Genomic DNA, 72089 nt, shown 5'->3' on the forward strand with positions numbered 1-72089 from the left:
CTGCTGCTTCTTCTATTCTCTTCCTTCCCTCCTTCCTCCTTAATTTCTCAAATATTAATCATTTGTAGTTCAGGACTTTTTGACCATTCAGATGGGCATTGCTCTATTCTTGTATTATTCAAGTTTTTTTTTTTTTTGGTCCTCACATTCATATTTATCTTCTTCAGGGCATTCCAGAAAGGCATACTATACTTTGCACAACTCTAAAATTATCTGAAAAATACTATTTTTTCAGACTCTTCTGATGCCTAGGACTTCACGTCCTCTCTGTCCTCTAGAGACTTCAAATTAAGACTGATTATGAAGATTGACTTTTATTTATTCAGGACATGAATAATCATTTTTCTGGTAATTTATGTATTTTATTTTTTTGATTACTAAGAATTATATATTTGCCTAGCTTATTAGTGAATCCAATAAAAAGGCCTAAAATAATTTAGTTGACCTGATAAAATGATGGCTTCCTTTCCTTTCCTTCTCCTTTCCTCCCGTATATTGAGTATAATGTTTCATTGAAAAGAACAACTTGATACATTGTTCCAGCTATGTCTTACTATCTAGCAAGACACATCCACATTTAGAGCTTAAAAGACAAATTACTTTTGTATCTCATATTTTTCTGGGTTGACATAGCTGTGTAGCATGCTGTTGAAGTCAGGCTTTTCCTGGAGCTACAGTCATCTTAGGGGGCTCCTGCGGTGGAGGTCAAGATGACTCACTCATATGGCTGGCAGTTCAAGGTAGCTATTATCTAGTAGCTCAACTTGGGCTTAGACTAGAGTGCCTGTATGTTACCTCTTCACTTATCCTGAGTTTCTCAAAGTATGCAAGTTTGATTCTAAGTGTTAGCATCAAGAGACTCAAGCAGAAGTGTAAGACCTCAATGTGGAAATCCCACCAAATAACTTTTGCTGCATTCCACTGGTAAAGCAAGTCATTAAGCTCAGACTAAATTTAAGGGGAAGGGATTTAAACTTCCCCTTTTAATGGGGGAGTGAGAAGGCCACGTTGCTGAGGGGCATGTAAGATAGAACATATTGTTGCAGTCATATCTGGAAAATAAAATCTCTCATGCCTACTATTTTTAAAAATGAAGACCTAGCGAGTTACTTTATGATGATTAAACAGGGCTATTACTTTTCCTAGTAATTACCAGTGATAGTGAGTTGAATAGGTGTGAAACCACACAGCCTAGGACAGGGCCTGGCATATGGTAGGTGCTTAAATAAATACATGCTTGATAAAGGAAACATATAGTCTTAGTTGTTTTAAATGCATTGATGTAAGGTTTATGCATATCATAACCTTAGAGTGGGTAAAGAATTTATTTATTTACCAGACACTTAAACATATGTCAGGCACTTGTGAAGAGTTACCCTGTGCACTGAGTACCAGCTTGTCAGTCTGGTGAGATAGAACACTCAATGTACTATACATTCCATGCTGCTAATTTATTACTTGCAGATAGTTATTAAGGAGCCACAGAAGGGGCGACTGGCTCAGATTCATGATGAGCCAGTCTCCCAAGGCTAAGGAAAACTTCCCAGGCTGGGTGGAGTATTGGCTGTGCATGCCCTACTTGCGCCACAGCTGAGAGACCCCAGAAAGTAGCCTGCCCTGGTTTTATATCCTGGGAGATTATATGAATTGCTGGGACAAAGCCTTGAAGGGTGTCCTGTTTCTAGGAGGGACTGGAACAGAACCCAGCAGGTTCCTCCTTATTTAAGATGAGGCATCCCAGTACTTCTTCAGTTGTTTGTGAGACCTACAGCAAGGAAAGGGAGAGAACTAGGTTGCTTCAAAGCCATCTGGAGAACTATCTGGCAATATTTGTATTATGTTAAAATATTATCTCACTTAATCTAACATAATCCAGGTGGAGTGGGTACTAATCTTTTTTTGAATTATTCTTTCTTCTTAGTAAGAAAGGCTCACTCATATTTAAATATTACTTCAAGGTTTTTAAATGGTGTTCATCTGAATGATTTTATCCTTTCAACAGCTTTGGGAAGATGGAAGGGAGGCAATGTTACTTTCCTTTACAAGGGAGGCAGCCTAGAGAAGTAGAAAAACACAAGATTTCAAATCCAAAGACTTGTTTTTCGTAAGTCTCAACTTAAGCTAAAAGAGACCACAATAGACTCCAGTAAAACGCTAGTGCTAAAAGACAAAAAAAAAGTGTGTTTGATTCTAATTAACTGGGGACTGCTTTAATTTCTTCTGTGCAAAATGGGGATAATAATATGCATTCATCTGCATGTTGAGCTAATCAAGTGATTCAATATATGTGAAAGTATTAATTCATTACAGAATGTACTTGAATGTACTTTCAAATCACTGTATAAATATAAATTTTTATGTTTATGAGCAAGTTAAGATCTGAGTTTCCCAAAGTTACATAACCAACAAATGTTCAAGCCGATGGGAGAATCACTGTCATAAACTGCATTGTCACATTTAGCCAATGTGACCACTTTAGAATTACTTTCATTATATTAAGGTAATGTGAGATATGTCGGGAGCTCCAATACTATTAAGAAACTATTAAGACATTTTACATGCATAAATGTTGTTGAAAATTAAATGTAAAAATGCAATAAATTATAATCGTTTTTAATAAAGAAATATATATATATTTTAAAAATAGCCTCAGGAGATGTAGAAAACATTTATCTATAAAATTCTTCTATAGGAGAAAGGCTTCAAAAAGTAGCATTGCCTAAAATCAATGTTTTTATGGTAAGGAATAATTTGACCATTAAGGATAAAAAAGTAAATTTCTTACAAAGTGTGAGAAACAGGAATCATAAATCAGATAGAATTGGAAGCAATTTGCAACTGAATTGCTTCATCTCCTTCAAAGAGGGCTCCAGACCACAGTCTACTATATAAGACACATGTAGAAATATTCGTTGGCTGAAGGACTAAGCCAAATAATCTTTCCTTAATACCATGTTAACAATTTGACTACACATAAGAAGGAAGTTGAGCTTTGGGGGACTTGGAGAAGCAGCTGTGAACTTATAGCAAGGTCAAGGAAGTCTAAACAATATTTAGATATTTACTTTAAATTTCTATTTCTTCTTTTTATGATCAATTTTAAAACATTTTGCCATATTTTTTCTCTTTTTGTTGTTGTGTTAAGGCATGCCAGCTAGAAAATGTAAAACACATTATAGAATTTTAAAGTTACAATTGAAAATCTGCAATGCCGACCGGGCATGGTGGCTCACGCCTGTAATCCCAGCACTTTGGGAGGCTGAGGCGGGCGGATCATGAGGTCAGGAGATCGAGACCATCCTGGCTAACACAGTGAAACCTTGTCTCTACTAAAAAACAAAACAAAACAAAACAAAAAATTAGCCAGGTGTGGTGGTGGTAGTCGCCTGTAGTCCCAGCTACTCGGGAGGCTGAGGCAGGAGAATGGCGTGAACCCGGGAGGCAGAGCTTGCAGTGAGCCGAGATCGCGCCACTGCACTCCAGCCTGGGTGACAGAGCAAGACTCCGTCTCAAAAAAAAAAAAAAAAAGAAAAGAAAAGAAAAAAATCTGCAATGCCATAATTGATTCTGGCAAGGATCATCAAATGATGCTAAAAATCTTAGCTAAAAAATCGATGGGTCAAATGGTATTTCTGGTTCTAGATCCTTGAGGAATCGCCACACTGTCTTCCACAATGGTTGAACTAGTTTACACCCCTACGTATACCTATATAATAAACCTGCGCGTTCTGCACATGTATCCCAGAACTTAGAGTAAAATAAAAATTAAAAAAAGAGAAGGTTCTTGAGCTTTGCATTAAAGATGTCTAGTTGAACACATATTTTGTCTGTTCTCTCAAGATAACAACAGAAAAGTGTAAACCTACAACGACAAAGAGACTAGGAGGAGAGAGGAGTGTGAGATGGAGGAAAGAGAAAGAGAAAAAAATGATGAGGACCCGGATATTCTCAAAGTGCCAGAGTATAATGTAATTAACTAATTGCTATATGTAAGGGACAAACCATAATGTTACAGTAGGAAGATCTGGCTGTTACCGCACTAACCCAGGGATGGGGTTGAGCCTCACTGCTAGTGAGACAGACAGACATTTTGTGCTTCCTGATGCAATGCACTGTGAAGGAATGCCATCTTGTATGTAGTATATTGTTTTTTTTTTTTTTTTTTTTTTTTTTGAGACGGAGTCTGGCTCTGTCGCCCAGGCTGGAGTGCTGTGGCCGGATCTCAGCTCACTGCAAGCTCCACCTCCCGGGTTTACGCCATTCTCCTGCCTCAGCCTCCGGAGTAGCTGGGACTACAGGAGCCCGCCACCTCGCCTGGCTAGTTTTTTGTATTTTTTAGTAGAGACGGGGTTTCACCGTGTTAGCCAGGATGGTCTCGATCTCCCGACCTCGTGATCCGCCCGTCTCGGCCTCCCAAAGTGCTGGGATTACAAGCTTGAGCCACCGCGCCCGGCCGTATGTAGTATATTGTTAAAAAAATGTTTAATCAAGTATCTGGATATAATTTTCACTAGGAAAGGAAAAATACAGGGATTAGGAAAACAAGTTAAAGAATACATATTAATCCAGAATGGGAAACATTTCACCAGACAACTTTACAATTTGCCCAGTCTCTCCAAAATGTCATTTTCATTAAAAATAGAAAAAGGAAAGGAAGAGAAAAGAAATGAGACTGTTCTGGGTCAAAAGAGTCTTGATAGAGACAACAAATGCAATGTGATTCTGTAAAAGATAAGAAACAAATGGAGAAATTTGAATACATACTAGTTATAAGCTAGTGTTGAGAGAATACTGTTAATGTTGTCAGATGTCAATATGGTACTGTGGTTAGGAAGGAAAATGTCATTTTTGAAAAGATGCAGCCTGGAGTGTTTAGTTATGAAATGTCATGAGGTCTGTTATTTTTATTAAAATGTTAAATGTTTCTATTTAAAACAATTTAAAACATGCTATACCTATAGTTTTGGGCCTTCTAGAAGATGTGCCCATTTGCTTAACCTAAATCACTATTTTCTTGTCTCCATGACAACTCGCAGATGGCTTGAGTTGGTTGTAAAAGTTATTTTGTGTACAGAGTTAAATTATGATTGTCAAGAATTTGGCAAATAAACAGCACATATCTCAATTTTCTCACTCAGAATACAATTGTCTTACAAAAGAGCGCTGCTGCTTTCCTTGTGAATAATTAAAATAAATAACAGAAATAACTGGCTGGGCACAGTGGCTCATGCCTCTAGTCCCAGCACTTTGGGAGGCTGAGACGGGCGGATCAGCAGAGGTCAGGAGTTCAAGACCAGCCTGGCCAACATGATGAAATGCTGTCTCTGCTAAAAGTACAAAAATTAGCCTTGCATGGTGGCTAACTGTGTTCCTAGCTACTCAGGAGGCTGAGGCAGGGGAATCACTTGAACTGGAGTGGGTCAAGGTTGCAGTGAGCTGAGATTGCGCCACTGCACTCCAGCCGGGGAGACAGAGCGAGACTCCAAGAAATAAAGTTGCCACCATTTAATGATTCCTTACTATCTATCAAGTATAGGGGTGAGGGCTTGACATTCATCCTCTCATCTGATTCTTGCAACAACTTTGTAAGTGCACATTATTGACTTTATTTCACAAGTGAGGAAACCAAGATTTAGACATTTTAAGTTATTTGACTAAAATCTCAGAAGCAAAGCCTCCAAACCTACCTTTTCCAAAGTCTGTGCTCTTAATCAGCTTTGCTATTTCTTCCTTCCCCATGTGTATAAACATACACTCCAATTTCAGTGAATATACCCACAGTGAACCTTGATGATGTTAAACATGGTTTCAATTGTTAAAGTAACTGTCTGATAAATTGCAATATCTGGCATGGAACATGAACCTCCTTTATTTTTTAAAAAATATTATGTTGGCTTTTTTTTTTTTTACGCTTTTGCTTTTCCAGATAAATTAGAATTTTCTAGACAAATTACCTCCCTATGATTTTGTATAAAATTATATCAAATTTATGTTTATTTGTGAAAGTTAAGTTTTAATAGATTGAACTTTCCTATTCAGTCAAAATTATGGAATTTTATACATGATGCCACTTACATGTGGGAAAATGCTCAACATCAGTAATTATTAGGGAAATGTAAATCAAAACTACAATGTGATACCACCTCACTCCTGCAAGAATGGTCAAAATTAAAAAAAAAAAAGAATGTTGGCATGGAGGTAGTGAAAAAAGAACACTTTTACACTGTGGATGGGAATGCAAACTAGTACAACCACTATGGAAAACAGCATGGAGTTCTTCAAAAATGGAAAGTAGATCTACCTTTTGATCCAGCAATCCCACTACTAGGTATCTACCCAGAGGTAAAGAAACTATTATATGAAAAAGATACTTGCACACACATGTTTATAGTAGTACAATTTGCAGTTGCAAAAATGTTGAACCAGCCCAAATGCCCATCAATCAACAAGTGGATAAAGAAAATGTGAGATAGATAGATAGATAGATAGATAGATAGATAGATAGATAGATGGATGGATGGATGGATGGATAGATAGATAGATAGATAGATAGATAGATAGATAGATAGATAAATAGATAGATAGATAGATAGATAGATAGATAGATAGATAGATAGATAGATAGATGGATAGATAGATAGATAGATAGATAGAGAGATAGATAGAGAGATAGATATAATGAAATACTACTCAGCCATCGAAAAAGAATGAAAGAAGGGCATTTGCAGCAACCTGGATGGACTTGCAGACTATTATTCTAGGTGAAGTAACTCAGGAATGGAAAACTAAACATTGTATGTTCTCACTCATATGAGGTGGCTAAGCCATAAGGACACAAAGGCATAAGAACAATACATTGGACTTTGGAGACTCGGGAGAAAGGGTTGGTGGTGGCAAGGGATAGAAGACTACACATTGGGTACAGGTTACACTGCTTGTGTGATGAGTGAACCAAAATCTCAGAAATCACCACTAAAGAACTTACTCATGTAACCAAACACCAACTGTTGCCCAAAACCAATGGAAATAAAAAAATTTAAAAATTAAAAATCCTAATCGTTCTATGTATTTTTACTGTTGTCAGAACTGTGTTTTTCACCAACCCTGACACTTTTCCTTATATTTTCCATTATTGTGCTTTAATTTTGAGTTAACAAATCAGAAGCCTTGAGAAAACGAGTTTCAAGCCAGCACAGACTTGGGAAGTCAAAACTTTAGCTCCACTTTTACAGAATTGGTAACTAGTTAACAGAAATAAAAATATGTCCAGTTGTAACAACTACTGGCTGTCTTTGTCATTAAACCTTAAGAGTTGTAAATCTAATACTTGTAAATATTCCCCTGAATGGTTGTATACTTAGGCCTACTGTTTTATAAGTAGGTAGTTCTTGCTTTAGATCAACAAGGCAGGGATTTGAATATGTAAAACATATTTTATGTTGGGAATTACGCAAAGTTTGTCATTAAAGATATGCATTGATGATGCAGACATATTTTTTCACCCTGTGTTTCCACAGGACCTCATTTAGTTTCCTTTTCATTTACTTTCCAGGCTTATAAAACTCATGGATACACTTTTAGCTTGAAGCTTTTTCTGCATTGCCTTACCTATGTTTATGTTAGTCATTGCCTATTAATTTGGTTAATCCTTTCTCCTCATTTAATTTGCTATTTAAATAAAATGTATTATTTATTATTTAACTTATCATTTAAGTTGAATCCAGATATTCAAAACACTGGCCATTCTTTCTAGTGTGATGGTTTTGTAATGTTTTATTCCACCTTGACTGTGACAGTCCCATTTGTAATACCAAGATCAGATCATTTTTTGTTCTAGAAAGATAAAAGAATTCCTGAGTGAGAAAACACACTTTTGAACCCAAAACAAAGTCTCATTTTCTAAGATTTTGGCATAAAACATATCATGTATATTTTAAAACCCTTCTGCTCTTAAAACACTTCATTGTTAATACATTCAATTTTAAGGTACTTGTGAGTGGCAGGTTATGGGACTAGTTAGTTGTTGTCTAGAATCTCCTCTAAAACCTTCAGGAAATAATATATATTTTTCAAAAATCTTACCTTTTTCTCAGTGTACAATATATACAATTTCTTACATTGATCCGTTTATTAACTCATTAGTGATTTTGTGGTTTTCACTGCTTTTATACAAGCTTTTATGATCATCACAGTTTCCTATACCCAAGTCCTCTTTGCCTTACTGAAAAAGAATTCTGAGAAGGGCAGAAGCAAAGGCTTCCACACGTGCAGTGCTCACCTGCTCTCTGTCTCTTTGTTCTATAGCACTGTCTTCTTCATGTATGGGTGCCCCGGGTCTGGCCCAGATTAACAGTGGAATAAAATGCATTTTCTGTTCTACATGATTATAATTGCCCTGCAAACTCCTTTATTTACAGTGTAAAAAACAAGAAAGTTTTAGGTACACTGAGAACAATGATAAAGAAATATTTTTGGAGAACACTTTCATAATTTTTTCTATTTCCTCTCTGTTAAAATAAATCATAATAATTGTTTCTGTGTTTTACACATAGTAGTGACACAATATGTTATTAAGTGAATGAATAAAAAACTTTAGATTAAATATTCTTGTCTTAGTTATAAGTTATTCTGATCATTAAAATAGTTAATGAGCATTTAAGGACAGACACCACTTACTCGTTTTCGTTGTTAAGTACATACTTAAAGATGAAGTTCAAACTGAAATTATAATACCACATTACTGTTTTTGTAACATGAACAAAACACAAGAGTTCATTCATGTTACAGAGACTTGGTAACATCTTTGTATGTTGTGAAATTCATGAAATACAGACATACCTATTTTAAAACTTACTTTTGGTTTTTTAAAGGAAGGCCCCACCTATAGAAATCCTCCATTTAAAAAAGTATTCAAAGTATTCATGCACTTCTAAATAATTCTTGAGCAAGACATTCTTCAAACTTTCTCTTTAGTAGATATTGATAATGATATACCAGTACGTAAATAAAAATAATACTGTTAGGCCAAATATGATGACACGTATCCTCTTAAAACATTTAAAACTGAGATGTTCATTTGGTTTAAAAGCAATTTTGGAAAGTAACATTTTTCATTGCCTCCCCTGAAAGATGTGTAAATGTAACAACAAAAATACTAAAAGTAATTTAAATTTCTGCAATATAGTTAGAAAATTTCTGAGTTCTTCTAAAACTTTTACTTTTTAATGTATTGAGTAGTCCTACTGAGCGCTTCATCCCTGACACACATATTCTATCCGAATAGTGTTTTCTGGCATTGACGCCTGCCTGAACTAGCAGGTGTGCTTGATCAACCGTCAGTTAAATATATCAAGCTAATTTTTTTTCTTACCTACATGGTGTATGTATTCTATCTGGCCCTTTTGTGAGTAGGCATACTTTGACCTCCTTACTTTTATTACTTAGACTCTTGAGAATACTCTAGTAAAAATATTTTTCCATATGCATAACACATTGCTTTTACCTTTTAAAAAAATTGAAAAAAATGGCAGTTTGTTGAATAATATAACCCAAAGCCCCAAATGAGGCACACTGGCTTCAGGTATAGTTTGTTAGGATTCAGTTTTTTCAGAACCTGGTTCCTCTCATTGCATCTGAGCTGTGCCTTCTGCTGTGTGGACTCCATTCTAAGCTGGTGTACCCTGTAGCTGCAGAATCTCTGCAGAAGTTCCAGTCTCCATCTCTCTACAGTCAACCCCAGTGACAAAGTGCTCTAATTTTATATGCAATTTGCCATACAGGCTGATTAGTCTTGCCTATATAGTGGCCACATGTCTATATATAACCTTTCTCTCTCATTATCACACCTTTATTATTCCAAGAAAAATCCCCACTGATTTGGATTGAGACCTAGAGACCAGAGTACTACATTCTACACGCTTTTTTCAACTAGATTTACGTAGAGCAGGACTGTCATCCTCACACTCCCTTAGAGGAAAACAGCCACAGGCAGTTCTATAGTTAATGGGGACAATAGTTTTGCAAATATTAAACAACGAAAATGTAATTTCTTATTTTAACATTTTTTTTTCATAGTTTCCGAGGTGGTAAAAATCTAATACTTGATCTTTTAACAAGATAGCCTGAAGAGTAGACTTTTAAATTATTTATGTCCAAGTCCTGAATCGTGTCCCTTAAGGCAAGTGCTAGAGAGGTTTTATACAGGCAATTTCCACAAATAGTTGTTTTCAGAGGCAGTTCATTGGCTGAGCAGAAATCCCAAATCACAAAGCTGTACTGACTGGTTAGTTAATTAGCGTACTCCCAGGTGAGAAATTGAAGACTGGCAGACACTAACTTCCATTGTTTATCCAAGTCTGTTGGCACAATCTGTGGTTTGACTTTTAGAGGTTTTAGTGCAATTCTCTCACATTCTCCCAGCTCCACTTTCGAATGCCTGCACCTTAGTTACCTCATTTTCTTTCATACAACCTTTATTACCTCTGAAGCATGAATTCCCCTTTGCCGGGTAACCTAACATATTCACAGGTTCTGGGAATTAGGATGCGTGCATCTGTGGCCAGAGCATTATTTCGTCCATCAAAGGTAGACCTGGAAGAGTGTGTTTTGTCCAGATTCCAATTTAGGGCACTAGAAATCATTTCTGGCTCTGCTCCTTCCTTACCTGGCTACCTCGAAGTAAACTTTGTTTGCAAGGTATGTAGGCAGCAGACCCTTGAAGGTTAAGCTTTAGGGGCTGGTCCCCATCACCATGTTGCATGGCCAGGACCTGCAAATTCCTACAATGACCGAAAGAAGCCAGGAGACTCATTCATGCAAGAGGTGGGTTGGGACATGTAGGTGGAGGACATAAAAGAGACCCTGAGGGGTGACCACATCAAAGAGACCCAAGAGAGTCAGAACAGCCTTGGAGGGCAGCTGGGATCCTACCCATCCAACTTGACCAGATCAATAGTTCCAACAGGCACTGACTTTGGCTGTAAAAGCTGGTACCATGCCAAGCCCAGAAGAGTCAGATGGTATTAGTAGGACAAAGACCTTCACTTTACTCCCAACAGCTCACATGCCTTTCCCTGCTCCATATTCTCATATTCATCTCAGAGGTTTACATGAAAAAATTAAAATTAGTGAAATAATTTTCTGTCATTTAGAGCATGATGGCTGTTGCTATATGTATTCCATGAACTGCTTAACAAAATTGTTGATTAGAATCACAGACTCAGGTCATCTCCAAGCTGAGGTCATGACCCATGAGAGAATGGATGGGAAGTAATAGGATAAGGGACAATCGACTAATCCCTCTTCTTAAACTCTGGACTTTTGGAGAGTTGTTTTCACTGAGAACAGCCCAAGTCCAATAGTGGTAACTCAGTTCATAAGTGGTGGCCTGGGACATGCTGTAGAGACTAGGTGTGGAAGGATATATTCAGAGTCCCTAGCTAAATCAGAAAGAGAACCTGCAGCTTGTCACACAGGAGCCAAAGCCAACATGAGAGATCCTGGTAGACTGGGAAGGGACATCAAATGAATGGTCCAAGAATCAGCTCATCCACCTATTTCTACACAAGTTAGGCGACTGAGGCAGAGATGGAGCTACAACTTGAAAGTGAACATGAGCATATGAGAGAGGCAAAAGAGAAGAAAGGATTGAGAAGACAGCCTACACTTTCTGACACCATTACAAAGATAACTGCTCAGCCTCCAGTGGGTCCACCCTATGCTCATACCTACACAAGGGAGGCCCTGCTGACCATGTAGCTGGAATTCCTGGGACAGGGATGTATTATACCATGGATGGAGGCAGTTTCCTAGTAGGAAAAAAGACTTTCATCCAGTTGTTAGGCAGGGATCTAGACCCAACATGGCGGTGCCACCTGGCATAGCAGGCCCTTTGTTCAAGACTTCCCTTCCTCTTTGAACACACCCGCGGACTTGCATACATCAGAGGTTCCGGCTGGGCAACTGCACTCCCCCATGACCTGCAGCTCACCTGCATTCCACAAGTTCGTAAACAGCAGTTTCGGTTAACAGTTTCCAAAGACCCCTTCCTCATGACCCTTACTCGACTCCTGCCCTAGTAGTTTCAAGACCCTCCAGGACCTGTTTGTACAACCGGTTTCCCTACCTCTCGGGCTATAAAAAGCCCCTACCCTCCTCCCTCAGCGTGACTTCCTCGGCCCGCACCTTTGGAACAAGGAACCTCGCCCGCGAGTCCTAATAAAGGCTATTCTCACTGCCATTTGCCTTGTGTCTTCATTCCCGGTTTGGCTCCAGCCTCAGTTTACCTTTACAGTAAGACTAATTTATTTACCAAATAGGTCTATCCTCATTAAGCTTCAGCTGAGTATTTACATAAGTGCAACTAGTAATAGGAATTGATCAGCTCTTTTTAAGAAGGCCTTGTTAGGACCTTTACTAAATAATCTCAGATTAGACTTTAAAGGCTTCTCAAGCTGTAACATACCAACAACATACCATTAGTTTCATCTGCAATTCTGAGAGTTTTAGGTAAATTGCCCTGTACTCAAACAGGTCCTAAAAGTATCTTTCAGTTTCCTGGGCCTTCCTGCGAGTAAGGTCTTTCTTACTCTTTACCAATATGGCTAGAAAGCTTGTGAGCAGTTATCGGGCCAGATTTTCTAAAGGAGCTGGCTGTAGCTTTTTTTTTTTTTTTTTTTTTATTAACACCTGCAAATCTCATATGAAAATTTGATTCCAAATACTGGAGGTGTAGAAGATGGGAGGTGTTTGGATCATGGGGGTCGATCTGTCATGAATGGCTTGGTGCCATCCTCATAGTAATAAGTACATTCTTACTGACTTAGTTCCCATGAGGGCTGGTTGATAAGAGCCCAGCACTCCTCTCTCTCCTTTCCTCTGTCACCACGTGATCACTACACATGCCAGCTCCACTTCACCTGCTGTCATGAATGAAGTAGGCTGAAGCCTTCATCAGAAGTGGACATTTAAGCCATGCTTTCTGTATAGCCTGCAGAATTGTTCTCCAAACAAACACCTTTCATTTATAAATTACCCAGCCTCAAGAATTTCTTTATTACAACACTAAATGGAATAAAGCAGGGCCTAACTGGCTCCATAAAGTCAATTCTCAATTTCTTAAAACTCTCCAGTCATATCTAATTTTATGCACATTCTCAAATATGACATTCCAGTCACAGTAGTAGTAATATTACCATAATTATGTTATATTATAAGAACATATTCTGATTACAATTTTGCCAATACCTATACTGCAATCAAAATAAAAATACTCAATGATGGTTTCTGAATTCTGGAGAGATCAACTAAGGAGAAGGTAAATGTATTAATTCTGTTTACAAAAGGTATACGTGGCCAAATTGTTTGCAAATTTTCTTTAATTCTGGTCTCGTGTTGTGTTTCTAACGTTATCAGAAATCTTTACTTGTCAGAGCCTTTCCTGCAAATCTGTTGAGATTAGAGAGATACTTTGCAACAGGGTTGCTTCCCATATGATATTTAGTAGTATGAATTACCACACGTTAACCAGAATTCTAAACTCTTCATAACTTTCTTTTCTGAGACAGAAGCAATTGACAAATATGCATCACACCAACATTTTACAGATTGGTAAATCTATGAACATACAATTTCATAATTCTTAGAAGCATGTGCTTTCCCATTATATAATTTTTCAATGTGCCACAGGTCATGTTGATAATAAACTCAAATATCCTTATTTCTTCTGTAGTAAAAAGTCCAAAATAGTTAAATGTATGTTTAGCAATTAGTCTTTTAAAATAATATTATTTGGAAATAATCCAGATATTCAATAACTATTGATCATTTAATCAACTGTGTGAAACTCTAAGGGTTTAATTTACCACAGAGAATGAGAAGGTATTTTTAAGCAGACTTATTATCAAACATAATTATGGTTTAAAAGTTCATTTATAAATGTATATTGTACTTACATCTATTTAATTCACTTATTCTGAATTTTTTATTTACTCATGAAAATTTCATAAGACATTAGACATAGCCAGTCATCGTTTCAAATTCCTTTCTTGTTAACTACATTTACAGCACATTTATGTCAGTCAGTCATCATAAAAGAAAAAATCTAAAAGTCAAATATGTGGGGTTTTTTTTGTTTTATTGCTGTGCCTGATATATATGAAGTAAATGCCATTATATTTTCACATAGGTGTTTAGGTTGAACTGTTAGTTTTCTGACTTTAAATATAAGGTAGAGATAATATAAACTTACCTGACTAGTAAACCCAGCTAATATAAAAGTTGTGTGTTTGGGTTATATTTAATTCTGAAAACTCTCAAGAGATGTCTATTTTAATTAAACCAACAAACTTGAAGTAGCTTTGACTTAACAGAGAATATCACAGATAATGTGAATCTGAAAAATATATTGGCCAATTTCTATCTTTCTGAGTTTAAGGAATACTTAATTTATATAAGCACATACTGACATGCGCATCCCTGTGAAGAGACCACCAAACAGGCTTTGTGTGAGCAATAAACTTTTTAATCACCTGGGTGCAGGCAGGCTGAGTCCGAAAACAGTCAGTGAAGGGAGAATCTCTTACAAATGGAGATTCTTTTAAATTTCTCTTCTAAAGGGAATCTCAAAATAACCAAGTCAAAATAGTCTTTATGCCAATAGGTAAAATATTTTGATTATTATTTGGTCCCATCATTCACATATCATTCCAGTTTTTGTTTTGTAACTACATTAAAGATTTCAGGGTGGATATTATCAGTGAATAGGACAAGGAATTTCTATGCCTGAACTCAGCATAGATTGACCACAATGTTTTACAAATAGTACTTCTAATCTTGCCTTATATTCAGAGACAGGTTTATCCTTTTTTCTTTGATTGCATGACAGACAAGTGAGTTTTTGAAGAAATTCTTTGGGGATGGATTCTAAGAGATTATTTCTTATTTCCTCAGCACTTTTGGTCTTTCCCTGGAAGATTGAGGGATTGGATCTTTGCTGTCTATCTTAGGTATGCAACATTTAGCTTCAACTACAGTCTTCACTAGGTTCCAGGATCATGTGAATAAACTGGTACAGATCAGGGAGTCCTAAATCATATGATCCAAGAAGAATTAGAAATTCCACAGAACATTTCTGGGGCATATATTTGGACCGCATATTTTTTGCTATTGCTCTGAGCTCAGATTTTGATCGAGGTGTAAAAATTGATAAAGAAGGCAGGCCTGGTTCATCTGATGAACTGACTTTATAAGATACTGGACTAGTTTTCTTTTACTCTTTCAGGTGAGAACATAATTGAGCAGAAGACTTAGTAGACTCAGAGTTATGAGGTAGAGGATAATATAGAGAACATAATGAAATGAAAATGATAAAACATTTCATAACATTATGAAAATGAGACAAATCTCACACAGGAATATTTTGTCACTGAATCTGAAATAGGGAAATTAGACAGTACTTCTAAACTCCATGCTGACTTTCTTCATTCTTGGGTGTAGGCCAACTACATTTGGGAAATATTTAGTTTATAACGTTTGACTTTGAAACAAAGATGGTAAGAGCCCCTTGTCAAAGCAAACTTCCTCCTTGCTTGGGGTCCAGGCCACAAGATTAGATATTATGGCTCCAGAGTCATGCAGCCAGAGGCCACAAGATTCCTAACCTCCCTAATTACTTCTGTAGATAACATTATTATTGTAAAACTGAAGAGTTTTAGACCTTGTATTCTGATGAAACACCTGGCAGCACCCAGACTGCTAATCTTGCTTGCCTGGTCTTGTAGCTCTTTTCCAGAAACTGGTTTACTGCAAGAGGACAGCTTTGACTCATACGCATTTATCCCCAAACCAACAAATCAGCATTCCCCATTTCCTAGCCTCCTGCCTGAAAAACTGTCTTTAAAAACGCTTAGACTCTGTCTGGGTGCAGTGGCTTGTGCCTTTAATACCAGCAAATTTGGAGGCTGAAGTGGACAGATCAATTGAAGCCAGGAGTTCGAGACCAGCCTGTCCAACATGGTAAAACCCTGTTTCTTCTAAAAATAGAAATACAGGGGTCCTGTCCCTGCTTCCAAGATGGTGCCTTGAAAGCTCTTCTGGAGGAGAGGAACATTGTATTCTCACTTGGTGAAAGGCAGAAGAGCAAGCAAACTGAAGGCTGTGTGAAACCTTTTTTATGAGGGCTTTAAGCCCATAAACAAGGAAAGAAGCCCCTATGACTTAAGCACCTACTGAAGGCCCCACCACTTAATGCTATCACACTCGCCATTGTTTCACAACACCTGAATTTTGAAGGGGAAACATTCAAACCATAGCAGATATCTACATAATTTATACCCAGATAGAGACATCTCTCCAAGCACCTTGCCTCAAATATCCTGTCACCAGTTTTCCAATTATGCTCCTTCCAAGTCCCTGATCATCCAGCTTAATCATTATCATTAATCATGTATCTAGCCCACAGATACATAACCACACATTTATTCATTTCTCGTGTTAAGCAAATTGGAACAACCAAGTACATCATTTAGGATTTTTCTAACTGGGATGATTTCCCTTCACCACTGTCCTTCAGAAAAGTTCCAGAAAGGAGCTGTAGTACGGTAGCCATCAAAATGTTGTGCAGTGCCAGAATATGTTGCACAACCATCTGTATCCAGGTCTGAGTCTTCTCTTCTAGTGTCAGTTGATTATAAGAAACTCCCCATGAGATTGTTGCTGAAGGCAGTGTAGCAGGGGTAGGGACCATGAGCATTTGAGCCACTTCTTCATATAATTTACCTGTTGTGTTAGTCTGTTCTTGCATTGCCATAAAGAACTATCAGAGACTGGGTAATTTATAAAGAGAAAAGGTTTAATGAACTCACAGTTGCACAGGCTGTATAGGAAGCATAGTTGGGGAGCCCTCAGGAAACTTACAATCATGGGGGAAGGTGAAGTGGAAGCATGCATGTTGTACATGTCCAGAGAAGGAGGAAGACACAGAAGTGGGGAGGTGCTACATACTTTTAAACAACCAGATATCATGAGAATTCACTATCATGAGAACAGAGAGGCAGAAGTCCACCCCTATGAACAAATCACCACACACCAGGCCCCTCCTCTAACACTGGGAATTGGAATTCAACATGAGATTTGGGTGGAATAACAAATCCAAACCATATCACCATCCATGATCCAAGTGCAGGTGATTTTATTTCTTTAATAAATACTTTTACTATTAAGAAAGTTACATGTCACTACTTAAATATGAAATGTAAATATTGCAAGAAAGTAAATCAATTTTATATTCTGAATGGATGCTCATTAACATGTTATTCTGTGATGCTCTAACGAAAATTCTGAACATGCTATCACCATTTTCAAATTGTTCACTAATACTTCATTGGTTTTTTATGTAAGTTGGGGTAAAGAACATATCCTTGAACTACCCGTCGAGGTCCCACCCATGCTGGCCTCCCTGAACATACCTGGTCCTTCCCTGCTTCTCTCTTTGCATACCAGCCACACTTACCATTTGTTGTTTCTTCAGTGATCAAGGCTCTCTGATAATCTAGGTCTTCCCAGGATGAAGACGTGTTGAATAGCAAAAGTCCACAGGCATCACTTTGTTAAAAATAAAGGCTCTTGAGAAACCCACACCAGAACTGCTGAAAAAGAATCTGCATTTTGACAACATCACTAGGAAAGTCATAGGCATTAGAGTTTGAGAAGTACGGATCTAGGACACCTCCCAATATAGTCCCTGGGTTTGTTTTACATTTTCTCCTCCTTTGTCCTCTTCCTAGTAAAATTTCCCATCAGGCTTAAGTCTAAAATGGGAGAACTACATGTATGTCTAAACTTTGAGTTTAAATTTGCATGGGAAGGACAATTGTATTTGAAGTAGCTCCCAAAGAGGATCTATAACTTTGGCCTTATTAAAATTATATTTTGATTTACTCAAATAAGACTATACTAATTAAAGCACTAACAGTAAATTTCACATATAAAGTTTGAACAAATATGCAAGAAGTGTCATCCATGGTGGTAAATAGTAACATGAAGTGTTATTTCAATTGTTAAAACTAGAAGTGTCTACAATGAAATAATGTTTGTAATTCCGGAAGTTTGTAATGCCCTTGGGGACAACCTGGACTTATACACGTGCAAATGCACAATGCCCATTAGAACAGCTTCAATTTGTCCTACAGGGAGTCCTCTGACACTCTTATGAGAATTTCAGTTTTCCTCTCCTTCCTCGGGCAAAAGTCCCCAGTTGCACAACCGGACCACTTATATGCTCAAACCAAATTTAATAAATAAAATTTTCCTATGCTTGGAAAAATAAACCTTCAAAAAGAATGAGTATGCAATGAATTGCTGCCTGTGTTATTGACACTGCTGTGCTACTGTATGTATTTCTTTTTAGAAAGCACAACACGTTTAAAGAATATCCACAATTTCCTTCAAAATAAGGGTAAGGAAGAAATAATTCCTCTAATTTTCGTTATCATTTATAGAAATGTTGATAATGCCATTTAATTCATTAAAATTTTAGATTGGGTAACAAGCTGCCATAATAACAATTACTAAACTGGATGACTCTGACTGGACTATTTTTATATTTCAGTTTTATCAGTATAATATTGATAAAGAGTTGTAAGACTGAATTGTTCCTTTAATATTTTACTATTTTCTTGATCTTATTATAATGAATTAATATGAACTATGGCATTAAGCAATTAAAATTAGGTTTAAAGGTTCAGATTATAATGATTCTTAGAATTATTTCTTGGAATTATTCCGATATAAATACTCATTCCTTTTAATTAACCATAATTCTCCAATTAAAACTTTTAAGGTGAGTCACTTACACATTAACTCCTGTATTCTCACACTCATGTTTGACAATAATTTGACATCTCACACTATAAATGTTATTGATGTGTATAAAGGTTGCATTAAGTAGAGTCCTGGTATTTCTGCTTTGGCTACTTTTGAAACCAATATCTTTTGTCCCTGTACTTCTCTCTCTCTCCATATTCCAAATGTAGGATCAATGTATTTAATTGACCATCCTAGATCATTTCCCTTCACTCTAGATGTAAGAGGAATGGGAAAATGAGTTTCTATTTCTTTTGACTTCTAGAGCAGTAAATAACCTCTGACAGCCTCTGTGTCTTGGATGGCAAAAAATAAGGTCCACATCTTGGCCATTTATAGGACTTATGTCTACTTTGTTACCTCTTATATTAATATAACTTGCTTGACTTGATTTTCTTGCCATCCTTTTTGTTTCCTTTTTAAGCTCCTATGGACACATGATTTTTAATTATGCCTTTGACTACCACAATGAATCCAAGTAATCATTTCTATTGAGCTAAAATAGGCTCATATTACTGATCGGAACACACCTAGTTGTTCAGATGATGCTTACTCCAAAAACTTGTCAGCACACCTGAGTTCTCAATGTTTAATGTCCATCTTCCCAGTCACCAGGTAACTCCTCTCTCCTTCACTGATCACTTATTTTCCACAAAATATGTCACAGAATACTACAGACTCAACATTCTGAATTCTTTAGAATATATCTCTTTGTCTTACCATCTCTTTCAATGTCGTATCACATAAAGACTAGACACTTAACATGCATTCGAATCACCTGGAGGGTATTTTCAAATAAAGACCACAAGACCTCATTCCTGAAATAATTTCTACATTAAAAGCTCACAACCTATATTTTTCAAAAAACCTATCTCAGATAATATTTATGGGTAATCTGATTAGGGATTGCCTGGAACTTACAACTTTCTAATTTGTATCCCTGAGTCCAGTTGTCTCTTCTTGCAGCATACTTTCTACACTATCAAAAACTAAATTTAAAAAATATATTAGGATGTAATGTCCCATCTTAAAAATTTTGGCACATGCTTATTGTATGAAGAATAAAGGTTAAGATTCTTCACATGGCAATTATTTCATTTATGTTTAATTTAGACCCTTCAAAAATCTTTCCTGTTGACACTGGATCATATGCCAGACCCACAATCTTTCTACTGCACTCAAGAGTGTCCATATAAGTGTAGTGCATACAGAGAATGCCTCTCCTCTTACTTTGATCTGTTAATTACTGCACAGTTTCAAACCAAAATATATAATTTTTTTCCATGTATTTCATTGCAACAAATACAGTTTCATCAGTTATAGGACTGATTAAAAGAACTGAGAGGGTTTGATCATTTTATGGTTTATTTCAACATCTCTTCCTCCACTTCAACTCATAATGCCATTGCAAATGTTCCCTTTCATTTGTTGCATTTTATTTTAGAGGACATGAAGTGAAGACATGGAAGAGAAAAATGCAACGTTGCTGACAGAGTTTGTTCTCATAGGATTTTTATATCAACCACAGTGGAAAATACCCCTGTTCCTGGCATTCTTGGTCATATATCTCATCACTGTCATGGGGAATCTTGGCCTGATTGCTGCCATCTGGAAAGTCCCGCACCTTCATATCCCAATGTACTTACTCCTCGGGAATTTAGCTTTCGTGGATGCTTGGATATCATCCACAGTGACCCCAAAGATGCTGATCAACATCTTAACTAAGAGCAAGATGATATCTCTCTCTGAATGCAAGATACAATTTTTTTCTATTGCAATCAGTATAACCACAGAATGTTTTCTCTTGGCAACAATGGCATATGATTGCTATGTAGCCATATGCAAACCTTTACTTTATCCAGTGATTATGACCAATGGACTGTGCGTCCGGCTATTAATCTTGTCATATGTAGGTGGCCTTCTTCATGCTTTAATCCATGAAGGATTTTTATTCAGATTAACCTTCTGTAACTCCAACATAGTACATCACATTTACTGTGACATTATCCCATTGTTTAAGATTTCCTGTACTGATTCTTCTATTAATTTTCTAATGGTTTTTATTTTTTCAGGTTCAATTCAGGTATTCAGCATTGTGACTATTCTTGTATCTTATACATTTGTTCTCTTCACCGTTTTAAAAAGCAAATCTGATAAAGGTGTAAGGAAAGCCTTTTCCACCTGTGGAGCCCATCTCTCCTCTGTCTCTTTATACTATGCCCCCCTTCTCTTCATGTATGTGGGCCCTGCATCTCCACAAGCAGATGATCAAGATATGGTGGAGCCTCTGTTCTACACGGTCATCATTCCTTTGTTAAATCCTATCATCTACAGTCTGAGAAATAAGCAAGTCACAGATTCGTTCGCAAAAATGTTACAAAGAAATGTTAAGGTTTCATACTAATATCCCTTCTCTAATTATGAAAATAGACACAAAATTGTGCAAGTTAGAGGTACCTATGTTGTTCAAACATTTTTGCAAGTATAACTGTTCTAGCACTTTAATGAGCTAATGTTTTAGTACCTAATAAACTAATCACAATATGTCTATATGTTATTCAAAACCATTCTAGAATTTTTTATCATGTTCATATAATAGAATAATGATCACAGGAAGCAAATAAAATAGCCTTGTTCATCATATAAGTACCTGAGTATGGTGGTTTCAATACTAATACCACTGTATTACCTGAGATGCCCATCACATTTAACTCATAGTGGAGGCAGATTCATTTTTTAGTGAACAGAGGTAAATCCCAGTGATTCTGCTTACCATCAGAGGTCTTCCATTTCACTATATTAGGAAAGGGTGACTTCTATTCTGGTAGGGAGTCAACTCACAGCAAGTAACAAAATAAACAGAAATGGAAATGCAATGAGAAAAATAAAAATAGAAGGAGATAACAGTGAAGGCACTGCCAAAGTGTAAGAGTATGTTCTAAACTCCATGTGCTTGCATGAGTAGGAAGAGGCAAGCTGCCTCTAACTTCCTAGGATGGCTTCTAAGGCCCTTCCCAGCTATGTTTATATGATTTTAGACAATCTGGAAGGCTTCCCTAATTCAGGAAATTAAAAGATTAAATAGAATAACTACCTTTAGAGTAGTCATAGAGAAGAAGTAAGTATTGTGATAGCAAGAAAATGGTCTTAATATTTTTAGGAATAAATGAACCTACCAGGGTTGGTAAAAATCAATAATATTGCAAGGTTGTTGGAATGTGTTGTATCAATCAAGGGCTTTAAATGCCTACCATGGAACTTCAAATAATGTTAACATGATATGACATCATGGAGCCCAGAAAGAGGAAGTAAAAACATAAAAACAAGGTAAGAGTTTGGTTATTTTCTGCCTCAGAAATTCCTTGATTGTTAACCTTCTTAACACTTCATGTACTTCAAGTATGTTAATCATCTTTCTACCAGTCCACCCTGCCCTTCATTTTCAACACTGAAATTTCTTTCGCATTGTCACTGATACCACTGAGGTCCATAGCCTAAAAACTACTCACATGTTGTTTTGCAAACCTCTAGTTACTTATTTCCTCCATCCTTCTAACAGTCACTCACTTCCCCAACATTGCTGTCAGATTGCTTTTTGCAAACGGAACTCTAACTAATTATATCCCTCTTCAATTCCTTTTGTTAGATTGTCATTGCTATCAGATTATATGTATGTTTTAGTTATCTATATCAGTACGCATACATATGCATATGATTATTTTTGCATATATAGTTAATGCATATGTATGGTTAATAAACCTTACATGTATAGTTAAAATACAAATGGAGCAGCATTAGAATTTAGAGTTTATTTAAGGAGACTTGATTTATTTTGCAACACCAGTTTGCATGTGGTATGGGGCTTTCCTGAAGGGACAAGAGAGGAGATAAAGGCTTTTAAAGGGCAAACGTGGAAGTACGGCAAAAGTAAAGGCTGTATTGGCTAAAGTGGAGCAGTAGTGTTATTTTGATCATTCCAGTGGCAAATACCTAGTTAGAAATTAGCTAGGGAGTTTTGGTTAGTTACAGTTAACTTTTGTTTTACCATTTACAATGAGTTGAATTTCTGTTTGCTTAGGTACAAAACCCACTTTGCTGCACCCATGTCAGCCTAATAAAATTTAATTTAATTATTTTCACTATTTTCTCCCTTCTGGCCAGCCTCTCCATTATGGGACATTGACCAAAACTCAGGTACACTTGCCACTTTCTGTGACCAGCACAGCTGGTTTGTCTTTGTCTCAGCATAGAGTTCATAATTTGCAAGGTTTGGTCCCTTATGAAAACGTTTCTTTTATTGGACATTTTGTTTTTATTATTCTAATCATAGAGAGAAAATCTGGCACAGTGTGGTGGCTACAAACATGTATTTAAAACTCTTGAGCGAATACAGCACACCAGGAAGATGACAATGACTATCACAAACATAATGCCAAGGGACTGGGGTATACTACACAGCCAAAGTATGCTTGAACAAAACCAACTGAAATAAAACGAAGGAAAACAAAAGTTAATGGTTAAAACCACTGATAAGCTTAGCATGTGAGCCCAGAGGGCAGTCAGTTGAGAAGATTTTTAGATTTAAGCTCAAACCATCTTTAGATGATGAAATAAAATGGCAGTTGCAGTCTGATAATTTTTCTGTTTAGCAGTTTGAATGTCTCTTGTCATGTCAGTGAATGTTTTGTGAAGCTCCTGAGTGGCCCAGTAAGCATCATGCATGAAGATTATCCTCTGACATTTATATCAAGTTGTCCAGCCCTCGCTTGTAGCCCTTCAGGAATAGGACAATTTCTAAGTAGATAATAAAACATCAAAGACAATGGACAGAACTGGAATTTAATTATGGGTGCACTATATTTTTCTACTGAAACATAATTTTCCCTCTATAATCACCCCCATTTCTTTCATATATAATTATAGTAAGACTAATTTGTTTACCAAATAAGTCTATTCTCATTAAGCTTCAACTGACTATTTACATAAGTGCAAGTAGGAATAGGAATTGATAGACTCTTTTTAAGAAGGCCTTGCTACGGCCTTTACTAAATAATCTCAGATTAGACTTTAAAGGCTGTTCAAGCTATAAAGTCATACCAACAACCTACCATTAGTTTCACCTGCAATTCTGATAGATTTAGGTAAACTTCCCTGTACTCAAAAAGGTTCTAAAAATATCTTTCAGTTTCCTGGGCCTTCCAGTTAGTAAGGTCTTTCTTACTCTTTACCAGTATTGTTAGAAAGCTTGTGAGCAGCTATCAGGCCAGATTTTCTGAAGGAGATGGCTCTAGTTTTGTTTGATAAACACCTGCAAATTTCATGTTGAAATTTGATTACAAATATTGGAGGTTGAAGATGGGAGGTGTTTAGATCATGGGTGTCGATCTGTCATGAATGCCTTGGAGCCATCCTCGTAGTAATAAGTACGTTCTTACTGTATTAGTTCCCATGAGGGCTGGTTGATAAGAGCCCAGCACTGCACTCTCTCTCCTTTCCTCTGTCACCACGTGATCACTACACATGCCAGCTCCACTTCACCTGTGGTCATGAATGAAGTAGGCTGAAGCCTTCATCAGAAGTGGGCATTTAATCCATGCTTTCTGTATAGCCTGCAGAATTGTTCTCCAAACAAATACCTTTCATTTATAAATTACCCAGCCTCAAGAATTTATTACAATGCTAAATGGAATAAAGCAGGGCATAATTGGCTCCATAAAGTCAATTCTTAGTTTCTTAAATCTCTCCAGTTGTATCTAATTTTTCACATTCTCCAATATGACATTATAGTGACAGTAGTAGTAATATTACCATAATTATGTTATATTATGAGAACAGATTCTGATTAAAATTTTGCAAATACCTATATTGCAATCAAAATAACAATACTCAATGATGGTTTCTGAATTCTGGAGATATCAGCTACGGAGAAGAAGATAAATGTATTAATTCTGTTTACAAAAGGTATACTTAGCCAAATTGTTTGCAAAGTGTCTTTAATTCTGGTCTCGTGTTGTGTTTCTAATGTTATCAGAAATCTTTACTTGTCAGAGCCTTTCCCGTAAATCTGTTGAGATTAGATAGATACTTTGCATACAGGGATGTTTCCTTTATGTTATTTAGTAGTATTAATGACTACACATTAACTCGAATTCTAAACTCTTAGTAGTTTTCTTTTCTGGAATAGAGGCAATTGACAAATATGCATCACACCAGTATTTTACAGATTGGCAAATCTATGAATATACAATTTCATAATTTCTAGAAGCATATGTTTCCTGTTGTATAGTTTTTCAATGTGGCACAGGACATGCTTGGTAATGAACCCACATTTTTTATTTCTTCTATAAGAAGAAGTCCAAAATAGATAAGCATATATTCAGCAATCAATTTTTTTAAAAAATTTATTTGGAAATTATCCAGATATTCGATGAGTATTGATAATATTAATTCAACGGTGTGACTTTCTAAGAATATCATTTACCACAGAGAAGTGGAAAGATATTTTTAAGCAGACTTATCATTAAACATAATTATGGTTTAAAAGTTCATTTAGAAATGTATATTGTACTTACATCTATTTAATTCACTTATTCTGAATTGTTTGGGTTACTCACGAAAATTTCATAAGACATAAGACATAACCAGGCATCCTCTCAAATTACTCTTTTGTTAACTATATTTACAATACATTTATGTCAGTAAGTCATCATAAATACAAAAATCTAAAAGTCAAATATATAGGGGGGTTTTTTTGTTTGTTTTATTGCTGTGCCTGAAATATATGAAGTAAATGCTATTATATTTTCACACAGGTTGCTAAGTTGAACTCTTAGTTTTATGACTTTAAACATCAGGTAGAGATAATAAAAACTTATTTGACTAGGAAACTCAGCTAATATGAAAGTTGTGTGTTTGTATTATATTTAATTCTGAAAACTCTAAAGCCATGTCTATTCTAGTAAAACCAACAAACATAAAGTAGCTTTGATTGAACAGAGATTATCACAGATCCTGTGAACCTGAAAAATATATTGGTGACTTTCTATCTTTCTGAGTTTAAGGAATCCCTAATTCATATAAGCACATATTCTTCTATAGGCCAAATGAATAGAGCTCTATTACTAATTAATTTTGCAATACCATCCAAAGGCAGCAAAATGTCACACATACAAACACATGTAGACACAATAGACATACAAAAAGAAGCAAATATTACAGTGTTCATTCTAAAATTGTAGCCACATCAGGTACAACAATAACAAACTTAAGGCTGGGCACAGTGGCTCTTGCCTGTAATCCCAGAACTTTGGGAGACCAAGGCAGGTGGATCACCTGAAGTCAGGAGTTTGAGATCAGTCTGGCCAACATAGCAAAAACCTGTCTCTACTAAAATAGAAAAATTAGCCAGGTGTGGTGGTGCACCCCTGTAGTCCCAGCTGCTTGGGAAACTGAGGCAGGAGAATCGCTCGAACACAGTTGGCAGAGGTTGCAGAGAGCCGAGATCAGGCCACTGCACACCAGCCTGGCCGGCAGAAAAAAACTGCATTTCAAAAAAAAAGAAAAAAAAAAACTTAGTAATTTGTAAGACTATCTAGACATGAATTGTGTTTCTCATAGTTGGAAGATGTCCTGTCCAGATGACCAAAGCTTTTCATTAATGTTTTTGGAAAATATTTTTACTATTTTTCATTAGCCCCATTTGCAAATGCCACTTTTTTTTTTCAGATGTGACTTCTCTTTGAAATTTGCATATAAAATTATAAAGGTCTCATTTCTTACAGTAGACATGTAAGAATATTTACATATTAAAATCATAGTGCTTAGATTCCAGACTTCATTTTCCAAAACAAATAAACAAAAAGAATGCTGATAGAGACCCAGTTAAGACAAGAAGACAGCTAAGATAACCACCTTAAAGAAAGGTAAGTTTTGTGATATAGATTAAGTTAATGCCTTCGCCTTCTCCATTATTTAGAGGTTCAGTCCTACTACTCTTCCTGGACCAGATATGCAGATCTCTTACAAATGGAGATTCCTTTAAATTTCTCTTCTAAAGGGAATCTCAAAACAACCAAGCCAAAATAGTCTTTATGCCAGTAGGTAAAATATTTTGGTAGTTATTTGGCCCCATCATTCACATATCATCCCACTTTTGTTTTGTAACTACATTAAAGATTTCAGGGTGATCTTATCAGTGAATAGGACAAGGATTTTCTATGCCTGAACTCAGCATAGATTGACCACAATGTTTTACAAATAGTACTTCTAATCTTGCCTTATATTCAGAGACTGGTTTATCCTTTTTTCTTTGATTGCATGACAGACAAGTGAGTTTTTGAAGAAATTCTTTGGGGATGAATTCTAAGAGATTATTTATTTTTCAGCACTTTTGGTCTTTCCCTGAAAGATTGAGGGATTGGATCTTTGCTGTCTATCTTAGGTATGTAACATTTAGCTTCAGTTACAGGCTTCTCTAGGTTCCAGGATCATGTGAATAAACTGGTACAGATCAGGGAGTCCTAAATCATACGATCCAAGAAGAATTAGAAATTCCACAGAACATTTCTGGGGCATATATTTGGACTGGATATTTTTTGCTATTGCTCTGAGCTCAGATTTTGACCGAGGTGCAAAAATGGGTAAAGAAGGCAGGCCTGGTTCATCTGATGAGCTGACTTTATAAGGCAACTGACTATTTTTCTTTTACTCTTACAGGTGAAAACATAACTGAGCAAAAGACTTAATAGACTCAGAGTTATGAGGTAGAGGATAATATAGAGAACATAATGAAATGAAAATGAGAAAACATTTCATAACATGAAAATGAGAAAAATCTTACATAAGAATATTTTCACAGTGATTCTGAAATAGGAAAATTAGACAGTGCTTCTAAACTCCAAGCTTACTTTCCTCATTCCCACATGTAGGCAAAACTACATTTGGAAAAAATTTAGTTTATAGTGTGTGACTTTGAAACAAAATGGTAAGAGCCCCTCGTCAAAGCAAACCTCCTCCTTGCTTGGGGTCCAGGCCACAAGATTAGATATTATGGCTCCAGAGTCATGCAGTCAGAGGCCACAAGATTCCTAACCTCCCTAATTATTTCTGTAGATAACATTATTATTGTAAAACCTAAGGTTTTTAGACCCTGCATTGTGATGAAACACGTCACACCACCCAGACTGGTAAACTCGCTTGTCTGATCTTGTAGCTCTTTTCCAGAAACTGGTTTACTGCAAGAGGACAGCTTTGACTCATATGCATTTATCCCCAAACCAACAAATCATCATTCCCCATTTCCTAGCCTTCTGTCTGAAAAACTATCTATAAAAACCCTTAGACTCTGTCTGGGTGCAATGGCTCGTGCCTTTAATTCCAGCACATTGAGAGACCGAGGCAGACAAATCAATTGAAGCCAGGAGTTTGAGACCAGCCTGGCCAACGTGACAAAACTCTGTTTCTTCTAAAAATACAAAAATTAGCCAGGTGTGATGGTGCATGCCTGTAATCCTAGCTATTTGCTGGCGGTTTGGGGGGGCGGGGCGGGGGGTGCATTGAGGCATGAGAATCACTTGAACCCAGGAGGGAGAGGTTGCAGTGAGCAGACATCCTGCCAGTGCACTCCAACCTGGGCAATAAAGTGAGACCCTGTCTCAGAAAAAAGTGAAAAAGAAGAAGGAAGAAAGAGAGAGAAAGAAAGGAAAGAAAGGAAAGAAATGAATAAAGAAGAAAGAAAGAAAAGAAAGAAAGAAAGAAAGAAACAAAGAAAGAAAGAAAGAAAGAAAGAAAGAAAGAAAGAAAGAAAGAAAGAAAGAAAGAAAGAAAGAAAGAAAGAAAGAAAGAAGGAAAGAAAGAAAGAGAGATGGAAGGAAGGAAGGAAGGAAGGAAGAAAGGAAAGACTCTAGCTTCTGAATATTTGGAGAGTTTGACTTGAGTTATAATTAAACTCTGTTTTCCCATTTAGCCAGGTTTGTGTGTATTAAACTTTTTCTCATTGCAATTGCCCTGTATTGATAATTGGCTCTATCTGGGTAGCAGGCGAGAAGATCTCATTTGGTGGTAACAGAGAGAAGGAGCAGTTGGAGTTAAGTCAGTCATTGACTTACACCTAGATTCTATGGAAAAAAAACACATACGCGCGCGCACACACACACACACACACACACACACACATTCTAATTGGATATAAAGACAGAATGACATATTGAAGGCATAGTAAGAGCACCACCTATGACTGAATACATTGCAACACTGTCTTCGTGTTTTCTTTTCTTTCCCCCTGACCATTGCCTAAAAATAAAATTTTTATTTTATTATCATCAGATTTCAGCTCACCTGAAAGTTACATAAATATCTGGAGTTTGAGCTGCAGTTTGCATGAGGAGGACAATTTTACTTGTGGGTGGCTTACGAAGGGAATCTAGATCATTGGCCTTATTAAAATCATAACTAGCTCAGATGAGACTATACCAATCAAAACATTAAGAGCATCCAATTTTTAAAAATCAATTTTTATTATAAGTTCTGGGGTAGATGTACAAGACATGCAGATTTGTTACCTAGGTAAACATGTGCTGTGGTGGTTTGCTACACAGATGAACCCATCACCTAGGTATGAAGCCCAGCATCCATTAGCTATTCTTCCTGATGAAGAACATCCAATTTATATACAAACTGAAGTTCACATAAAATGTCACTAGTGTCACATGTTGTGGAAAATTGTGGCATAAAGTATAATTTCAATTGTGAAAACTAGAACTGGCTTCCAGTGACTTAATGTTTATGATTCCGAAGTCCTCAGTACACTGTAGTATAATCTGTATTTCTCACACATATCTAAATCCACAATGCCCAGCTGAACATTTTCACTTCATCCATGTAGAATTATTGTCACTTGTTCTCTATATTGCCTGCATCAGCATTCATTCTTTTGCTTAGTTGATTCTGCTAAAAATCAAACATTCAAACAAAAAATTGATGGAAAATAAAGTGCTGTCAACAGCAGCAGCAAGATTTTTAGAGAAATTTAGTTTTAATCACTGTAATTAAAAGGGTAGAGTAACAGTCAAATATGGAGTAAACTTTCAGCCAGTGCCAATATATTCATGAACAGTATACAATTTATAAGTAAATTTCAAGTCAAAGTCTCTTTATCAAACACCAATTCCATAGAAAAATAAACTTGAATGAAAAAAAGAAAGGAAAATGAAAAGACTCTCAAAGCTCTGTCTAGTATCAATGAACACCAAAGTTAATGCAGGCACTCAACCCAGACTTCGGAGCCTTTCCCTTTATTTTGGCTTAATGGATCTCCAATACTTTCTGTCTCCCTCTTTATTGACGTGTCTTTCTTGCATTTACCATCTATGACGTGATTATTCTGTACCTATTTTTCTTTGTCCTTGTTTTATTTCACCCATGCAAATTTCCATTTCCACATTCCAATCCCTTTCTTCTCTTGATGACTTCCTCTCACTTATCTATCTTTACTTTTGAGAACTTTTCCTAAGTACTCTAATGGAGTAAAAAACTTTCGTTTATGAGCAGCAGACAAATACAAATTGTTCTCCATGTGTTGTAAAGTACTCTGTCTTATCCCCTCACTGCTGTGCTACTTCTTTCCCCTTCACTCCTTATTTGCTGACTTTTATTCTATTACATGATGATGTATTGGGGGAAACCCCACCCCTGATATTCAACGTGGGTTGTTTACTATTTCCCTAAGCGTTGGCTGGTCTGAGAAATAAAGGGGAAGAGTACAAAAGAGAGAGATTTTAAAGCTGGGTGTCCGGGGGAGACATCACATGTTGAAGGGTTTCATGATGCTCCCTGAGCCCTAAAACCAGCAAGTTTTTATTAGCAATATTCAAAAAGGGAGGGAGTGCATGGATAGGGTGTGGGTCACAGAGATCACATGCTTCACAAGGTAAAAAAAATAGCAAATGGAGGCAGGGCGAGATCACAGGACCACAGGACGGGGTAAAATTAAAATTGTTAATGCAGTTTTGGGCATGCATTTTCACTGATAACATCTTATCAGAAGACAGGGTTTGAGAGCAGACAACCAGTCTGACCAAAATTTATTAAGCGGGAATAAGCAGGATTTATTAGGCGGGAATAAGCCTCATCTTAATAAGCCTGGGAGTGTTACAGGAGACTGGAGTTTATTTCATCCCTTTGGCTTTGACTGTAAAAGACAGTCACCCCTAAAGGGGCCATTTCAGAAGCCTACCCTCAGGGGCCATTCTCTTTCTCAGGGATATTCCTTGCTGAGAAAAAGAATTCAGCAGTATTTCTCCTATTTGCTTTTGAAAGAAGAGAAATATGGCTCTGTCCCATCCAGCTCACTGGCAGTCAAAGTTTAAGGTTATCTCCTTGTTCCCTGAACATCGCTATTATCCTGTTCTTTTTTCAAGATGCCCAGATTTCATATTGTTCAAACACACATGCTCTACAAACAATTTGTGCAGTTAATGCAACCATCACAGGGTCCTGAGGCGACATATATCCTCCTCAACTTATGAAGATAACAAGATTAAGAGATTAAAGTAAAGACAGGCATAGGAAATCACAAGGGTATTGATTGAGGAAGTGAAAAGTATCCATGAAATCTTCACTATTTATGTTCAGAGATTGCAGTAAAGACAGGCATAAGAAATTATAAAAGTATCAATCTGGGGAACTAATAAATGTCCATGAAATCTTCACAATTTATGTTCTTCTGCCATGGCTTCAGCCGGTCCCTCCGTTCGGGGTCCCTGACTTCCCGCAACACTGATGCTCTGACTAAAGCCACTAAAAATGACTTCCTTTCTACACACAGTGATTTCCCTGGACTCCTTGTCCTGTAGAGCATTTATTTTGTCATTTCTCCCTGTGCTTCACTTGGTCACACTTATCTTTCCTCTCTTTATGTCCACAACAGCCAGCTTTCTACTTCCCTCCTGCTTCTTCCCTTGATCACTCTGTTTAGTACCATTTTCTGTTATCTCCTTTGTCTCTCTTTTGAACATCCAGGGCTTTGGGTAGCAATGGAAAAATTTTACTGAATGGATATTGACTCTAGTATAGAAATGGCAGGGGAAGTAGAGGAATCCACAGGAAAATAATGGCAGAAACGGAACTAAAGCAGCCAGTCAGCAGCCAAAGTCCTTTTCCAACAGTAACTCCATGAATGTGGCTGTTTCTGCTGATAATAACACAGCTCATATTTTCAGCAACATTGTTGTACATACAGGATACACATGTTGGAATCTTACGTTTTTACCTCAACTGCCTTTGCACAATTTTTTTTGTCTATGTACATTTGTCTCCATTTCTCTATATCCAACTCTATGTAGGGTGGGTTCGATTGGGCAAATCTAGGTGAAATTCTTTGTCTGCCACCAAGACCCATGTGGTAGAAAGGGATTCCAGGGGTTGGCCATATAACGAATGACATCCATTGCCTTCATGACCTTTTAGTATGTTTCTCAAAAAGTTTTGTATTTCAACTTTTATTTTAGATATAAAGAGTGCACGGGCAGCTTTGTTATTTCGTTACATGAGTATATTGCATGCATGCAGTGGGCATAGTACCCAATAGGTGGTTTTATCACTGATTCCTTCTCTCCTCCCTCCCCAACCTATTAGTCCACAGAGTCTATTACAGTCATGTTTATGTCCTGTGTTCTCAATGTTTAGCTTCCACTCAGAAGTGAGAACATGTGGTATTTGGTTTTCTGTTCCTTCATTGGTTCATTTAAGATTACAGCCTCCAACCACACCTATGCTGCTGCAAAAGATATGATCTTGTTCTTTTTATGGCTGCATAGTATTCTGTGATCTATATGTACCACGTTATATTTATCCAATCTACCACTGATGATCACTTAGGTTCATTCCACGTCTTTGCTATTGTGAATAGCACAGCAATGAACATATGAGTATATGTGTCTTTATAAACAAAGTAGCATAATTCTGGTACAAAAACAGATGCATAGAACACTGGAAAAGAATAGAACACTCAGAAATCAAGCCACAAACTTAAAATCATCTGACCTTCAACAAATCTGACAAAAAAAAAAAAATGCAATGGGGCAAGCATAGTCTACTCAATAAATGGTGCTGGGATAAGTGACTAGCCAAACGAAGAATGAAACTGGCTAGCCATATTTAGAAGAATGAATGCCCCCACAACCTGCATCAAGGGGAAACTGGATGGGGGCTATCCCTGGTGGGGCAGCTCCTCAGTTCTGTTTACCACCAAACTTGGCACAGCCAGGTGATTAAATCCAAATTCATTCAGAATGTAGTTGAGATGAGGCGCTGTGTGGTGGAAGAAGAATGGCATTTGTAGCCAGACGACCTAGGTTTCAGTCTTATCTCTGGTCCCATACCTTTCACATGTACCAAAATTAACCCAAGCTGGATTAAACATTTAATGTAAGAACTTATTCTGTAAACATCCTAGGAGATATCCTAGGGTCTTTCTCAATATCAGCATTGGAAAAGAATTTTGGTTATGTCCTCAAAAGCAATTGCAACAAAAACAAAAAATGACAAATCATCCTTAATTAAACAAAGGAGCTTCTGCACAGCAAAATAAACTATTGATAGAGTGTGTAAGCAATTTACAGAATGGGAGAAAATATTCCCAAACTATGCTTTCAATAAAGGTCTACTATCCAGAATATATAAGGTATTTAACAAATCAACAAACAAAAACCAAATAACCCGCTTACCAAAGAGCAAAGTACATGAACAGACACTTCTAAAAAGACTACACAAATGATCATGAGACATATACGAAAATGCTCATCATCACTAGTCACCAGGGAAATGCAAATCAAAACTAAAATGAAATATCATCTCACACCAGTCAGAATGACTATTATTAAAAAGTCAAAAAACAACAGACGCTGAAGAGGCTACCAAGAAAAGGGAACACATACACTATTGGTGGGAATACAAACTACTTCAGCCACTGTGGAACGCAGTCTGCAGATTTCTCAAAGAACTTGAAACAGAGCTCCAATTTGACTCAGTAATTCCATTTCTGGATATATACCCAAAGGAAATTAGATCATTATACTGTCAATTTTTTTCTTGTTATACTTCTTTTTTTTTAGTGTACTCTCCAATAGATATGACATTCATAACTATATCCTCAGCTGCTTAAATGACTTCCAAAATAATATTTATATTGCTCTTGTAGAACTGTATTGCTAAATCTAAACAGCTTACCTGCACCTGGCTGTTCAAAGCGTGCTCGTACTGCAAACTCCTCAATGCATCTGAGTTCTCAGTCTCTATTTTGGATGACTATCTGCCTACTCACAGAGTGACACTTTTTTCCTTCAGCGACCACTACATTTCCGTCAAATACGGGACTAAGTTCAAGTGACAGTAAATTCTGAATACCTTAGAATCTATCTCTTCATCCTTTTCATTATTCCCAACATTATATTATACAAGGATGAAGCCACTTGATTTAAGTTTGTGTCATGTCAGTACTTACGTCAGCACGTTAAACTGCTTACATCTCTCTACTGAAGAGTTTTCAGTGACTTCTGTGTATTCTATGTATTATTTGTCTTATTTCTTTGTCTTTTTCAAGAAACATTATATGAAAAAAGGATAAGCGATTAAGGAATCTACCAAAAAATATGGCTTTTACTTTCCAACTAACTTTTCTTTAATGAATACATTTACTGTCAAGAATGTTACAAATCACTATTTAAATACAAAAATGTAAATATTACAAATAAGTCTATTAGATTTTGTTTCTGAAAGAATGCTCACTAATATGTTGCTGAGTTAATGTTCTAAAGAAAGTACTGAATATGTTGCCATCATTTTCAAACTCCCGCAATAATACTTCTATAATTGTTCTGTAAATTGTGGTAAAGACAAAACCACTGACTACCCTCCGAATTCGCTTGGAAGCCTCCCCATGCTGGCCACCCTGAACACACCTGGCCTTCCTTGCTTCTCTCTTTTCAAACCAGCCACATTTACCATTTATTGTTTTCCAATGATCAAGGCTCTTTGATAATCTAGGTCCTCCCATGATGAAGGCCTGTTGGATGGCAAATGTCCACAGTTATCACTTTGTTAGAAATAAAGTCTCCTGAGAGACCCACACAAGAACTACTGAAAGAGAATCTGCATTTTGACAGGATCTCTAGGAAAGTCATAGGCATTATCATTTGAGAAGCACAGAATTAGGGCACCTTCCACTGCAGTCCCTGGCTTTGTTTTATATTGGCTCCTCCCTTGTCCTCTTCCTAGTGAAATTTCCCATCAGATTTTAGCTACAAATGGAGGAACTTGGTATATGTCTAAAATGTAAGCTGAAATTTGAATGGGGAACACAGCTCTGTTTGGTTTTGGCTCCTGAATTGAATCTAAAATTTTGGTCTTACTAAAATTATGCTTTGATTATGTCAGATAAGACCATACTAATCAAAGCCCTAAGAGTAAATTTCACATATATACTAAAGTTTGAACAAATATGGCAGAAGTGTCATCTGTGGTGGTAAATAGTGGCATAAAGTGTTATTTCAATTGTTAAAAGTAGAAGTGTCCACAATGAAATGATGCTTATGGTTCTGGGAGTCTGTAATGACCTTTGGGCCAACCTGGATTCTCATATGTGTCTGAATTCACAATGCCCACTAGAATCACTTCAATCTGTTCTACAGGGAGTCCTCTGGCAATCTTATGAGAACTTCAGTTTTTCACTCCTTCATCTTCTGGAAAAAATACCCAGCTGCACAATTGGATCAGTCATGTGCTCAAACCAAATTTTTATAACCGAAAGTTTTCTAAGCTTGGGAAATGAAGTGTCCAAAAAGAATGAATATGCAGTGAAATGCTACCAGTGCTATTAACATCGCGGTGCTACTGTGGTTTTATTTTTTTTCTGTTTTATACAGTGTAACACGTTTAAAGGATATCCACAATTTCTTTCAAAAATATGGGTAAGGAGGAAATAATTTTTTTAATTTTCATTATGCTTTATAGAAATGCTGAAATGCTGTTTAATTGATTGAAATTTTAGATCAGGTATACAGGCTATTAAAATAGCCAGAAGGAAGTTGAATAACTATTACTATACTGTCTTTAGATTTCAGTTTTATGACTATACTATGGATAGGGTAGTTATAAGACTGAATTGTTCCTTTAATGATACTGTATTATCTTGTTAATCTTGTTATAATAACTTTATATGACCTAGGTCATTAAATAATTAAAACTTGGTTTAAAGGTTCAGATCATAATGATTCTTAGAATTATTTCTTGGAATTATTCTGATATAAATACCCATTCCTTTTAATTAGCCACATTCTCTGATTAAAACTTTTAATGTGAGTCACCTACAGATAAATTCCTGTATCCTTACACCCACATTGGACAACAATTCACAGCTCACACTGTAAATGTTATTGATGTAAATAAAAGTTGCATTAAGAAGAGTCTTGGTAATTCTGCCTTGGCTACCTTTGAATCCAAAATCTTTCTCTCTCTCTCCATATTCCAAATGTAGGATCAGTGTGTTTCATTTGCCATCCTAGATCGTGTCCCTTCACTCTACAAGGAAGAAGAATGGGAAAATGAGTTTCTAGCTCTTTTGGCTTGTAGAGCAGTAGGTATCCTCTGACAGCTGCCAAGACGTGGATGGTAAAAAAAAAAAATCACATCTTGGCTATTTACGGGACATATGTCCACTTTGTTACCTCTTTAACATAACTTGCTCCAGTTGATTTTTTTTGCCACTCTTTTTGTTTCTTTGTTACTCTCCAATGGATACATCATTCTTAACTGTGCCTTTGACTACCACAATAATTCCTAGTAATTATTTCTGTTAAACTCTAACAGGCTTATATTACTGATTGGATCTACCTAGTTGGCTGCAGGATGCTCACTCCAAGAACTTGCTAGCACATCTGAGTTCCCATCCTTAATATTTAATGACCAACTACCCAGTCACCAAGTGACTCTTGCCTCCTTTATTACCTTTTGTTTCCCACCGAATATGTCATAGAATACTAGAGAATCTACATTCTGAATTCTTTGGAATCTATTTCTTTGTCTTACCATCTCTTCCAATGTAATATCACACATGGACTAGACACCTAGCACTCATTTGAATCACCTTGAGGGTATTTTTAAAGACAGATTTCTAGAACTCATTTCTGAAATAATCAATTTCTACATTAAAATCTCACAATCTGTATTTTTCATAAAACACTTTCCAGATAATTTTCATTTGTGATTTGATTTGGGATTACTGGGACCTTAGTAACAAGTTTCTAATTAGTACCCCTTAGTCCAATTTCCCCATCCCACAGCATACTTTCTACACTATCAAAAAATTTAGAAACTGTTTTAGGATGCTATTTCCCATCTTAAAGTATTTGGTACATAGTTATATAATGAAAAAGTGTAAGATTCTTCACATGGCATTTATTTCATTGATTTTTATTCAGACCTTTCAAAAACTTTTTCTCCAGGACCTCCATTCATGTACCAGACACAGGATTGTTCTACCACATTCAAGAGTGTGCACATAAATTTAGTGAATCCAGAGAATGCATATTACTACCCAATTTTCAAACAATAATATATGATTTTTTCATTTCATTAACATCTTAAATATAGGATTTCTTATTTATAATAATGATCAAAAAATTAAGAGGGCTCTGATAATTGCACACTTCATCGCAACACCTCTTCCCCAATTTCAACTTGTAATGCCATTGCAAATGTTCCCTTTCATTTGTTGCATTTTATTTTAGAGGACATGCAGTGAGGACATGGAAGAGGCAAATGCAACATTGCTGACAGAGTTTGTTCTCACAGGATTTTTATATCAACCAAAGTGGAAAATACCCCTGTTCCTGGCATTCTTAGTAACATATCTCATCACCATCATGGGGAATCTTGGCCTGATTGCTATCATCTGGAAAGACCCTCACCTTCATATCCCAATGTACTTATTCCTCGGGAATTTGGCTTTTGTGGATGCTTTGTTATCATCCACAGTGACTCCGAAGATGCTGATCAACTTCTTAGCTAAGAGTAAGATCATATCTCTCTCTGAATGCAAGATACAATTTTTTTCCTTTGCAATTGGTGTAACCACAGAATGTTTTCTCTTGGCAACAATGGCGTATGATCGCTATGTAGCCATATGCAAACCTTTACTTTATCCAGTCATTATGACCAACAGACTATGCATCCGGCTATTAGTCTTGTCATTTCTAGGTGGCCTTCTTCATGCTGTAATTCATGAAGGTTTTTTTTACAGATTAACCTTCTGTAATTCCAACATAATACATCACTTTTACTGTGACATTATCCCATTGTTAAAAATTTCCTGTACTGATTCTTCTATTAATTTTCTCATGGTTTTTATTTTCTCAGGTTCAATACAAGTTTTCACCATTGGGACTGTTCTTATATCTTATACATTTGTCCTCTATACAATCTTGAAAAAGAGGTCTGTGAAAGGTATAAGAAAAGCCTTCTCCACCTGTGGAGCTCATCTCTTATCTGTATCTTTATACTATGGCCCCCTCGCCTTCATGTATGTGGGCTCTGCTTCCCCACAGGCTGATGACCAAGATATGATGGAGTCTCTATTTTACACTGTCATAGTTCCTTTATTAAATCCCATTATCTACAGCCTGAGAAATAAGCAAGTAATAGATTCACTCACAAAAATGGTCAAAAGAAATGATGTTTAGATCTCTTACTCATTTCTCTTTTCTATTTACTAAAATAGTCACAAAATTGTGCAAATTAGAGGTACCTATGTTTTGCCACCATTAAAGGATTTTGCAATTATAACTCTCCCAGCACTTTAATGACCTATGATATTAGTACCTATTTAACTAATTAAAATATCCCACTGTTATTCAAAAGCATTTGAGAAATTTTAGTCAACTGTTCATAATAGAATAATGATAGCATGAAGCAAATAAAAATATTGTACAGTATGGCATGTTAATCAATGTGTCTCATAAATACATCAAATTCAAAATAGTCTAGTTCATCTGTTAAGCACTTAAGTATGATGTTTTTGATACTAACACAACTGTATGACCCGAGATGTCTATCACATTTATCTTCATAGTGAAGGTTGATTTGTGTCTAGGGGAAGACAGGTAGATTCAAGAATTCTACTAGCCATCAAGAGGCCTTTCAGTCCACTTACTGTAAAAGAGTGAATTTCACTTCTTGTAGGAAGCCAACTTACATATCAAATAAAGTAACAGAAATGGAAATGCAGTGAGGACAAAATGAGATGGGGTTAACAGTGAAGGCACTGCCAATGTGCAAGAGGGCAAGAGGATGCTGTTAACGCTGTGTGCTTGTATGAGTAAGAAGCATGCAGCCTTTAACTTTCTAAGATGGCTTCTAAGGGACTTAGCAGCTGTGATTTCATTTTCAATCTGAAAAGCTTCCCTAAATCAGAAAATTAAATGAATAAACAGAACTTAATTTGAAATAGTCATAGAAAGGAAAAGACAAATGACATAGTAGGAAGAAAAGGGTCTTAATCTTCCTAGAAAAAATAAATGAAGCTACTAAGGTTTTAAAAGTCAGTGATGTTACATGATTATTGGAATGTGTTGTTGACAACCAGGGACTTTAAATCTTTATCACCAAAGTTCAAAGAATTTTAAGTTGACATGACATCATAGTGTCCAGTGATTGCGAAGAAAAATATGAAAATGAGGAAGAGTTTGGATATTTTCTGCTTCAAAAAGTCCTTGTTAACTTTATTTTCACTTCATACTCTTGAAGTATGTGAGTCATCCATCTACCATTCCACTCTGCCTTTTATCTTTCAACACTGAAATTCATTTCACTTTGTCACTGATACCAAGGCCCTTACCCTAAAAATTACGCACATGTTGTTTTGCAAACCTCTAGTTATTTTCTCCACCCTTCTTACACTCATTTATTTCCCCATTTTGCTGTCAGATTGTTTTTTCCAATGCCTATAATTTCTTTTGTTGGATCATCATTGCTACCTGATTTTTTATATATATTTTTTAAATAAATAAATAAATATATATAAAATCAGGTAGCAATGATATATATATAAAAAAAGTGTGTGTGTATTTTAGGTGTCAATATATATGTATATATACACTTATGTATACATAAGAGGAGAGAAAGGCTTTTATTGATTTAATGTGGAAGTAAGGCAAAAAGAAACTTTTGTGGCTAAAGTGGAGCAGTAGCATTATTTGGATTATTCCAGTAGAAAGTTCCTACTTAGAGGTGAGTTGATCATTTCTGATTGGTTAAAGTAAACTTTTATTAAGAACCTATCATCAGAGTGAACAGGCAACTGACAGAAAGGGAGAAAATTTTTGCAATCTCTCCATCTGACAAAGGGCTAAGATCCAGCATCTATAAGGAACCTAAACAAATTTACAAGAGAAAAACAAACCACCCCACCAAAACATGGGTGAAGGATATGAACAGACACTTCCCAAAAGAAGACATTTATGTGACCAACAAACATGAAAAAAAGCTCGTCATCACTGGTCATTAGAGAAGTGCAAATCAAAACCACAAGGAGATACCACCTCACACCATTAGAATGGCGATATTAAGAAGTCAGGAAACCACAGATGCTGGAGAGGAGGTGGAGAAACGGGAATGCTTTCACACTGTTGGGCACGTAATTAGTTAACCATTGTAGAAGACAGTGTGGTTATTCCTCAAGGATCTGAAACCAGAAATACCATTTGACCCAGTAATTCCATTATTAAGTATATACCCAAAGACTTAGCTATCATTCTGTTATAAAGACACATGAAGACATATGTTTATTGCAGCAGTATTCACAATAGCAAGCACTTCAAACCAACCCAGAGGCACACCAATGACAGACTGGATAAAGAAAATGTGGCACATATACACCATGGAATACTATGCAGCCATAAAAAAGAATGAGTTCATATCCTTTGCAGGGACATGGATGAAGCTGGAAACCATTATTCTCAGCAAACTAACACAGGAACAGAAAACTAAACACCACATGTTCTCTCTTATAAGTGGGAGTTGAACAATGAGAACACATGGGCACAGGGAGGTGAACGTCATACACTGGGGCCTGTCGGGGGTGGAGGGAAGGGGAGGGAGAGCGTTAGGACAAACACCTAATGCATGTGGGGCTTAAAACCTGCATGATGGGTTGATGGGTGCAGCAAACCACCATGGCACATGTATACATGTGTAACAACCTGCACCATCTGCACATGTATCCCAGAACTTAAAGTATAAAGAAAAAGAACAAGTTAACTTTTGTTTTACCATTTACAATGAGTTGGGTTTCTGTGTGCTTAGGTAGAAGCCCACTTGGCTGGAGCCACCTCAGCCTAATGTACTTCAATTTTATTATTTTAACTATTTTCTCCCTTTTGTTTCACTTCTCAATTATGGGATATTGACCAACACTCAGGCACATGGAGCACTTTCTCACCACCAGAGCTGGTTGTCTTTGTCTCAGCATAAGTTACAATTTCTAGTCTCAAAAGTTAAAATTTCTAGTCTCTTAAAGCAGTGTTTCTTTTATTGGACACTTTGTTTATGCCATTTTAATCATATGGAGAAAATCTGATAACTGTGATGGCTGTGAATTTGCATTTCAGACTCGAGAAAATACAGCATACCAGGAAGATTAACGATAACCCTCATGAGGAAAACATCAAGGGACTGGGAATTACCCCACAGCCAAAGTGCCCATGAACGAAACAAGACAAATAAAAAGTTAATGGTTATAGGCCAGGCGTGGTGGCTCACGCCTCTAATCCCAGCACTTTGGGAGGCCGAGGTGGGTGCATCAGTTGAGGTCAGGAGTTCCAGACCAGCCTCGCCACCATGGTGAAACCTGTCTGTACTAAAAATACAAGAAATTAGCCGGGAGTGGTGGCAGGTGCCTGTGATCTCAGCTTCTTGTGAGGCTGAGGCAGATGAATCGCTTGAACCCAGGAGGCTGAGGTTGCAGTGAGCCGAGATGGTGCTACTGCACTCCAGCCTGGGCAACAGAGCGAAACTCTGTCTCAGGGGGGGAAAAAAAAAAGGTTAATGGTTATAACAATCTGTAAACTTAGTATCTGAACCCAAAGGGCAGTTAGTTGAGGAGATATAGATTTTAAGCTCAAAGCATCTTTTGATGTTGGAATAAAATGGCAGTTGCAATTGTTGATTTTTCTGTTTTGCAGTCTGAATGTCTCTGATTATGTTATTGGATATTTTGGTAAGCTTTTTAGCAGCCCACTCAGCTGCATGTATGAAAATTGTCCTCTGAACTTTATATCAAGTTGCCCACACCAAGCTCATAGGGCTTCGTGAAAAAGACAATTTATAGGTAGATAATAAAACTCAAAGACAACAGACAGAACTTGAATTTAATAGCAGATGCACTATAATTTTCTACTGAAATATATTTTGGGGTATTAATTTGGCAGATCATCAGCTTCTCAATGTAGCTTTTGTTTTGTAACTAGGTTAATGAGTTGAAGGTGGATCCCACTGATGAATAGGACAAGTATTTTCTAAGCTGAACTCAACATGAATTGACCAGAATGTTCTACAAATCACACTTCTAATCTTGCCTTACAGTCAGAGATTAGTTCCTCCTGTTTTGTTTATAAGATTACATGTCAGACGAGTGAATTTTTGAAGAAATACTTGGGGAATGGATGCTGGAGGATTATTTGTTATTTTCCCACCCCGTTTTGTTCCTTTCTGGAAGACTGAGTTGTGGGATCTTTGCTATCTATTTTAGGTACTTCATGTTTGGCTTCAGCTGTAGGATTAGCCATCTTACAGTACCATGTTATTAAATTGATAAAGATCAGGGAGTCCTGGGTTATAAGATCCTGCAAGAATTCTAATTTCACAGAAAACTTCTGGCACTTTTGCTTGGGACAGAGATATTTTTCTCTATTGCTCTGAGCTCAGATTTTGACCAAGGTGTAAAGGTGGTTAAAGAAGGCAGGCCTGGTTGATCTGAGGAAGTGACTTTATAAGGCATTTATCTAGTTTCCTTTATTTTAATGGGTGAAAATGTAACTGAGCAAAAGGCTTAGTAGACTCAGAGTTACAAGGTGGAGTATGATAGAGTGAAATGTAGTTGAAACCACCTTTGCAAAAATGATGACAGAAAAATCTCACACAGGAATATTATGACAGTGAATCTGCAATAAGAAAATCAGGCAGTGCTTCTCATCTCCAAGCTGCCCTTCTGCATTCCCGACTGTAGGTTCAACCACCTCTGGAAGGAATTTATAGTTTGACTTTGAAACAAATATGGTAAGAGTCTCTCCTCAAAGCAAACCTCCTCCTTGCTTGTGAATCTGACCACCTTTGTAAAACTCAGATTATCACAAAATTAGAAGTTATGGCTCCTGATCATGCAACTAGAGACCACAGATTTCTAATCTTCCTAATCGCTCCTACAGATAATATTCCTATTGTGAAATCTAAGATTGGTGTTCCAGGTGTTTTATAGATCCTGAATTCTGATAAGTCAGCTGGCACCACCCAGAATGGTAAAAGGACTCCTCTAGTTTTGAGACCCCCACACAGGATTCACAAGAAGACAACTTCAACCCCTATGATTGTATCCTCATCCCAACCAGTCAGCTTTCCTCATTCCTTAGACCCCTGCCCAACAAACTGTGTTTAAAAAACCCTAGCCTCTGAATTTTTGGAAAGGGTGATTTGAGCAATAATAAAACTTGAATCTAATCTCCCATTTAGCCAGCTCTATATGGATTAAACTCTATTGCAATTCCTCTGTCTTGCTAATGGGCTTTATCCCCGTGTCAGGCAAAAAGATCTCATTGGGTGTTTCCATAGAGAGAGGGAGCAGTTTGAGTTAAGTCAGTCAGTGATCTACACCTAGACTTTCTGGAAATTATATATAAACTAATTGGACAGAAAGATAGAATGCCAGTATGAAGCTGTAGTGACAGCACCAACTAGGTGGCAATGCATTGCCAGATTGTCTTTGCTTTTCTTTATTCCTCCCCCAGACATTTGCCTATTAACACTTCTCATCAGATTTCAGCTCGCCTGGAAGTTAGATATATGTCTGGAGTTCGAGCTGCAGTTTGAATGAGGACAATTTTACAAATTTACTTGGGGTTGGCTTCTGAAGGGAACCTAGATCTTTGACCTTATTAAAATCATGTCTTCACCAGCTCTGATGAGACTATATTAATCACAGCATTCAGAGAATCCTATTTTATGTAGAAACTGATGTTTGCATATAATGTCTAAAGTGTTAGGTGTTGTGGATAATAGCGGCATAAAGTGTAATTTCAATTGTTGAAACCCAAACTGGGTACAGTGACTTAATGTCTATGGTTCTAAACTCTGCAGTGTCCTGTAGGATAATCTGTATTTCTCATACACATCTAAATCCACAATACCCAGTTGAAGATTTTCACTTTGTCCTACAGGGAATCCTAAGATGCTCTTAGGGGAATTTCAGTTCTCTACGTCTTTCTCTCCTGGTGAAAACAGATATACAATATTGGTCAACACTTGTGTTGAAAGCAAATTTTTATAAACAATATTTTTCTGAGATTGGAAATGAAGCCTCCAAAATGCATCAGTGTGCATAGAATTGCTGCCTGTCTTATTATCAGATCTGTTCTATTATGTATTTTTCTCTGCTTTAGAAAGCCTAATACTTTAAAGGATCTCTGTAATTTCTTATGAAATTAGTAAGAGGAAAATTGTTTTATCATATCCATTATTATTTTTAAAGAAATTTTAAAATGTTATTTAATATATAATAATTTTGTATTTGGTTTGCAGCATGCCAAGATTGCTGGGAACAAAAAGAGTGAAGAATCTTGATATCTCATTATTATGGCTAAAATCTTGATAACCAAAACACCTATAAAATAAATTTTGAAATTTTAAATGATAATGTATTATCTTTTTAACCTGACTATAATGATGTTATAAGTTCTGGCTAATTAGAAAGTTAAAATTATTAAAGCTGGGTTTAAATCTTCAATTCATTGTGATTGTTATGTAAGAAACTTTTCCGATGGTTGTGATGTAGTTTCATTCTGTATAATCACATTGTCCAATGAAAACTTTTAGGATCTGTCAATTAAATATTTTCTCCTCTATACTTTCACCACTTCTCTCAATAATTTCATTGATTATTTCATATATAAGGTGCATAAACATATAAATAATAAAATCCATAGAAGTACCCATTTTTCATATTGAACATTTTAGATACACATGGTAATACTAGCAATAATTATAATATATGTATATCTATGCATATATCTCAGAAAACATGCAGAAAATGTACTTCCCTAACCTTACTAGCATTTATGCTTTTAAAAGCACCCTGAAACAAATTGAATTTTAGAGTTTTTCATTATTTTGTAATTTGGGATTGCATGGGATTGTCTTATAAAATTTTACAAGTAGAATTACTTGTCCTATATTTATTACAATATTTGTATTAGGATCCAGTCTTTGTCTTAGTTAATTCTGCTAAAAATAATCAAAGAAAAAAACCTGACAGAGAAGAAAGTGTTCTCAAATCAGCAATATTTCTTGAGAAATTTAGTTTTAATGACTGAAATAACAAAGATAAAGCAACATTTAAATATGGAGTAAACTTTCAGAAAATGCTGATATGTTCATGAACAGTGGAAAATTTATGGACAAAAATTATACTCAAAGTCTCTTTGTCATACACAAATTGCATAGGAAAATGAACTTTGAATTCTTTTTAAAGAAAATGAAAAGACTCTCGGAGCTCTCTGTGGTATTCATGAACACCAGAGTTAATGCACAGTTTCAACATAAGCTTCTGAGTCCTTCCCTCTATTTTACCTTAGTGCATCTCTGATACTTCCTCTCTCCCTGTTTTGTGGCTTGTCTTTTTACACTTACCCACCTATGACTATCACATGAGAAAATCATGACAGTGAATTTGACATAGGATAATTAGACAGTGCTTCTAATATCCAAACTGCCTTTGTTCATTCATGGGTATAAGCCAAACTAATTTTGAGAGAAATTTAATTTAAGTTTGACTTTGAAACAAAGAGCATAACTGTCCTTACTAAAAACAAACCCCTCCTTCCTTGGGGACCAGACCACATTGGAAAACTAACAAATTATTACAAGATTAGAAACTATAGCTCAAGAGTTATGCAGCCGGAAGACACGGGATTCCTAACCTGTCCAATTACTCCTATGGATATCATTACTATTGTCAAATCTGAGTTTGGTGTTCGAGGTATATTTTTAGACCTTGTATTCTGATGAACCAGCAGGCACCACTCTGACTTGTAAACCTGCTCATCTGGACTCACCTCAAGAGGACAGCTTTGACTCCCTATAATTTCATCCCTAAACCAACCAATGAGCATTTTCCATTTCCTTGCCCCTGCTCAACAACTGTCTTTAAAGCGGTCAACTATCTTTAAAAACTAACAACTGTCTTTGAAAAATACTAGCCTCTGAATTTTTGGAGAGGCTGTTTGGGTAATAATAAAACTCTAGTCTCCCATTTAGCCAGCTCTATGACTATTAAACTCTTTCTCGCTTATAATTCCTCTGTCTTGATAATTGACTCCATGTGGGTAGAAGGCAAGAAGATCCCAATGGGCGGTTCCATAGAGAGAAGGAGCAGTTGGAGTTGTCAGTCAAAGACTTACACCTGGACTCTGGAAAAAATATATATACTAATTGAATAGGATGATAGAATGGCATTACGAAGACATAGTGACAGCGCCAACTAAGAGGCAATACACTGCCAGATTGTTTTTATTTTGCCTTTTTCTTCCCCCTGAACTTTTTAGTAAAACCCCTTATTTCTCTTCAGATATAAGTTTGCCTGGAAGATATATGTCTGGAATTTGAGGTTCAGTTTGCATGAGGAGGACAATTTTACTTGGAGTTGGCTTCTGAAGGGAATCTAGATCTTTGGGTTATTAAAACCATATTTTTACTAGCTGAGATAGCATTATACTGGTCACAGCATTCACAGCATCCAATTTTATAAACTGAAGTTTGTATCAAATGTAAGAAGTGTGATGTGTTGTGGATAATAGTGGCATAAAGTGTAATTTCAATTGTTAAAAGCAAGAATTGGCTTACAGTGACTTAATATTTATGATTCTGAAGTCCATAGTACACTGTAGGATGATCTGCATTTCTTATACACATCTAAATCCACAATACCCAGTTGCAGATCTTCCCTTTGTCATACATGGAACCCTAAGGTGCTCTTAGGGATTTTCCAGTTCTCTACACCTTCCTGTCCCGGCACAGTGGATATACACAACTGATGAACCCTTGTGTTGAACCGACATAGAGCCAAGTTTATGTCAACATTTTTCTGAGATTGGAAATTAAGCCTCCAAAATGAATCAGTGTACAAAGAATTGCTACCTGTGTTACTATCAGTTCTGTTCTATTACGTATTTTTCTCTGCTTTAGAAAGCCAAACACTTTCAAAGGAGCTCCATAATTTCTTATGATATTGGTAAAAGAGAAATGATTTTATATCTGTTATTCTTTTTAAATAAAGTTTAAAATGCAATGTAATTCATAATAATTTTAGATTTGATATAGCATGCTAAAATTATGGACAAATTAAAAAAGAGTAAATAATCTTCATGTTTTATTATCATGATTAAAATGATTAAAAGAGTAAATAATCTTCATGTTTTATTATCACGATTAAAATCTAGATAAGCAAAATTCTTGATAAATGAGTTTTTATAATGATGATTTTCCAACTATATCCCAACTATAATGACGTTGCAAGATAAGTTCTGGTTAAGTAGAATGGTATATGCTTTAAAGCTCAGTTTAAACTTTTCTTTCATTATAGTTCTTATACAAGAAACCTTTCTGATGATTCTAATATAAATGTACATTCTGTGTAATCACACATTCTGATTAAAATTTTAAGATCTGTCTATTAAACATTAACTTCTCTATAACTTCTGACAATAATTTAAATATTTTATATATATACATAAATATACATAGCAGTATGTAGAGATACATATATTTTTATTCAGCATTTTATATGAATAGTAATACATGTATGTATATATCAGAAAAATACTTCTCCTAACTTATTCAGCATTTATAAATTTAAAAGGGCTCCAGTAAAAACTTCTGAAAATTTTTCATTATTTTGTGATTTAGGATTTAGGATTTCATTATTTTGTGATTTGTGGAAGGAAATGTTTTCCATGTAAAAATTTACTTAAGAATGGAATTACTGCAATTTGTTCATTATATTATCTGTATCAGGATTCAGTCTTTGATTTCTTTCTGCTATTAAAAAATACTGATGGAGAATGAAGTGCTCTCAAAACCATCATGGTTTCTTGAGAAATTTAGTTTTAATTACTTTAATAACAAAGGAAGATCAAAATTTAAATATGAACTAAACTGTCAGTTTCAATATTTTCATGAACGGTGGGAAATTTGTGAGTAAAAGTTCAAGTCAATGACTATCATACACAAATTCCACAGGAAAAATAAACTTTGAATTTTTTATAAAAGAAAATAAAAGACTCTCAGAGCTCTAGCTGGTATTGTTGAATACTAGAGTCAATGCACACACCCAAACGAAACTTCTGAGTCTTTGCCTCTGTTTTGCCTTAATGAATCTCCGATACTTCCTCTCTTTCTATCTTGTGGCTTGTCTTTTTTGCACTTACCCGTCTATGACTTCATTATTCTCTACCTATCTTTCCTTCCTCCTTCCTGTTTTATTTCACCCACACAAATCTCCATTTCTGCTTTTACTGTCCCTTTTCTCCTCTCAACATCTTCCTCTTATCTCCTCTCAATCTATCTTTTCTCTTGAAAACTTTTCTTCATTCTATAGGAGAAAAAATATTAAATTAGTTTGTGAGCAGCAGACAAACGCTAAGTGTTCACATTTCTTTGAGTACTCTATCTCATTCCCTCACTGTTGTGCTACTTGTTTCCCATTCACTTCTTATTTGATGACGTTTATTCTATTACTTAAGGAAAATTACTCTCACTAAAGCCATTAAAAATTGCTTAATTTCTACACACAGTGATTTTCATTAAGCCAGCATAGTACTTGTACAAAATTAGACACATAGACCAATGGAAAAGAGTAGAAAACTCAGAAAGATAGTCACACACTTACAACCATCTGACTTTCAAGTTCAACATAAACATGCAGTGGTTAAAGAATTCCATAGTCAATAAATGGTGATAGGATAACTGGCTAGCCTGAAGCAGAAGAACAAAACTGAACCCTTACCTTTCAACATATACAAAAACTTACTCAGGGTGGATTAAATTTTCAAATGTAAGACCTCATACTATAAATACCCTAGAAGAAGCCCTAGGAAATACCCCTCTTGATGTTGGCCTTGGTAAAGAAATTTTTAAGTCCACAAAATCAACTGCAACAAAAACAAAAATTGACAAGTGGGGCCTAATGAAAGAACTTTTGCACAGCAAAAGAAACTATCAGTAGAGTTTAAAAACAACCTACCTGAAGGGAGAAAATACTTGCAAACTATGTACCCAACAAAGGTCTAATATCTACAATCTATAAGGAACTTAAGAAATTCAACCAGAATAAATAAATAAATAACCCCATTAACAAATGAGCAAACATGAACAGACACTTCTTAAAAGAAGACACACAAGTGGTCAACAAACATATGAAAAAATACTCATTATCACTAGTCATCAGAGAAATGCAAATCAAAACCACAATGAGACACCATCTCACACCAGTCAAAAAAAAAAAGTTAAAAACAAAACAAAACAAAACAGATGCTGGAGAGGCTGCAGAGAAAGGGAACACATATATACTGTTGGTGGGAGTGTAAATTACTTCAGCCACTGTGGAAAGCAGTCTGTAAATTTTTCAAAGAACTTGAAACAGAACTACATTTGACCCAGTGATACTATTACTAGCAATCCTATTACTATATCCAAAGAAAATTAGGTCATTCTACCATCATTTTTTTTCTTGCTATACTTCTCTTTTCTCAGTATACTCTCTGATAAGTAATTCATAATTATGCCCTCATCTACTCCAATGACACCCAAATTATTTTTTTATTTATATTGCTCTAGTAATATTATATTACTAATACTAACCAGCTAATCTTGATGTTCAAGGCATGTTCACACCACACATTTGTCAATGCATCTGAATTCTCAGTCTCTATTTTGGATGATGATCTATCTACTCACAAAGTGACTCCATTTTCCTTCAGTGAATACTATTTTCCCATCAAATATGGGACTAAATATTTGAACCCTAGTGATACTACATTCTGAATGCCTTGCAATATCCTAGTGATGCTACACTCCGAATGCCTTAAATCTCTTTCTTCATCCTTCTCATTATTTCCAGCATTATGTTACACAAGTACACGGCAATATAATTTAATGTTGTGTAATGTCAGTGCACCCTTCTGAAGAGTTTTCAGTGACTCCTGTGTTATTTATTGATATGGTTTGGCTCTGTGTTTCTGTGTTCTTCCCCAAAGCTCATGTCAAATTGTAATCTTTATGTGTCAGGGAAGGGGCCTGATGGGAGGTGATTGGATCATGGGAGTGGATTTCCCCCTTAGTGTTCTTATGATAGTGAGTGAGTTCTCATGAGACATAGTGATTTAAAAGTGTGTGGCACTTCTCTCTTTGCTCACTCTCTCTCCTTCTCTGCCATGGTGAGACTTGCTTGCTTCCCCTTCACTTTCTTCCAAGATTGTAAGTTTCCTGGGGCCTCCTAACCATGCTTCCTGTGCAGCCTATGGAATTGTGAGTCAATTAAATCTCTTTTCTTCATAAAGTACTCAGTCTCAGGTAGTTCTTTATAGCAGTGTGAGAATGAACTAATACAGAAAATTAGTACCAGAAGAGTGGGGCACTGCTGTAAAGATACCTGAAAATGAGGACCAACTTTGAAACTGGGTAACATGAAGAGGCTGGAACAGTTTGGAGGACTCAGAAGAAGACAGTAAGATGAAGGAAAGTTTGGAATTTCCTAGAGACTTGTTGAATGGTTTTGACCAAAATGCTCTTAGTGATGTGGACAATGAAATCCAGGCTGAAGTAGTCAGATGGAGATGAGAAACTTACTAGGAACTGGAGTAAAGGTCACTCTTGCTATGCTTTAGCAAAGTGACTGGTGGCATTTTTCCCTTGAGATCCTAGAGATCTGTGGAACTTTGGACTTGAGAGAGATGATTTAGGGTATCTGGCAGAAGAAATTTCTAAGCAATAAAGGATTAAAGATGTTTTGTTACCTGGTTGTTTCTAAAAGTGTATGATTATATGTGTGAACAGAGAGATTTTCTGAAACTTGAACTTATCTTTAAAAGAGAAGCAGAGCATAAAAGTCTGGAAAATGTGTAGCCTGGCCATGTGGCAGAAAAGAAAAACCCATTTTCTGGGGAGAAATTTAAACCTGTTGCAGAAATTTGCATGAGTAACAAGGATCCAAATATTAATAGCCAAGACAATACAGAAAATGTCAGCAGGGCATTTCTGAGACCTTCATGACAGCTCCTCCCATCACAGGCCAAGAAGTCTAGGCGGGAAAGTGGTTTCATGGGCTGGGCCCAGGGCCCCGCTGTTCTGTGCAGCCTTGGAACTTGGCACCCTGCACCCTGGCTGCTCCAGCTCCAGCCATAGCTAAAAGGGGTCAAGGTATAGCATGAGTCATTGCTTCAGAGGGTGCAAGCCCCAGGCTTTGATGGCCTTCCTATGGCCTGTGGGTGTGCAAAAGACAAGAATTTGGGAACCTCTGCCTAGATTTCAGAGGATGCATGGAAACACCTGGATGTTCAGGAAGAAGTGTGCTGTAGGGGCGGAGACCTCACGGAGAACCTCTACTAGGGCTGTGGGAAGGGGAAATGTGAGGTTGGAGCCCTCACACAGAGTTCCCACTGGGGCACTGCCTAGTGGAGCTATGAGAAGAGGGCCACTGTCCTCCAGATGCCAGGATGGTAGATCCACTGACAGCTTGCACTGTGTGCCTGGAAAAATGGCAGGCACTAGATGCCAGGCCATTTTGATTTGCATTTCTCTAATGATCAGGGATGTTGACCACCTTTTCATATGGCTGCTTACCATTTGTATGTCTTCTTTTGAGAAATGTCTATTCAAATCTTTTACCCTGTATTTGATCAGATTATTAGATTCTTTCCTACAAAGGGGTTTGAGTTCCTTATATATTCTGGTTATTAATCCATTGTCAGGTGGGTAGTTTACAACTATTTTCTCCCATTCTGTGGGTTGTCTCTTCATTTTGTTGATTGTATCCTTTGTTGTGCAGAAGCTTTTTAACTTGATGTAATCCCATTTGTCCATGTCTTCTTTGGTTGTCTATTCTTGGAGGGTATTGCTCAATAAATTGTTGCCCAGAACAATGTCCTGGAGACTTCCCTCAATGTTTTCTTGTAGAAGTTTCATAGTCTGAGGTATTAGATTGAAGCTTTTTATTCATTTTGATTTTATTTTTGGATATGGTGAGAGATAGGGGTCTAGTTTTATTCTTTTGCATATGGATATCTAGTTTTCTCAGCATCATTTATTGATGAGAATGTCTTTTCCCAGTGTATGTTCTTGGAACCTTTGTTAAAAAATGCATTCACTGTAGATGTGTGGATTTGTTTCTGGTTCTTTATTCTGTTCCATTGGTCTATGTGTTTCTTTTTATGTCAGAAAAATTCAGGGCACTTCCCACTGCAGTCCTTGCCTTTATTTTTCATTGTTTCATCCATTGACTTTGTCTAATAAGATTTCCCATCAGATTTTAGCACAAAATGGGGGAACTAGGTATATGTCTAAAATTTGAGCTGCAATTTTCATGGGAAAGACAATTGTATTTGGGTTTGTCTCCTAAAGGGAATCAGAAACTTTGGCCTTATTAAATTATGTTTTGATTACCTCAGATAAGATTATACTAATCGGCCGGGCGCGGTGGCTCAAGCCTGTAATCCCAGCACTTTGGGAGGCCGAGGCGGGTGGATCACGAGGTCAGGAGATCGAGACCATCCTGGCTAACACGGTGAAACCCCGTCTCTACTACAAAATACAAAAAACTAGCCAGGCGTGGTGGCGGGTGCCTGTAGTCCCAGCTACTCGGAGGCTGAGGCAGGAGAATGGCGTGAACCCGGGAGGTGGAGCTTGCAGTGAGCCGAGATCGCGCCACTGCACTCCAGCCTGGGTGACACAGCGAGACTCCGTCTAAAAAAAAAAAAAAAAAAAAAAAAAAGATTATACTAATCAAAGCACTAAGAGTAAATTTCACGTTTAACTAAAGTTTATACAAACATGACAGAAGTGTCATCTGTGGCGGTAAATAGTATATAAAATATTATTTCATTTGTTAAAACTAGAAGTGTTCACATGAAAAAGTGTTTATGATTCCAGAAGTTAAATGCCACTGGGGACAATCTGGACTTTTCATATATGTCCAAATCCACAATACACACTAGAACAGCTTCAGTTTGTTCCATAGGGAATCCCTTGGCACTCTTATGAGAATTTCAGTTTTCCATTCAATCGTCTTCTGGCAAAAGTACAGAGTTATACAATTGAATGACTCTTCTGTTCAATCCAAATTTATGTAAACAGTAGTTTCCTGAGCTTGCAGAAAGAAGCCTCCAAAAAGAATGAATATGCAATGAATTGCTACCTGTGTTACCAGCATTCCTGTGCAATTGTATTTTTTTTCTGTTTTAGAAAGCCTAATGGTTTTAGAGGATATCCTACATTTTTTTCAAAATATGGGTAAGAAAAAATATCTATAATTTTCATTACGCTTTGTAGAAATGTTGAAAATGCTAGTTAACTTACCATAATTTTACATTGGGTATACAAGCTGTCAAAATAGCCAGGTTGAAATTAGATAACTATTACTGGCTTATCTCTATATTTTAGTTTCATGATTATGATATGGATAGGATAAATAGTTATAAGACAGCATTGTTCTTTTAATGATATTTTATTTTGTTGTTAACCTTATTATGACTTTACATGACAACTTGTGGTGATCTAGGACATTAAACAATTGAAACTGATTTTGATCATAGTGATTCTAAAAATTATTTTGGATTATTCTGATAGAAATACTCATTCTTTCTAATTAATCACTTTCTTAGACTAAAACTCTTAAGGTCAGTCACTTAAAAATTAACTCTTGTGTTCTTATCGCCACTTCTGGGTATAATTTGACAACTCATACTGTCAAATGAAGGATGCATTCAGTGAATTCATTGTATTTCTGCCATGGTTGAGTTTACAACTAAAGTCCACTTTTGATCCTGTCTTTTTTTTCTTCTTTTACCCATATTCAAAATGTAGGATCAGTGTGTTTCATTGCCATCCTAGATCATTGTTTCTTCACTCTAGAGGCAAGAAGAATGGGAAAATGAGTTTCCAGTTGTTTTGGCTTCTATAGTAGTAGGTAACCTTCTGACAGCCCCCAAGACATGGGTGGCAAAAAAGACAATTAGATCTTGGCCATCTTATAAAGAATGTACAGTCACTTTGTGCATCATTCCTAATGATGCTTTCAAATACTACAATGATTCCAAGTAATTATTTCTATTAAGCTCGAATAGGCCCATATTACTGATTGAATCTCACCTAGTTGCTCAGATGTGATGCTCACTCCAAAAACTTGTCAGCAATTTGAGTTCCCATCCTCAATGTTTAATATCCATCTACCTGGTCACCAAGTGACTTCTCTCTCCTTCACTGATGACATATTTCATACCAAATATGTCACAGAAATTAGAGACTCTACATTCTGAATTCTTTTGAATCTATTCATTTGTCCTACCATGCCTTCTAATATCATATCACACAGGGACTAGACACTTCACATGCATATCCATCACCTTGAGGGTATTTTCGAAATACAGATTCCTAGATCCCATTCCTGAAATAATCAACTTCTACATTAAAACCTCACAATCTGCATTTTTCATGAACTAAAGTCTCCCAGATGATTCTCATGTGTAATCTAATTTGGGATCTCCTTGACCTTAGTATCAAGTTTCTAATTAGGATTCCTGAATCAGCTTCTCCTTCCTGCAGCATACTTTTACACTATCAAGAACTAAATTTTTAAAATATACTATTTAAAAAATATACTGGGCCGGGAGCAGTGGCTCACGCCTGTAATCCCAGCACTTTATGAGGAACTGAGATCGTGCCATTGCACTCCAGCCTGGGCAACAAGAGCAAAGCTCTGCCTCCAAAAATATATATACATATATGTGTATATAATATTATATATATTAATAATATAATAATATAATATATATATTAATAATATAATATATAATATATACACATATATGTATATATGTAGGTATATATAATTATATATACACATATATGCATATATAATAATATATATAATGCCATTTCCCATTTTAAAATATTTGGTGCATGTTTATCATGTGAAGAATAAAGTTTGAGATTCTCCACATTACATTCATTCCATTTTTAATACAGGCCTTTCAAATATCTTTTTTCCTTCACCCTACATCCATATCCCAGACAGAAGGTTTTCCTATTATATTCAGTAGAGTCCACAAAAATTTAGTACATTTAGATGATGCATCTTTTTAAATCTCAATCTGTTAATTCCTACACAATTTTCAAACCAAAATGTATTATTTTTTCCATGTATTTAAATGCTCAAATATAGGGTGCATCAATTAGAGTGCTGATTAAAAAAAATTAAGAGGGCTCTGATAATTACATAGTTTATTTGAACACTTCTTCCCCAATTTCAACTCACAATTCCATTGCGAATGTCCCTTTACATTTATTTCATTTTTTAGAGGACATGCAGTGAGGACATGGAAGAGGAAAACGCAACATTGCTGACAGAGTTTGTTCTCACAGGATTTTTATATCAACCAAAGTGGAAAATGCCCCTGTTCCTGGCATTCTTGGTCATATATCTCATCACCGTCATGGGGAATCTTGGTCTAATTGTCATCATCTGGAAAGACCCTCACCTTCATATCCCAATGTACTTATTCCTTGGGAGTTTGGCCTTTGTGGATGCTTGGTTATCATCCACAGTGACTCCGAAGATGCTGATCAACTTCTTAGCTAAGAGTAAGATCATATCTCTCTCTGAATGCATGATACAATTTTTTTCCTTTGCAATTGGTGTAACCACAGAATGTTTTATCTTGGCATCAATGGCATATGATCGCTATGTAGCCATTTGCAAACCTTTACTTTATCCAGTCATTATGACCAATGGACTATGCATCCGGCTGTTAGTTTTGTCATTTCTAGGTGGCCTTCTTCATGCTTTAATCCATGAAATTTTTTATTCAGATTAACCTTCTGTAATTCCAACATAATACAACACTTTTACTGTGACATTATCCCATTATTAAAGATTTCCTGTACTGATTCTTCTATTAACTTTCTGATGGTTTTTATTTTTGCAGGTTTAATTCAAGTTTTTACCATTGGAACTATTCTTATATCTTATACACTTGTCCTCCTTATAATCTTAAAAAATAAGTCTGTCAAAGGGATGCAAAAAGCTGTCTCCACCTGTGGAGCTCATCTCCTATCTGTATCTTTATACTATGGGCCCCTCGCCATCATGTATGTGGGCTCTGCTTCCCCACAGGCTGATGACCAAGATATGATGGAGTCTCTATTTTACACTGTCATAGTTCCTTTATTAAACCCCATGATCTACAGCCTGAGAAACAATCAAGTAATAGATTCATTGACAAAAATGTTCAAAAGAAATGTTTAGATCTCATACAACCTCTCTTCTGTATTTACTAAAGCTGTCACAAGATTGCGCAAGTTAGAGGTGTGTATGTCTTACCAGCACTCAAAGATTTTGCAAAATTCTAGTACTTTAATGACCTAAGGTTTAATATATAGTAAACTAATAAATATATTCCTAATATAGCATTTAAGAAATTTTAATCATATTCATATCATCATTGAATAATGTTACCAGAAAACAAATAAAAACATTTTACAGTGTTGTATGTTATTCAATGTGGCTTTATAAATGCATTAAATGCTAAAATAGTCTAGGTCATCTAATAAGGACTTGAGTATAAGTGCAATAAAAATAGTGACCGACCTCTTTTTAATTTGGATGTGTTAGGACCTTTAATAAATAATCTCATGTTAGACTTTAATCTTTAATTAGACATCGTAACCTGGAGAGGCTGTGATATCATGCTAAGAACATACCGTTTGTCTTGACCTGCAATATTCATAGATTTAGGTAAATTCGTCTGTACTCAAAAGAGGTCCTAAAAAGATTTTTCAGTTTCCTGGGCCTTCTAGAAAGTGACCTTCTTCTCAGCCAGTAAGGCTGAAAAGTTGTGAGCAGATATCAGGCCAGTTTTTCTTGAGAAACTTTCTATAGTTTGATTTGATGGGCCAATCCAAATCTCATGTTGAAGTCTGAATCTAATGTTGGAGTTGAAACAGAATGGAGGTGTATGGGTCAAGGGAGGGAATTCTCATGGTAATGGATGAATTCTCACATTCTTTGTTTCCTTGATGGCTGGTTATTAAAAAGAGCCTGGCACCCCCCTGCTTCTCTCTTGCTTCCTTTCTTACCATGTGATCACTGCACATGACAGCTCCACTAACCTGCTGCTATGACTGAAGCAAGCTGAAGCCCCCATCAGTAGCTGATGTTGGCACTATGCTCCTTGTGCGGCCCGCAGAATTGTGAGCCAAATAATTCTATTTTATATATGAATTATCCAGCCTCAAGTATTCCTTCATAGCAACTCTAAATGGACTAAGGCAGGTCTTAATTTGCTCCATAAAGTTAATTCCTAGTTCCATAAAACTGTCCAGTCATTTCTAATTCTATGCTCATTCTCAAATATGACATTCCAGTCAAAGTTCTGGAAACATAACCAATGTTTTCCAATGTGTTGTGTCATAAGGAGAACAGATTCTTAATAAACTTTTCTAAATACCTCCATTGCCATGAAAATAAGAATATTTAGTGATAGTTTCTGATTTCAGGATAGATCAGCTAAGGAGAAAAAGGTAAATATGTTAATTCTATTTATAAAGGGTGTACTTGAACAAATTACTAATAAAGTTCATTTAAATCTTGTTAAATATTGTGATTTTATAGTTATCAGAAATCTCTCTCCACTTGTCAGAGTCTTTTCCATGTTTGTGTTGAGATTTTATATCACAGCTGCTTCCAAAAACTTTTATGATAGCATCAGCAGAAAACAACAAACTCTCAGTGAATTACAAAAAATGTTTAAATGGCCAAGCTTACGGATTTGTTAAGAGTTTGTTAAGAGTTTATTACAACGCAATTTACATAGAATTTTGTCATTGTGTTCCATATAACATAATGAGATAATAATTAGAATTATTAACTGACCACAATATTTTAGTACATATCAGAGTTCTAGAAAAATAATAAAATTCTAGAATATGTATATTAATCACACATATTTCTAAAAGTATAACAAAGAATGTAAACATTGCTTTTATTGGACAATATGTCTCCTTCAATTTTGCATATCAAATAAGCCTCATTAGCTTAACATCTCTCTTTTTAAAAAGATAAAACAAATTCTCTTTAGCTATTCTAGGGGCTCATCTGGGAAATCCCAAAGTCAGTTGAGGTCAAAAAGAACTCAATTTAGAATTTTATTTGGAGAAGTTTGTTAAAAATACCAAATGACTTAAATAATTGGTTAAATACAGTCACAAATTGAAAGAATACCAAAATGACAAAGATTTCAAAGGCAAATAGAAAAAGTGATGTTATTGTGAAAAAGTAAAAAAGTTAGCTCTTTTAATACTGAGAAAACTCAGTTTTCTTAAGTAATCAAATACTGGCTAAAGACAATATGAATCACAGAACATCATCTTGATAAAACACAAAATCTTTTTGTTTCATAGGCCAAGTATTTAAAGGACCAAGAGAAAACTTAACCAGTGTCTAATAAGAGCAGAGCACCACGTTGTTAAAACTGTGATTTTAACCGAAAAGACCAAATTGTAGTTTTGATTAGTTTAGTTTTAATATTAAGACACATTTTAAAAACTCATAATAACTTGAATTCTGGCAACTTAACTGCAAAATATTCTCTTTCTCTTCCAACTTTCTGCATCCATTTGATTTTTGTCTTTCATCATCTATTCTGAAACAACTTTTAGCTACCATCTGAACTAGACAATATTACTCCAGTTTTTTTTTTGAAAAAAAAACCACATATCCTCATACCTGGTGACTTTTCTTATAAAAATCATTTCTTAATTTACTTACTTACGTTGCATACAGGGTTGTTTCTCTTAAGTTCTTCAGCAGCTTTAATTACCATACATTAACTAGAATTATCAATTCTCAGTAACTTTATTTTCTAGGATTTTGTATCCTGAAAATCTACTGAATATTTTTATGAGTTCTCATGCTTTTTTAAGGCAAGTGTTTAGACTTTTTAAAAAGAAGATCATATCAACTGAAAACAAGGATAATTTGATTTCTTCCTTTTCAATTTGGATACGCTTTATTTCTTTCTCTCATCTGTTCTAGCTAGGACTTCCAGTACTGTTACATAACAGTGGCAAAAGCGGACATCCTTGTCATTTTCAACATCTGAGAGAAAAGCATTTTATTTATTCCCCATTCAGTATGACACTAGCTGTGGGTCTGTTGTATATGGTTTTTGTTATATTGAGGTATGTTCCTTCTATATCCAGTTTTATGAGGTTTTTATCATAAAGGGATGTTTTATTTTATTAAATATTTTTTCAGCATCAGTTGAAATAATCATACTGTTTTTGTCTTCATTCTGTTGATACGATGTATCACATTGATTGATTTGTGTATACTGAACCACCTTTGCATCCCTGGGATAAATTCCACTTGGTCATGATGAATGATCTTTATCATCTCTTTTTCAATTTGGTTTGCTTGTATTTTGTTGAGAATGTTTGTATCAATACTCATCAGAGATATTCTCCTGTAAGGTGTTTTTTTGTTTTTGTTTTTGTTTTTGTTTTTGTTTTTAACGTCTGTTTGTCTGGTTTTGATATGAAGGTAACACTGGCCTTGTAAAATTAGTTTGGAAGTATTCCTTCCTCCTTTATTTTTTGAAATAGTTTGAGTAGGATTGGTATTAGTTCTCTTTAAATGTTTGGTAGAATTTGGCAGTGAAGCCATCAGGTCCCAAGCTTTTCTTTACTGGAAGACTTTGTATTATGGTTTCAATATTGTTACTTGTTATAGGTCTGTTCAGATTTTGAATTTCTTCCTGGTTCAATTTTGGTAAGTTGTATATGTCTAGGTATTTGTTCATTTCTTCCAGGTTTTCTAATTTATTGGTATATATATAGTTGCTCATAGTAGGCACTAATAATCCTTTGCATTTCTGCAATATCAGTTACAATGTCTCCTTTTTCATTTCTGACTTTATTTATTTGAATCTTCTCTCTTTTTTCCTTAGCTTGGCTAAAGATTTGTAAATTTTAAGTTTTTTTAAAAAAAAACTTTTTGTTTCATTACTCTTTTGTATTTTTTGCATTTCAATTTCATTTATTTCTCCTCTAATCTTTATCATTTCTTTTCTTCTATTAATTTTGGGTTTGGTTTGCTCTTGCTTTTCCAGTTCTTTAAGATGCATCATTAAATTGTTTATTTGAAGTTTTTCTCTTATTTGATGTATGCAATCATAGTGATAACCTTCCTTCTTAGTACTGCATTTGGTATGTCAGACAGGTTTTGGTATGTTGTGTTTCCATTATCATTTGTTTCAAGAAATTTTGTGATTTCCTTCTTAATTTCTGCATTGACTCACTGGTCACTCAGGAGCATATTGTTTCTTTTCCATGTGATTGTATAGTTTCCAAAATTCCTCCTGATATTTAAGTTTTAGTTTTACTCCATAGTGGTTAGATTAGATTAGATTAGATACTTAATATTATTTCAATTTTTTGAATATTTTAAAACATGTTTTGTAACCTAACATATGGTCTATCCTTGACAATAATGTATGTGGTGAGGAAAGAACATTTATTCTGCAGCTGTTAGGTTCTGAAATGTTCTGTAAATATCTATTAGATCCATTTGGTCTATAGTGCAGATTAACCTCAATATTTCTTTGTTGATGTTCTGTCTGGAAAATATGTCCAATGCTGTAAGAGGAGTATTATAATCTCCAGCTTTTATTGTATTGGGACCTAGCTCTTTCTTTAATATTTTTTGCTTTGTATATGTGGGTCTCTTCTGTTGGGTGCATATATATTTAAAATTATTATATCTTCTTGATGAATTGACCCTTATATCACTATATAGTAACCCTCTTCATCTCCTCATATAGTGTTGTCTTAAAATCTATTTTGTCTGATATAAGTATAGATACTCCTGCTCTTTTTTGTTGTTTCAGGGGTGGATGAAGTATCTTTGTTCATCTATTTGTTTTTAGTCTATGTGTGTCTTTGTAGGTAAGGTGTGTGTTTTGTAGGCAGCAGATCAATGGGTCTTGTTTCTTTATCCATTCATCCACTTCATGTCTTTTGATCGGAGAGTTTAGTTCATTTACATTCAATGTTATTATTGATAAGTAAAGACCTACCTCAGCCATCTTACTTGTTTTTTGGTTGTTTTGTTGTCTTCTCTTCCTTCTTGTCTTCCTTTAGTGTAGGTGATTTTCTCTGGTGATATGATTTATATTCTTGCCTCTTATTTTTGGTGTATCTATTGTATGTTTTTGGTTTGAGGTTAACATAAGTCTTGCAACTACTAGCTTATAACCCATTATTTTAAGCTGATAACAGCATAATACTTCATGTAAGCAAACAAACAAACAGGAAGAAAGCTAGTAAGAACTCTATGCCTTAACTTCATCTCTCTGCCTTTTAACATTTTGTTGTTTCCATTTATATATTACTGTACTATGTATTGAAAAGTTGATGTAGTTATTATTTTTGATTGGTTCATTGTTAAGTCTTTCTGTTTAGGATTAGAGTTGTTTAAACACCATAGTTACAGTGTTATCTTATTCTGTGTTTTTCTGTGTACTTACTATTACCGGTAAGTTTTGTACCTTCAGGTGATTATTTATTGCTCATTAATGTTATTTTCTTTCTAATTGAAATACTCCCTTTAGCATTTCTTGTAGGATGGGCTCAGTATTGATGAAATATTTTGTTTGTCTGGGAAAGTCTTTATTTCTCCTTCATTCTTGAAGGATATTTTCACCAGATAAACTATTCTATTTTTCCTTCAGTACTTTCAATGTATGATGCCATTGTCTCCTGGTTATAAGATTCCCACTGAAAAGTTTGCTGCCAGATATATTGGAGCTCCATTGTATGTTATTTGTTTCTTTTCTCTTGTTGCTTTTAGGATCCTTTTTTTTATTCTTGATTTTTGAGTGTTTGATTATTAAATGCCTTGAAGCAGTCATCTTTGGGCTAAATCTGCTTGTTGTTCTTATACTTGAATATTATACCTTCTTAGACTTGAATATTGATACCTTTCTCTAGGTTTGGGAAGTTCTCTATTATTATCTCTCTGAGTAAACTTTCTAGTCCTATCTCTTTCTCTACCTCCCCTTTTAGGCCAATAACACATTTTCCCTTTTGATGATGTTTTCTAGATCCTGTCAGTGTGATTCATTGTTTTTTTCTTTTGTCTCCTCTGATGGTGTATTTTTTTTTTTCTTTTTGATATGGAGTCTTGCTCTGTTGCCCAGGCTGGAGTGCAGTGGCATGATCTCAGCTCACTGTAGCCACCACCCTCCAGGTTCAAGTGATTCTCCTGCCTTGCCTTCCTGAGTATCTGGGATCACAGGCATGCACCACCACACCTGGCTAATTTTGTATTTTTAGTGGAGACAGGGTTTCACCTTGTTGGCCAAGCTGGTCTCGAACTCCTGACAATAAGCAATCCACCCACTAGGCCTTCCAAAGTGCTGGGATGACAAGCATGAGCCACCAAGTCTGACCCCCGAATGTATTTTCAAATAGCCTGTTTTCAATTCTTTTTTCTGCTCAATCCATTTTGCTATTAAAGGGCTCTAATGCATTCTTCAGTATGTCAATTGCATTTTTCAGCTCCAGATTTTCTGTCTGGTTATTTTTACTTCTTTCAATCTCTTTGTTAAATTTCACTGATATCATTCTGAATGCCTTCTTTGTGTTATTTTGAGTTTCCTCAACACAGTTATTTTAAATTCTCTGTTTGAGAGGTTCCATATCTGTATTTCTGCAGGGTTGGTTCTCTGGTGCCTTATTTGGATCATTTGGTGAGGTCATGTTTTCCTTATTAGTGTTCATGCTAGTAGATGTTCTTTGGTCTCTGGGCATTGAAGAGTTAGGTATTTATTGTTATCTTCATTGTCTGGGCTTCTTTGTACCCATTCTTGGGGAGGCTTTCTCGATGTTTGAAAAGATTTGAATTGTTGTGATCTAAGCTATATCTGTTTTAGGAGGCATCTCAAGCCCAGTAACACTGTGGTTCTTGCGGTCTTGTAAAGGTACCACCTTGAGGGTCTTGAACAAGATTTGGGATAATTTACTGGATTACCAGGCAGAAACTCTTGTTCTCTTCCCTTACTTTCTCCCAAACCAAAGGTCTCTCTCTCTCTCTCTCTCTCTCTTCTGAGACATTTGGAGTTGGGGGTGGAGTGACCCAAGCACTCCTGTGGCCACCACATTTAGGATTGCACTATGTGAGACCTGAAGCCAGCACAGTGCCAGGTCTCACCCAAGGCCTTCTTTAATTACTCCTTTGCTGCCACCTATGTTCCCTCAAGGTACTGGGGCTCTTCAATCAGCAGGTGGTAAATCCACTCAGGCTTGTGTCCTTCCCTTCAGGGTGTCCAGTTCCCCCAGGTCCTGGGAGGGTCCACAGTTGCCATCCAGGAGCCAGGTACTAGAGGCAAAAATCTTAAAAGTCTACCTGCTGTTTTGTTGTATGTGACTGAGCTGGTATTTAAACCACAAGACACAGTCCTTCCTACTTTTCTCTCCCCTTTCCAAAGGCAGAATAACCTCACCTCTGACCAAAACTACAGGCTCATAGGCAGTACTAGCGGATTACTGCCAACATTCCCTTAAGGCCTAAGGGCTTTTAAGTCAGCTGTGTGTTTAGGTAATTCACCCACCTCGGCCTCCCAAAGTGGTGGGATTACAGGTGTGGACCATGGCCTAAAGTCAAGAGTTCGAGACCAGCCTGACCAACATGGTGAAACCCTGTCTCTACTAAAAATACAAAAACTAGCCAGGCATGGTGGTGGGTGCCTGTTATCCCAACTACTCGGGATGCTGAGGCAGGAGAATCAGTTGAACCCAGGAGGCAGAAGTTGCAGTGAGCTGAGATCGTGCCACTGCGCTCCAGCTTGGGCAACAAGAGTGAAACTCCATGTTGAAATAAATAAATAAATAATCAGCTGTGGTGAGTGCTGCCTGCCCTGAGACTTACCCTTCAGGGCAGTGAGCTCCTCTTCAGGCCAGGGCTTATCCAGAAATCCTGTCCAGGAGCCAAGTCCTGGAATCAGGAAACCCCATAACCTACTTGGGTGCTTGACCCCCATGGCTGAACCAGTGACTAAGGTGCAATCCAAATCCCCTTTACTTTTCCCCATGCTTTTTTCAAACAGAGGAAGTCTTATCCCATAACCACCACAACTTGGAATGTGCTGAGTCCCACCTGAAGCCGGCAAGTCTCAGAGTCTCTCCCAAGGCCCTCAGTATATTACGTGGGTATTGATGCTGGTTATTTACAGCCCAAGGGCTTTTCTGTTAGCAGGTGATGGAGTCCTGTCAGGACTGGGTTCCTCCCTTCAGGGCAGCGGATTTTCTTCTGGCCAAGGGTATGTCTAGAAATTTCATCTGGGAGCTCGGGCCTGGAAAGGGGGGCCAGCAACTCTTACTGGTGCCCTATCTTTCTGTGGCTGAGCTAGTATCCAAGATGCATGACACAGTCCTCCTCACTTTTACCTCTCCTCTTCTCAGGTGGAAGGAAAAAATCTCTTTTGGATGCACAAGCTGTGCAACCTGGGGTTAGTGTAGGGGCAAGGCTGACACTTCCTTACCCCTTACCCACCCTGGCTGATGTCTCAGTAGGTGATATGTCTCCCCAGTCTACTGACTCTGGACCCGGTCAGCACTAAGACTTGCCTAGGATCTTCAGTGCTTGTGGCCTAGAATTCCTGTCAAATTTATTTAGTGCCCCAGAGCACTTTAGCTTGTGGTGGCTAGGATTGCAGGCACTCAAATTCTAACCTCTGGGATCAGCAATTTCCCTCTGGCTAGGGCTGGTTTAAATGTTTTCTCTGTAAGGAGGCATCAGCTGAGTTTGGTTCAGTTTTCAGCTCTAATAGGACAGCATTGAGTTCAACAATTGCTGTGCTCTCCCTCCCCCAGCACACAGAAACACTTTCTGCACCAGGCTGACAGTGCTGAGGGGTTGGGGAGGGGTAATTTTGGAGATTCAAGACTTTTTTTTACTTATTCAGTGCCTCTTTCAGTGATACAAGGTTAAAACCAGGTACTGTGGTACTCACCTGATTTCTGGTTCTTATGAAGGTGTTTTCTTGTGTAGATAGTTGTTAAATTGAGGTCCTTGTGAGGGGACAGTCAGTGGAGCCTTTTATTCTGCCATCTTGCTCCACTTGCTAGTCCTAATTCACTTGTTCTTAATAACTGTGTGTGCATCAGTCATAAAAATTCCATGAGACAGTAGACATAGTAAACCAACATCTCACATTATTTTTGCTAATTATATTCACAGCACACACATGTCAGTCATGAAGCCAAAAACCTAAAAGTCAAGTACATGAGTTTTTTGTTTTACTGATGTGCTTGATTTATATGAAGTAAACACAAAATTTCACATTTTGTCTTAGGCTGAATATCAGATAAAGATAACCTAAACTTATTTGACTAGTAAACCCATGTTGAATGGTAGTTGTATTCTTGTATTATATGCAATGCTAAAAACTCTAAAAAGATGTATATTTTAATTAAACCAAAAAACTTAAAATAGCTTTTATTTACCAGAGATTATCCTAGGTCATGCGGACTTGAAACATATTTTGGTTAGTTTCTGTTGTTCTAAGAGTTTAAGGAATTCTTAATTTATAGAAGTATATATTATTCTATAAGCTAGTTAAATAGAGTTCAAATACAATTTAATTTTGGCGGTATCATCTAGAGTTAGAAAAGTGTCACACATACAAACATACATTGACATACATAAATATACAGAAAGAATCACACCTTATAGTGTTTATTCTAAAATTGTAGCCATGTGTCAGGTATAATAATACTGAATTCACTAGTTTATAAAAGAATACCTAGACTTGAATCGTGTTTCTGGTAGTTGGAGCAAGTTAAGATGTCTTGCCCAGTTGACTAAAGCTTCTTACTAATATTTGTGGAGAATACAAATACTTTTACTATTTTTCACTTGCCCAATTTACAAATACCTCTTTTTTCTTTCAAATGTGTCATCTTCTTGAAATTTGCATATAGATTTTTAACCTGTTTACCCTCATACCCTAGCACAGACAGGCTAGAAGATGTATATAACAAAGGCACAATGCTTAGAATTCAGGCTTAAGTACAGTCATCTGTGAAAACAAACAAATTAAAAATGTGTTGGTAAAAACCCAGTTAAGACAAAATAACCAAGATAAACACCTTAAACAAAGGTCAGGTTTGTGATGTAGATTGAATCAATTCTTTCTCCATTATTTAGTGATTTAGTTCTCCATCTCTTTCTGGACCAGAAAGGGAGACATCTTAAAAATGGAAATTCCTTTAAATTTATCTTCTAATGTAATCTTAAAATAACCAGTTTGAAATAGTCTTTATGCCAGAAAGGCAAAAATATTTTGGGTATTAATTTGGCCAGATCATTAGCTTCCCAATCCAGCTTTGTTTAGTAACTAGATCAATGAATTCAGCATGGATCCCATTAATAAAAAGGACAAGTATTTTCTGTGCCGGCACTCAACATGGATTGACCAGAACGTTTTACAAATAGTATTTCTAATCTTTTCTTAGAGTCAAAGACTAGTTCATCCTTGTTTCTTTACAAGATTGCATGACAGAGCAGTGAGTTGTTGAGGAAATAATTTGAGGGTGGATTCTAAGGGGTTGTTTGTTATTTTCCCAGCCCTTTTTGTCTTTCTTTGGAAGACTGAGAAATAGATCTTTGCTATATATCTTAGGTACCACACATTTTGCTTCTGCTACCAGCTTCACCAGCTTCTAGTATCATTTGAATAAATTGGTGAAGATCAGGGAGTCTCGGATCATGTGATACAAGAAGAATTCAAAATTTCACAGAAATTTTCTGGGGCTTTTGTTTAGAACAGGTGATAGCAGCAGGAAGCAGACAAATTCATAGGCAGACAAGGGAAGGTCACTGATGAAACCCCACTTCAAACCAAAGACAGATTAAAGCCTGAAATCCATGCTACAAGTCCAGGATACATCCACGGACTGGATTGAGAGCCTCTCTTCCCATTTGGCACACTTTCCTCTGATTGATCCTCACCCTTCACCTATTTTACAAATAACTACCCTTCCCTAATTGGTGTTTTACACTGTCATGCCCACCTTTCCGTGGTGACTTTAGCCTTTTTTGCATATTCACAAACCAATCAGCATGCACTCCCCCATTCTGAGCCCATAAAACACTTGGACTCAGCTACACTTAGGGACTACTCACCTTTGGGTGAGAGAAGAGAGACCACCTGACTTCAGGTAAGGGGGCTGCCCAACTCAGGTCCCCCCTTCATTAACAGCTGTTTGTCACTCAATAAAACTCTTCACCTTGTTCACCCACCAGCTGTCAGTGTAACCTCATTCTTCTTGGATGTGGGACAAGAACTAGGGACTCTGAATGCAGGTATGAAAAAGCCTGTAAGACTATATCCTCTGCCCCTGCCAGCACTCAGTGGCTGCCCCATGCAACAGGAAGCAGAGGCAGGGCCGGACCCAGCCCCAGGGCTGCAGGCCAGAGCAGGGCAATGAAACTGACAGACCTGTTATCATGCCCCATTTGTTGGGATGCGGACAGCAGGACTAGAAGAGTTGTTAGCATGCTTTCACAGCTCCTCTGGGGCTTCAGGGAATCTCTATTCAGGTGCCATCACATTCCCCTTGTCCAGATGCTGGCTCCCAATACAGGTCACAGTACACCTGGCCCAGCTGCAGGCTAAGCACAGATTCTGCAGGGAGTGCAGGATCCAGGCAGGAGGGCAAGGCAAGCACAGCCCACCAGGCTGAGTGAGTGGGATGTCTCCTGCAGCAAGCCCAGGACCCAAGTGAGGCCCAGGCATGGATGTCACTGGCTGCAGAGGTCTCTGGCTGGTGACGTGACAGTCAAAACAATCCTGCATCACAGGGACATTTTTCACTACTGCTCTGAGCCAGATTTTGACCAACGTGTAAAAGCAGTTAAAGAAGGCAGGCCTGGGACGGGTGCAGTGGCTCACGCCTGTAATCCTAGCACTTTGGGAGGCCAAGGTGAGCAGATCACCTGAGGTCAGGGGTTCAAGACCAGCCTGGCCGACATGGAGAAATTCCGCCTCTACTAAAAATACAAAAAAATTAGCCAGGTGTGGTGACGCAAGCCTGTAATCCCAGCTACTCAGGAAGCTGAGGCAGGAGAATTGCTCGAATCCGGGAGGTGGAGGTTGCAGTAAGCCGAGACTGTGCCACTGGACTCCAGCCTGGGTAAGAGATTGAGACTCTGTTTCAAAAAAAAAAAAAAAAAAACAAATAAAGGCAAGCAGGACTGGTTGATCTGAGAAACTGACTTTATAAGGCATTCGTCTAGATTCTTCTTATCATTAGGAGTGAAAACATAACTGAGCAAAAGGTTTAGTAGATTCAGGGTTATGAGGTAAGGGATAATCCCCTGCAATATAGATGAAACTATCTTTGCAAAAATTATGACAATGAGAAAAATCTCACATAGGAAAATTATGATAGTAAATCTGACATAAGAAAATGAGACACTGCATCTAACCTTCAAGCTACCCTTCTTCATTCCTGCATGTAGACTGAACTAACTTTGGGATCAATTTAGTTTAAGTTGAACTAGTTTATGGTTTCAACAAAGATGATAACTGCGCCTCACAAAAACCCCCTTCTTCCTTGGGAACAAAGCCACCTTTGTAAAACCAACCAGTTAGCCAACGTAAGGCACATGGAATTAAGCCAAGGCAGACATCTAGGCCTGCATGAGTTTGAAGCACAGGCACATAATTCTACTTGTTATATAACCTGTTGGTATAAGCTCATACTTGGCTTGGAGCCACTATTATTTGAAAAAGGTATAACTGCCCTGCTGACACTGCACAGGCTCAGCTTGCATGCACCCAGAGAGAGAATAACGCTACTGACCCCTGTAAGGGAGAGCCAGTTGCCTTGAAGGTTGACAGGAGGGAACTAGGAACCAGCTTGTGCCCAGAGTGAAAGAGTTAAGCTGCTCTCCCCATAAGGAGAGAGGCTGGGGAGTGCAGCTTGTAGGCCAGGGAGTGCAGCTGCAGGCACAGGAGTGGTAGGAGATGCAGAGCCGGAGCAGACAGCTGACATAACGAAAGACAGTGTAAGAGAGCTGCTGATCAGAGACCTGCTGAATAAAACTACATTTCACCTGCCTACACCACCCCGCCAAGTGTCTTTCAGCTATCTGCCACCAACCCACTCCCCTCGGACCTCAGCATGGGCTGGAACCTAACCCTGGGCATGACATTTAGCATAGTCATGGACCTAATCACCACAAAGTTAGAAATTACGGCACAGGAGTCTTGCAGCCAGACACTACAAGGTTCCTAACCTCCCCAGTTGCTCCTATGATAACATTTTTATTATAAAACATACCTACAGCATGAGCTGGGTGGCGATAAATTGCAAGATTGCTTTGTCTAGTAAAATTTTTCATCAGATATCAGCTCGTCTGGAAGCTAAGCTGTTATGTCTGGAATTTAAGCTGTAGTTTGCATGAGGAAGACGACTTCACTTGGAGTCAGCTTCTGAAGGAAATCTTGATCTTTGGCCTTATTAAAATCATGTTTTAACTAGCTCAGGTAAGACCATGTTAATCAAAGCATTCAGAGCATCCAATTTTATATATAAAGTGAAGTTTGTGTAAAATGTCAGAAGTACCACTTGTGGAAAATAGTGGCATCAAGTGTAATTTCAGTTGTAAAAATCAGAACTAGCTATAGTGACTTAAAGTTTACCATTCTGAGCTTTGTAATACCCTGTAGGATAATCTGGATTTCTCATACACATCTAAATCCACAATGCCCAGTTGAAGATCTTCACTTTATCCTATAGGGAATCCTAAACTGTTCTTAGGGGAATTTCAGTTCTTCACACCATGCTCTCCTGGCAAAAAATAAAGAGATACAATTGGTGAACCCTTGTATTAAAAGCAAATTTATGTTAACAACATTTTCCTAAGATTGAAAATGAAGCCTCCATAATGAATCAGTGTGCAAAGAATTTCTACCTGTGTTATTGTCATTTCTGTTATATTATGCATTTTTCTACACATTAGAAAGTCTAACACTTATGAAGGATCTCCGTAATTTCTTATAATATTGGTAAGAGAGAGATTATTTTTTCATATTATTATTTTAAATGAAAGTCTAAAATGCTATTTAACGTATAAGAATTTTGTATTTGGTTTACAGCATACCAAAATTGCCAGGGGCAAATGGAACAGAAGAAGTGAATAATCTTCCTATTTTATTATCTAGATAAAATAGCTAAAATCTACATCTAAAATCTTATCTAAAATCTAGATAAGCAAAATAACTATAAAATAAAATTTTGAACCCTGATATATTATCTTTTAAATCCAACTCTAATGACTATGTAAGATAAATTCTGGATAACTAGAATATTAAATGCTTTAAAACTGGGTTTAAAGCTTTAATTCACTTCTATTCTTATATAAGAAATCTTTCTGATGATTCTGACATAAAGGTTTATTCTGTGTAGTCACATTTCTGATTAAAAATTTTAAGATCTGTTAATTAAATATTAACTCCTCTATATCATCAGTACATGTGGCAATAATTTCATCGATCATATTAAATATAGGCATATAAATAATATATAGAATTAGTACATAGAAATAAATATATTTTATTGAGTATTTTATTTATAAATAATACTAGTAATACTAATTCACATATATACATCTCAGAAAATATGCAGCAAATATACTTCTCCTACCTTTTTTGACATTTATAATTTTAAAAAGTACCCGCATAAACTGACTTTGAGAATGTTTGATTATATTGTTAATTGGGTTTGAATGGAATAAACCAATTATATAAAAATTTACTTAACAAGTGGAATTATTGCCCTTTGTTCTTTATATAGTCTGTCTCAGGATGTAGTCTTTGGTTTATTTAATTCTGCTGAAAAACAAGCAATCAAAGTGCTGATGGAGAATAAAGTGCTCTCAATATCAGCAAGATTTCTTGAGAAATTTCATTTTAAGCTCCATAATAATAAAGATACAGCTACATTTGAATATGGAATAAAATTTCAGACAGTGCCAATATAGTCATGAACAGTGGAACATTTTTTGGTAAAATTTTAAGTAAAAGTCTCTTCATCATACACAAATTCCAAAGGAAAAAACTGAATTTTTTAAACAAGAAAGTGAAAATACTCTCCGAGCTCTCTGTCACATTCGTGAACGTCAGAGTTAATGCACACATTCAACCCAAGTTTCCGAGCTTTTCCCTTTATTTGCCTCCATGTGTCTCTGAGACTTCCTCTCCATCTCTTTTTTGGCTTGTCTTTTTTGCACTTACCCCTATATGGCATGATTATTCTCTACCTATTTTTCTTCCTCCTTCTTATTTTATTTTCACCCACACAAATTTCTCTTTCCACTTTTTCTGTCCCTTTTTTCCTTTAAATATTTTGCTGTCCTCTTTCTCATCTATATTTTCTTTTGAGAACTTTTCTTAAATATTCTACAGAAGAAAAAATATTAAACTAGTCTATGAGCAGCAGACAAATGCTAACCAGTCTCCACATTTCATAGAGTGCTCTATTTCATCACCTCACTGTTTTGCCACTTGTTTCCCATTCACTTCTTATTTGCTGACCTTTATTCAATTACATAAGGGAAACTGTTCTCACTAAAACCA

The 72089-nt window shown here is 36.5% G+C and overlaps 3 protein-coding genes across 3 annotated transcripts; all 3 read left to right on the forward strand.

The window, feature by feature from the left end:
* Window positions 1–20272: 20272 nt before the first annotated feature.
* Window positions 20273–21265, forward strand: LOC112619562 (olfactory receptor 5H1-like). The gene is given in 1 exon segment (XM_025377617.1): window positions 20273–21265. A coding segment is annotated over 1 exon segment (993 nt).
* Window positions 21266–37608: 16343 nt separating this feature from the next.
* Window positions 37609–38674, forward strand: LOC112619571 (olfactory receptor 5H14). The gene has a single exon (XM_025377634.1). It carries the CDS (start codon window positions 37662–37664, stop codon window positions 38592–38594), a length of 933 nt encoding a protein of 310 aa, XP_025233419.1. The 5' UTR covers window positions 37609–37661; the 3' UTR covers window positions 38595–38674.
* Window positions 38675–55763: 17089 nt separating this feature from the next.
* On the forward strand, window positions 55764–56692 carry LOC112619620 (olfactory receptor 5H14-like). The gene is given in 2 exon segments (XM_025377699.1): window positions 55764–56241; window positions 56244–56692. Coding segments are annotated over 2 exon segments (927 nt in total).
* The last annotated feature ends 15397 nt before the right edge of the window (window positions 56693–72089 follow it).

Source organism: Theropithecus gelada, chromosome 2 (genome assembly GCF_003255815.1).
Source record: "Theropithecus gelada isolate Dixy chromosome 2, Tgel_1.0, whole genome shotgun sequence".
Taxonomy (NCBI): domain Eukaryota; kingdom Metazoa; phylum Chordata; class Mammalia; order Primates; family Cercopithecidae; genus Theropithecus; species Theropithecus gelada.

What these genes read in the sequence shown, in the direction of transcription:
- LOC112619571 (XM_025377634.1), top strand. Translation starts at nt 37,662, where the DNA reads ATGGAAGAGGCAAATGCAACATTGCTGACAGAGTTTGTTCTCACAGGA.